The sequence below is a fragment of the Miniopterus schreibersii genome (genome assembly GCF_964146895.1).
Source record: "Miniopterus schreibersii genome assembly, chromosome: X".
Lineage (NCBI taxonomy): Eukaryota > Metazoa > Chordata > Mammalia > Chiroptera > Miniopteridae > Miniopterus > Miniopterus schreibersii.
In genome coordinates this window covers 97,957,804-98,029,892 of record NC_138104.1, presented here as the reverse complement: position 1 = coordinate 98,029,892, position 72,089 = coordinate 97,957,804, and the positions used below count along the sequence as shown (strand labels likewise).

The following is a 72,089-nucleotide window of genomic DNA, read 5'->3' as shown; positions in this document are numbered from 1 at the left end:
AATCCTCCTTTCTTTCTTTTCTCCTATATGCTGGCTTGATATTAATATTCAGGGAAACTTTGGAAGCTCTGTGCTATGGATGGCAGAGCCTCCGTTGTTAGCCTGTGGCCTTTAATAAAAACATGGAATAGATCTCACCTAATGATTGCACAGTTCCTCCCTACAACCCAGAGACTACAGCAAGAAATAAACTATTGTGTTTAGGCATTGAGATTTCAAGACTTTGTTCTATCAGTTACTTACATTAACTAACAACTGTATTAGTTATATTAACAAATACAGTTGTCTTCTCAGTGAGAACTTCCAGGTTATCATATTTCAAATTTCAATAATTTTCCCTCTGTTCCCACTCCTTATTTCCATTCTTGCTTAATTTTTCTCCATGGTCTTATCACCATCGAATGTAGTATTTAGGCTTCATAAACACAAGAAATGTACCTGTGGTGTTCACTACAGTATCTCTAGCATCTAGAACAGCACTATCCAATAGAAGTTTCTGTGATGATGAAAATATTCTTTCTATATATGTGCTGTCCAATGTGGTAGGCACTGGCCACATGTATCTACTGAGTAGTTGAAATTGGCTAGTATTACTGAGGAACTGAATTAATTTTATTTCATTTTAGTTAATTTAAATTTAAATTGCCAGGTATGACTAGTGCCTACCATATTGTACAGTGCAGATCTAGAACAATGGCTCAGTTTGATCATCCAATAAGTGTTTTTTGAGTGAAAGAATCAGTGAATGGATTCAACAGGTTGCTGCTGAGTTTCTGCTATGTGTCACACATAAATGGACACTCGTTACTCCTGGTACATTGACCAAGTGCTAACCTGGTTGACTCAATGAGATCTTTATATGTTCTTATAAGTTTATTATTCTATTTGCAGCCAGCTCAATGTTTGAGAAACAAAACCAAATTCTCATCTTTCTCTGTGAGTTTAAGTTGGACAAGATCCATTTCTAGAACATGTTATATTCAGTCTGGGTGTGGGCATTCCTTCACCAGCATTTAACCAGAAAAGCCTAAATAATATCAGAGAAGAAAGTTTAGTATAATCTCAGGATAGTTAGAAAGGCTTCATCTCCCAAGGGCATCCTCCTTCCTTTCTTCTTTTCCCATAGGTCTGAGCTCAACACTCAGATGATGATAATTCTACTTTGGTCAGGATGGTATCTGGTCTCAAAAAACCATGTTCTTGCCTGGCCGGGTGTGGCTCAGCGGTTGAGCATCGACCTAGGATCCAGGAGATCGGGGTTCAATTCCTGGTCAGGGCACATGCCCAGGTTGTGGGCTCGATCAATGACTCTCTCATCATTGATGTTTCTATCTCTCTCTCTGAAATCAATAAAGATATATTTTAAAAAAACAAACAACAACAACAAAACATATGTTCTTGTCTTCTCAGACACATGGCCTGACAACATTTCCCAGCTTTTTCTACAGTTTGGTTTGGTCGTGAGACTGAATAATAACCTGCATGGTTCCTTCACAAGTTATTTTCCTCTGTGATTTCTTTTGAAATTTTATCCTCTACTGGAGTGTTCCATAGTTTTACATTTTTTCTAGATGTGGATTTATTTTAATTTATCTTGCTTGAGCCATGATATGCTTTGCTTCATCTAAAAACTGAAGTCTTTTTTCAGTTCTACAAATATTTTCAGCCATTATTGCTTGAAATATTGCTTCTCCCCATTTCCTTTTAATTTTTCATTCTGCATCTTAGACATATGTTGGAATTTCTTCCAAATCACTGTCATGATTCATTTCCTCTCCCTCTACCTTCCCTCCTTCTCTCTCTCCTACTCTGTGCTGCATTGGGGTAATTTTTACATATATACCATCTAGTTCACTAATTTTCTCTTCACCTTTGTCTAGACTGCTTTTTAACCTGTCCACTAATTTCCATAACTCTATTTTTCATTACTGGAAACTCCGTTTGGTTTTCATTTAAATCTTTCTGGTCTTTTTTCATATTATTTTGGGCTTTCATTTTGGTTTCTCTTCTCTCTTTTATGTCTTCAACGATTTAAAATATAATTATTTTATAGTTTCCTTAAGGTCTTTCTATTATATCCACTTTGGGGTTCTGATTCTCGGGTTTTCTGAGTTTTCTAACAGTCCCTCACAATGGACGCATTATTTTATACATTCATAACCTTTTAATGTGAATTTCCCTTTAGTAGGTTGTTTTTTCCCCCTGGAGTCCTGTGAGCCACTAGTTGTGATAATGGGCCTGAAGAGTGGTTTTGCATTTGTTTCAGTTGGGAATTCTGGAGGCTTCAAAATTTCTAGATCCATTTTTCATGTTAGCTGTTTGACTTGGGTTTCCTCTGCCATACAGGTAATGTGAATTTGAATTCCACATGGAGCAGGGTAAGGTCCTGGGTTTTTCATCTCCTGCAGATGACTTCTTTCCACCCAAGTGCCCAGACACCAGCCTCCTCACAACTTCCCTGGGCCAGAGTTGCTTCCCTAGCAAGCTTTCCAGTCCCCTTTTCAGAACCTGGATGGGACAGCTGTCTGAGATGCTTGATCCCCTGCATCATCAAGGTCTAGAGCCTCTTTTCCTGTACCACACAAGTATTAGAACCCCGGGTGTGAAATCTTCATGGTCTTCTGGTACCTGTTCAGTCTTTCAGCTCTTGCTTTAATTCCTTTCTTCCTGTCTTGCACTGGGGATTCCCCTCTTATCATTTTCTGAACTCACTTATGTATTTAATTTCTGTGGATATGTTTTTTCCCCCAGCATTTCTGTGTGTTAGTAATAAGAGAAAGGTCTTACTAATGATCTCAGTCTGTCATATTGCTGGGAGTGGGCTGCTGCTGATTCTTTTAAAAATGTCTCAGAAGAACTCTCCAATCTCTCTTTTCTCTGATTTACTTCCAGCATTCTTGTGATGGCTGACTGGCTGGGGGGATGATCTATGTGACATTCCTAATATAGTCTGAATATCTTACCATGCAAACAAATCATAGAGACACATAATTTATGTAAAATTAGTCCCAAAAAGACATGATATATGTGTGTATGCTCTTAATGATATACAATGTAAATGTCAGACAGTAACTTGAAAATTAGGGTCAGAAAACAGTGACTTTTGCATTCTGCCAAATTTGTCCTTGGGATAAATTGCATTTTTATTGCATTATATTATACTACATCACTGCAATTATGTGAGACTCTTGTTGAAATTTTTAAATGCTTCTCTTTATCATTTTAAATATTATGTATATTACATATGGCAATTTAAGTATTGCATAAACAAAATTCCTTGTATAAAAATAAATTTCAAAACATGATAATTCAATTAAAGCCTACAAATACGTTGCAAAATCATAGTTAAACTACAAAGGAAATTATATGGCTTCTAAAAGTAAATACAGCAAATCAAATCATCATATTGGGCCTTGGACAAAGGACCCCTTTTATTTAATATACCAATATTCTAAGAGGAAAATAAAAAGAAGAAATTCTCAAAACAAAAATTATTTTTGATAGCTTTCAAATTTCTACCAAGCAATTTTAGCAATATATAGAAATCATTGCTTGAAACTACTCATAGTTTTTTGCAAACAATAATTAAGGTGTAACAGAAGGTTGTATTTTTCATGTTGTATGGTTCTAAAAAATGATCCTTTTGACTTAGTCCCCTTGAGAAAAATGTTGATAAGAAAGAAAGGGACAAAAAATGCTATAATTCTATAACACAAACAAGACACACAAGCCATTTTCTTAACTTCACACTGTTCAGGAGAATGACAAAACACAAATTTCCGCAAGATGGTCTGTCTCAAAAATATGGAACGCTTCCCATTCAAATAGGTGTCTGCGGCATTCTGGGTAAGCCAGTCAAAAAGGGGAGTAGTAATAGCATGTAAATTAAAATAGAAGCCTTCTCGGTTCTGAGTGTTCATTCATGCCACTGACACACTGCAGAAAGGATGCCAAACCTTCCACTGACATAAATCTCACACCTGTAGCCTGTTGCGAGGTCTCCAAAAAGCACCACTTCCAGCATGTAGGTTTCCTTTATTGGTGACATGCAGTTGAAAGGAGGAAATAACATACCATTTGGTGTCCTCCAGGCAGGTCTATGAACAGACTTATGCTGAGGCCTTGTACTGCTTTTTCAAGATGTTCAAGATCTGCCTGTGCTATGTGCTGCAACATACAAGTGGCATATAAACAAACCTGTGTTGATTTCCAGGGAAATGCAATTACCATTTTAGGAGAATAGTGACATTTGTCTTAACCCAAATGATGTGCAACATGACAAGTTGCAGCTTATTATAGCCACATCTTCAAAAGAGTCCTGGGCCATTGTAACAGACACTATCAGGGTTTTGCTGTGTCCCTCGGTCCTTACCACTTCAGTGCCTTCCAGCCTGACTACCAGTTGCCAGAACCTGCATTTCTTTGTCTATTGTGGCCCTTGCAGTCTATATTGCCCTCTCATGTGGCAGGTCAGAAGTGCTGGGGAATGAATGCCAGTTGCCCACAGTGATAACTGGCTTGATACCACACTTTTCATTGGCCACCTTCCCTTCCTTGTTTCACTTTCTTGCTCCCCTACGGTGTTTCTTCGGAACAACTCTCAAATCAACCACATGTACTTGAGTCCTTGTTTCTAAGTCTGCTTCTGGAGAAACTCAGGCTAAGACAATTATCTTCTCCCAGAGGTCCTGGCAACTTAGCATTTTGGCAGGCTTCAAGATGTCAGGGTTTCAGTTGAGGAGGATATATATTGGAATACTGTGTCAACTGAAGACACATTTTCCAGTTTACTACTTGTCTTAAAAGGTGGTTAAGAAGCAGTGTGCCTTCTATAGGGTCCTCTCTTCATCCATTGACTCTGAGGGTCTAGCTCAAAGTGGGAGGAGCTTGGGCCCCTGAGTGAGGCTATAGAAGACCACCTGCTGAGCAAGAGCTCTGGCATTGGACACTACACTAGTGAAAAATAAAGGGCTAGTGGGTTCATCTACACACTGAGATTCTAGTGTTATCATAATAAGATCTAAGCTGGAGTTGGATCTTGTGGTTTGGGGGCTAGGGAATAATGTCTGAGCCAAATTAGTCATAGCAGGGATGGTGGAGGGTATCTCAACCTTTTCAAAGGCTATTTTTTTTAATCGTCTCTTGCTTTTTCTATCTACTGAAGGCCATGGCAACCAGAACTCCTTACTTGTATAGGAAGGACAAATCCTAGACATTACATGCAAAAAGATAAGGAACTGATATTTTTTATAAATAAGAATACATTTTCTAGAGTCATGTACCTTTTAAGATTGTTTTTAGGCATCCTTGAGGCAGTGGGGAAAGATTGGGCCTCAAAGAGCAAGGAAAGCCCGGATTTCCATTGCTGAGCTCAGCTTGGCACCCCGTACTTCCTTATTTGCTAAAGCTGTGGACCATCACCTGTATCTGAGATACAGTTTTTATCAACAGAAATGCGTTGTAAATAAAGAAAATGACCTTTATTCATGACCCGCTTAAACAAGACACATTTTTCTAGAATGGAAACTTTTTTAAAAAGGACACATAAAATTTGACAAAGGAGTGCCCTTTATTATGCTGTACTGGGAAGTAATCAACAACAATGAGGCCACTGTTTATTAAGAGTTTTTATCTCACACAGCCACAGTGGGGGCACCAATAGAATGGCCTCTGGCATTAGACTGCTTGAGTTCAGACTCTGTCTCTACCATGTACAAACCTAGTTGGGCAAGTTACTTAATTTCTCTATGCCTCAGTATCCATCTGTAAATGGAAACCACCAGATATCTACCTCCTAATGAAGTCATAATTAAATTATTTAATACAAGTAAAGCTGTTGGAAAATTGCCTGGCACATAGCAAGCCCTCAATAAATGTCAGCTATTGATATTACAATGCTTTGAGGCCTGATTTATCTGTGGTATATCTGGATTTGTGTCATAATATAAAAAGAAAACCAAAAACTGCCTCACAGGGTCAGATCTTGGGTCCTTTCTGTTTCTTCCAAGAATACCAAAAGGCAGCCCTATGGGAGGGCTGGAAGTTTCTCTTTTGACACTAAGTCTAAGTTGAATTAGTACCACACGTTTAAGGAATTTACTAATGTACGCTGAGAATTTAAAATACTCTGACTTACTGACTTGATTTCTGGGAATGAATCTAAATATTTTTTAATGTACTTTATTTGCTCTAAGTATAGGAAAGGTTATAAGATACAAAAGTGTCATTTCAATGAAATTTATAATAGCCAAAAATTAGGATTGCTCTGGGTTTAACAGGATATAGTTTTTTAAAAAAACAAAATACGTGGTAAATCCTGTTGCTGAAAATTACACAGGAAAAAAAAAGATTAGGATGATTAGGAAAACTGCAATGACATGGAATATGTGTATCATATAATGTTAAGAGGGGAAAGGCAGTATTAAAAATCATATCTAAAATGTGAATACAACTGAAAAACTAACAAAAACATACTAGAAAAGAGACAGAAAACAGGACCTAAGCTGAAGTTGGATCTTGGGGCTTGGGGGCTAGGGAGTAAAGCATCAAGTCCAAAGGCTGCAGAGCAAGTCAGCTTCTGCGTGTGGGGATCGGAGTTAAGGGCTATTCAGGGGAAGACAGGAAGATTCCTAAGAGATGGACACTAGTAGTTTTAGGGGTGTGGCAAGAGTTTGGCTGGTTTAAAGGGCCAGTGAGAAGGCAGAGAGGAAGGAAATAACCTTAAATATCAGCAATAACCCTAAATATGTTTTGGTGTTTTACTTTTGATGATCTTTCCCAATTTACATCTAATTTTCCGATTTTTTAGGTTAAACATGTATTAGTTTTATAATGGAAATAAATTTATTTTATAAAATTTATTTTATAAATTTACTTTATAAAAGCTAATACCTTTATACATGTGCAATGGAAGTGAACAGTTAAGTAAATAGATGGCAGATGGTGGGAGCCAGGTTTCTCACTGTTGGAGTGGAAATTTACAAATCAGCAAGTGAGGCAGGCTAGAATGATCCATGTAGTAATGGATTACTTGGAGACATTGGTATAAACTCATGTTTAGCTTAATGTAGATATGATGGATATATATATATATCGAGAGAGAAATAATTATAGATATATATGGGTTAGTACACACACACACATATTTCTTTTTTCTGTCAACTGTCAAAGACATCAAACCTGTCAAAGTCATAAAAAACAAGGAAGGTCTGAGAAACTGTCAGACCCAAGAGGAGCCTGAGACATGAGAGCTAAATGTAATGTGGGATTCTGGTATCCAGGAAAATGTCATTAAGTAACAGCTCAGGAAATCTGAATAAACTATGGACTTTAGTTAATAATAATACATTGATGTTGGTTCTTTAATTGTAACAAATGGATCATACTAATATAAGGTGTCAATAAGAAAGGAAACTCTGTGCAGGAAGTAGGTATATGGAAAATCTTTGTACTTTTCTGCTCAACTTTTCTGTAAATCTAAAATGATTTTAAAAATACAGTGCAGTTGATTCTCATTACTCACAACAGTTATGTTCTATGAAGTCACTGTGAACACTGAGCTGGTGAATATTGAGCCATTAACAGTAGCTGTGAGCCTCTGGTCACAACATTTTTGAATCAGTGCATAACCTTGTTTTAAGTGTGTTTCTGTCTAAAGACTCCGTATTTAATACATATTTTTGGTTTATGAATATTGAATTCATGGCAAACAGCACTCTAACTCATGTTTGAAAGAAGCTTGTCTAATATGTATTTTCTCCATAGGGCACACCTCAGCTTGCTTGAACTTAGGAACACTGGACAGCACTTCAACACTATGCTTGGTGGCCATGTTAAACAGTGAAATCATCCACAAAAGGCACAAAAATGTGAAAAATGTGGCACAAAGCAGACCACGAAAGGACACCTGTTTGCAGTATAAGAGCTGGAACAAGAAGGCAGAAAATTGCCTCATTCTACCTTAGCTGGGAACATGCATGTTGGACAATTTAAATGTTTCACACTATGGACATACCATGTTCATAAATGACCACAAAAGTGCTGTGACTATTTATTTTGGGGTTACAAATAAGTTTTAACCAGTAGGCAAATTCACAAATATGGAATTGGTAAATAATAATGATCAATTGAATATTAATTTTTAAAAGCCTATGAATATATTCCTCAATAGTCTAGCTTCTCTCCATAACCTGCTACAGATCTCACTTTTTATTCTGCCTAACTCTAAAATTTATTTAGTTATCTATTTATCTATCCAGTTATTTATTTAGCCTATACCTGTGCCTTAAAATAGCCACATGTGACTATTCGTACCTTAAATGTGGCTAGTCCAAATTGAGATGTACTATAAGGATTCACATCAGATTTTGAAGACTTAATACAAAAATGTAAATTATCAAATTAATAATTTTATATTAATTAAATATTAAAATGGTAACATTTAAATATAAATGATTAAATAAATTATTAAAATTAACTTCACCTGATTCTTTTTACTTTTATAATGTGGCTACTAGAAAATCTAAAATCACACATGTGACTTACATTTTATTTCTGTTGGACAGTGCCAACCTATATTAGCTCTGGGGGAAATGAATTCTGTCATAATATTTGTACTGTGGAGAAAGACATGACTATAGAATGATTTTATGCTTAGAGGGACCATTTAATCTCCTCCTTTTAGGATGTTAAGGCTCAGACAGGTGAAATGCTTTGTCCAACTTCATACAGCCAGTTGTTAGCACAGCAAGGCTCAGACGTCAGTCTCCTGTCCTCCATTCCAATTTCTTTCCCCTTGATCTTCTGCCTTCACACCCCTGTGTTCCCACTTCACCAAAACATAAAACCAAACAGCCTACATAATCCTTTAGGAGAAAAACAATGTTGGCTATTCCTGCATGGAAAGAGACCATTTCATAAAATCTTACTAGATAAGTAGAGCTGCCAGATTTAGTAAATAAAAATATAGGATGCCCTATTAAAATTTGCATTTCAGATAAACAAGGAATAAATTTAAGTATAAGCATGTCCCATGAAATACTGGGGACATAGTTATACTAAAAAGTATTTATTGTTTATCTGAAGTGCACATTTAACTGGTGTCCTGTAATCTGGTAACTTCTTCCTGTAAAGCCTTTGAGGAAAGAACCTTTTCACGGATTTCTCCCAGGCACTTAGGCACGTAGACATTTATCTCTCTGTGCTCCTCGAAGGAAGAGCCCAACCTAGTGAGTCATTCAGCAGCTCCATAATAAACAAGGGAATCTCCAGACTTGCCTTCCCATCTGCAGGCTGTCTGGCCTGTCAATGCTATCTTTCTAAACAGCCAACTTACCCTGGAATCAAGCCACAGATCTCAACTGTCCCTCCCATCCTTTATAATCAATTTGAGTTGGGCAAGATGCCAGCTTTAAAAAATGCACAGAACCAACTCTTGTAACTATGGGGATAAGAGGGAAAGAAAAATCCAAAGAAATAGACAAGCTTTCCTTTTCTTTACAGAAGCTCTTCTTAATGTAACAGGCAACAATTAATACATATAGGGATAGGGAAAAGTAGGTTTACTGCTGTGGGTACACAAAACACAGAGTTTATTCTTATATTATTATTTATTAATTATTGTATTACAACTGTAAACCTCCTTTTGCCCACCCCTGTACATCCCAGCCATTTCCTGGACATGTATATGTATCAAAGACAGCAAGGCAAGAGTTAATTTGGTTTGACATTTCATGATTTTGTTTTTCCTTCATTACTATCGTTTTGTGGCATAGTAAGGGGTGGTGGTGGCAGTGATTGGAAGTGGTCCATCTAAGGTGCATGCAAAAATTGGGTACAGGTAATAAGGGATTCGTCGCCTGGAGAGAATTTAGAAACAATAATAAAACTTACTAAAAGTAGTTCTACTTTTTATTACCCCATGTGCTGGCAATTCTAAACTATGGTGTTGATAAAATACTCCTCCCACTGCAACTCCCTCCGCCACCCCCCCCCCCAGAAGTTCTGATAGTAAGCAAGGCTATCAATCATTTTTTTAAAATATGCTTTTGTTGATTTCAGAGAGAGAAAGGGAGAGAGAGATAGAAACAGCAATAAAGAGAGAGTCTTTGATCCGCTTCTTCCTTCACACCCCCTACTGGGGGTTGAGCTCGAAACCTGGGCATCTGCCCTGACCAGGAATTGAACCATGACCTTCTGGTTCATAGGCCAACACTCTGCCACTGAGCCATGCCGGCCGGGCTCAACCATTTTTAAAAACCATACTTTACGGAACTTTGCATTTTTGTTGTTTTGATGGAAGGTCTGTAGGAGGTGGAAAAGGGAGAAGAGCTGGATGGGGATGCTTAAGTCATCAAAATAGCAAAAGTTTCAACGAAGGGAGATTTCCCTTTCATGCACATATAGGACCTCGTCTTGAGTTTGCCAAGGATAAAGAGGCAAGATTACAGCAAAAGCAGCAACAGAATAGGAGTCAGAATACCTGGCTCAAGATGTCTGCACAGGCATGTGTCTGAGAACAAAATGTATGGCCTCTCTGAGCCTCAGTTTCTTCCCCTGTTAAGTAGATGCTCAAAGCACACCCCCACCTGCCTACTTCACCTGCTTGTCTTGTGCAGCTAAGAGATAAAACAGATAAAAGAAAGTGCTTTGCAAACTGGAAGGAGCTTTACTGATGTAAATCACTGTATTTTAACAGAGACCAAAATAACATGGCTTAAACAAGATAGAAGATCTAGTTCTCTGTAAAAGTCCAAGCTTGTAAGCAGTTGCCAGAGGTAAGGTGACTTGTTTCCCAAGGTCATGTAGGGACCCAGGTTCTTTCTCTCTTATTGCTCCATTATCCCAATGGGTATCTTCCTTCTTCAAGATTGAAACTGAACCACCACCCACCACCACCTCATTCTTACCCAAAGGAAGGGGAAAAGAATAAGTGGAGAATGAGTAGTTTCCTTTCTGAGATTGACCCAGACAATACACACATCGTTTCTGTTCCTTTCTTATTGGTTAAAACTGAGTCACATGGCCTCACATTGCTGCCATAGATGCTGAGAAATATAGTCTCTAGCTGGGCAGCCATGTGTCCAGTCAAAACCTGAAGGTTCTATTGCTGAAAACTGATAATAGGTATGGTGTGATAATATGTAGTTTGACAACAGTTACTGTCATTATTTTTCAAGCTAGTGGATAAAGGATAGTTTGTTTGTTTGTCATTTTATTGCTCTGAGGAATGAGACCAGGTGAAAAGTCTCATCTTCCACTGTGACTGATGAGTTTTAGATACATATCAACTATTAATGTAAATTATCCTGGTTTAAATGGTAAATGAATTCCTAGAGCAGTGGATTTCAAAACACTTTCATCTAGGGCCTGTGTGTAACTGCTCTCCCAGTAGACCTTGTCAGAGTGGATTTGGACACATCTTAGAAATTTAGTCCTGTTCCTCTTGGGGACCAAGCCCACATTCTAGGAGAAACATAATTTAGACCACCTTGCTACTGTACTGACCCTAGCCAGTGAGCTCATCACTGAGAAAGTGCTACATCATCTGGTTAGTGTCTTATCCTGGAAGCCTGTGCCACTGCCTCCATAATTAAACACAGACCATTAGCTATAACCCACTGCACCCACATCAATTATACCACTTGGGATAATAGCCCCAGAAACCCTCCTTTCCTGTCTTCTGCTTCTCTGGAAATAATCCTGGTTGTATCACACAGGTGTAATTAGAGCTGCCTTGGCTTTTATAAGATGTCAAATTAGCAAGGCTGCTATGCTATGATGGAACAGAAGCTTTGTTCTTCCATACATTGATTAAAAGGTAATTTAACCTCTTCCAAAGGTGCTCTAACCAATCCCCAGGGGTATCTACATTGTGTTAATGAAAATGGCTCTGCAAAGTGATAAATTAGCCCTCTGAGACTAGTATGCAAACTCATCCTCACTGGATGGGCCAGTCTTAAAGAGCTAACTTGGTGGTTTCATCACCCTCTGCCCCCCTCAATTAAATCTTCAGGGGCTCAGTAACCATCTCTGGAGTCCAAAATGCACTCTTGTAGCCTCCTCAGTAATTCAAGCTGCCCATGCTTTCTGCTTTTCTCCCATGTGCTAGGCTAGCTGCCAGAAGCTCAGCAGTGATAGGGTTGCTTAATCAGCCTCATTTCTTAGAGAGAAAAAACTCAGTTTATCATTAAAACAGAGAGAGCCAAGTCAAAGGGTGTCCAAATGTGGGAAGAGCCTAAGCGGTCACTTAATCTAATGCTTTCACTTTACATAAGAGGAAACTGAGGCCCAGGGAGACAGAATATCTCGGCCAAAGTTGCAGAAAGCTGAAGTAGCGGTGATGGACTGGAATCCACTTTCTCTGACAATAAGGTCAACATTTTTTACCCTCCACTAGACATCCTACCAAACTGACTACTACCTATATACCAGTTGTCATATCCTTTGAAGCTCCTCATTCCACTGCCTTGGTTTTCTTCCCAGGGGAAGAAAGCACTCATCTTGCTTGAGAATATGAACCTGCAGTAGACATAAATCTCAATCCACAAACTCAGGTGAGCAAGAAACACTGCTCGTCTTTATCTTCAATAAAGCAACCATCCACTTCTTGCCAAGCTGGTGGGAATTTCAACCTCAGAATTCTTGGATCTTCTCCTCCAGTCTTTGGGGTATGTCAAGGTTCTGGATCTCAGGCACTGCTAAGACATCAGGGTGACCAAAGGATCCCTTCAGCTCTCTAGACTCTGCTGGGTGTTTGGCTGTGCTAGGGGCTGTGGAAACCCTGGCTGGCTGTGAGCCTAGGCTTTGGTCTAACTTTTCTCCCTCAGCTCTATTGTCTGAAATTGGTCTCCTCTTATGATTCTTCCAGGATAAAGAACGTAGGGGCCTGTGGCTCTCCAGCCTCTCAGACATTTCTCCTGTCCCAAGCCAGAGGAATTTCTTTTTGTTTTAGGAAAATCCTTCTTTTCCTCAAAAATATTCTCTTTCTCTTGCCATACACTCTAGGATACTATTACAATTCCCTGGAGAGATTGAGGTTTTTGGAAGCAAACGCCAGGAAGGGAAATATTTTGCAGGTAACTTCTACTCTTTGTCCAGCCTCAAACCTTTACCATGGCAAAAAAGCAGAGTAGAGAAAGAAAAGGAAAAATGCAGGGAAAGGAAGTATAAATTACCTCTCAAAAATTATATTGCACAGGGTGACTGAAAGTTCCATGAAAGGAGAAACACCCAAATTCCAGTTCATTTTCTCTGGGAGAAAGAATGCTAGGGAAAATTTCCCAGCTTCATCTTGAAAGGAGCATGAAGACCAGGGAGTCATTCCGCACAATGAGAGAGGCCACTAAGTAACCTCAAAATGCAGCAAGGTCTGCACCAGCTCTTTTGCATTCCTCACTACTTGATTTCTCCTTAACTCCTTGACACCTGGCTGTGGATGCCACTGCTCTCCAAAACAGCTTTGTGGAAGGTCCCCACTGACCTATTTGTCCAGTCAAGTGGCTGGCTCTTTGACTTCATCCTCTTTGACTTCTCCCCATAACTCTCCTCTGGAGCACGGTTGCTGACACTGAAGCTTACTGGCTCATCCTCTACCTTTCTGGCCATGCCCTCTTTTATTCCTTTACTTACTTTTCTTCCTTTCCTTTCCTCTAACCAAAGGCATTCTCTAGAGAGCTTATCTTGGCCACTTTCTCTTCTATCTCTATTCGATATTTCACCTTGATTAAGCCAATGCTATAACTTTTATCATCTTTAAATCAACAACTCTAGCCTCACTCAATTTATTGAATTCTAGACCCAGAATCCCAACTGCCCTTTGTTTGTTTCCTGCTGGATATGCCATCAATATTATCTCAAATTGCCATGTTAAAAGCAACTCATCATTCTTCTACAAATCATTATCTTTGTGACTTCCTTGCTGCATTAATGCATCACCATTCTATTTGGATGTAAGGAAAATGAAGAGGAGGATCCTTTTTGACTCCTCTCCATTGTCCTTACATCCAATACTGTTTTAATCTAAATAGATTTTACCTCCTCAAATGGAATATTCTAGGAATTACATGACAAGTACAGAATAAAGTGAGACTATCCATCTGCATACTATCTTTCCATATAACATTAAATTAATCATGGCTATCGTTTTGGCCTTTATCCTTCCATAATTTCTTCTACACAAATATGTATTTTTACATATAAGGGATCATCCTGTTTTTGAACTTGTTTTGTCACTTATTATATCATGAACACTTTCCTATGTCATTAAAAGTTCTTTTATACAGCAATTCTCAAACTTTAAGTTTGTATCAGAATTACCTGAGGGTGCTTGTTAAAAAAAACATTCCCTGGATCCTCCCCCAGAGATGTTCATTCATTATTCTAGGGAGGGCCTAGAAACCTGTATGCTTAACCAGCACTACAGAAAATTCTGTTGCATACATTTTCAAGTCCCAGTTTGAGAAACACTAAAGTGGTACAGCACAACTTTTAAATAATTTTTAATTGATTTTAGAGATAGGATGGGTGAGAGAGAGAAACATTGATGTAAGAGAGAAACATCGATCCGGTTCCTCCTGTATGTGCCCCAACCGGGGATCAAACCCCAACCTGGGTATGTACCCTGACCAGGAATCAAACCCACCACCTTTTGGTGTACAAGATGACCCTCCAACCAACTGAGTCACACCAGCCAGGGCCATTACAACTTTTAAGGGTTGTCTCATTTTCTTTTGTTTACAGTTATCATAATTTAGTTATCAACCCCCACTGACATAATGTAGGCTGCTCTCCAGTTTTTTAATATTATTATAGTTCTGCACTGAGTTTATCTCTAGGCTCTCTCTTTACCATTCCCTCTAACCACCCTCCCACCCCTGAACACTTTTTCTTTAAGGTAAATTCCCAAAAATAGAATTTCTGGGTCCAAAGGATATGTAAAATTGTAAACTATATATATATAGTAATATATTATATTCCATTATATTATTCATTATAAAATAATATCTAATGAATAATATATACTAATTAATATATTAATTATGTGATACATAATATAATAATATATTAATTTATATACATTCAAGTGGGGTTTTATTTGGACCCTTGCACAAGATTTACATTGATCCATGTTAATTCCATCTGGTTATATTTCACCCATTGCTTCAAGGGTCGTGATATTTTTATATCCCTACTGCTCATTAAAAGTATTTGTTATGAAAGATACAAATTAAAACCACAATGAGGTATCACTTCACGCCTGTCAGAATGGCTCCATCAACAAATCAACAAATGACACATGCTGGCGAGGATGTGGAGAAAGGGGAACCCTGGTACACTGCTAGTGGGAGTCAGATTGGTGCAGCCACTGTGGAAAACAGTATGGAGGTTCCTCAAAAAATTAAAAGTGGAACTGCCTTTTGACCCAGTGATCCCACTTCTAGAAACATATCCTAAGAACCCTGAAACACTTATCTGAAAGAACTTATGCACCCCTATGTTCACAGCAGCACAATTTACAATAGCTAAGATCTGGAAACAGCCCAAGTGCCCATCAGTAGATGAGTGGATAAAAAAGCTGTGGGACATTTACACCATGGAATACTATGCAGCCGCAAAGAAGAAGGGTTTCTTACCCTTTGGGACAGTATGGATGGACCTGGAGAGGATTATGCTAAGTGAAATAAGCCAGGCAAAGAAAGACAAATATCACATGATCTCACTTATATGTGGAATCTAAAGAACAAAATAAGCTGATGAACAAAATAGATCCAGAGACATTAGAAGCATGGAACAGACTAACGAATCTCAGAGGGAAGGTGGGGGTGGGTGGGTAGGGGGGGAGAGATTAACCAAAGAACTTACATGTATATATGTATAACCCATAGACACAGACAATAGTCTGGTGAAGCCCGGGGGGGGGGGGGGGGGACTGGGTGCAGGGTAGAAGAGGTCAGTGGGGGGAAAAAGGGGACATTCTTAATTCTTTCAACAATAAAGATAATTTTTTTAAAAGTATTTGTTATTTTTGTAATCTCCCGTATATCTGATATGTGGCTTCTCTACTTTCAGCTAAATCATGGATGAGAAATAGTGAGTGGGAGAAGATTGAGAAATGCCTTACTACTCCACCAGAAACCTATATTACTTAGCACTCTGACTCATTCTTCAAACATTAATAACTTAATTTTAATAGTGATTGGCTTATGATTCTACATCTTATTTTTAAGGGAGCGAAGTACAGGAAGGATACAGGTTGTCTGGTAGTGTTAATAATGATAGCAATAATAATAACAATCTCTAATATCAAATTTATTTAGTGCCCAGCACTCTGCTAAATGCTTCACATATACGAGCATGTCTATTTTCCTAACAACCCTGAAAGGTAAGTATTGTTATTATCTCCATTTTGCAGATGGATAAACTGAGGTACATGGAGGCTAAGAAACATACCCAATATCATAAAGCTATTAAGTGGCATAACCAGGATTTGAACCAGGCCATCCAATGTTTCCTCTTGAGCATGCAAACTACTTACCATAGTGCATACATTTCAGCTACTACTATCACTGGTGTGCATGTGTATGCACATGCATGCACACATGCACACACATGCACATACCCCATGGCCAGGAAGCGGATCACCATTGCCTTTGTTATGTGCACAGAAATTAATTGGCCCTGGGCGTCTCTCCTTGTGTTTATCTGAAAACAGTATTTCGAGGAAATGGACATTTGAGCTGTGCTCACACTTAGGGTGACCAACTTGTCCCAGCTTTCCTGGGACTTCACCAGTTTTAGCACCATAAGTCCCAAGTCCCTCTTTCCTGGGCAAACTGGGACATTTGCTCACACTACCCATAGAGTACGGAGACCCGACTGTGTGTTTTGTTATTTCTTCCCACTGAATACACAAGGTGGCATTGTAACCATTCACTCATGCATCCCTCAAACATTTATTGTGCACCTAATCAGAGGTGTGATTGCTGCCCAAGAACCTACCACCAAGGATGGGGCATGGCAACAGGAAAATGAGAAACCTTTGATGACCCCCATCAGAAAGAATTAAATATGTATTTAATGAACAAATACATAGCACTGTGTGCCATGCACTTTAATGAGCACTTTACAGTTTAGGTCATTTAATCCTCATTAACATACTATGGCAGAGTTACTATTATTATCACTCCCATTGTAAAGAAACAGAGGCAAAGAGGTTAAGTACCTTGCCAACCACACAGCTGGCAAGTGGCACACAACAGGATTTAAACCCAGACAAGCCCACATTGCTCCAGAGTCCAGGCCTCTAACTTCTGTGCCATGTTGAGAAAAAAGGACTCCATCCCCTCCAAGAACTCCTGATGGCCTTAGTCTCTCTCTCCAATTCTGTTTGGAGTTTTTCCCTAGCCCTGTGGTTCTCAACCCTGAGTGCACATTAAAATCACCCAGGAGTTTAAAAATTATACTGATTTCCCAAGGCCCCAGTTGCAAATATTTTGATTTAACTGACCCACTTTGACCTGAACATCAGGATTTTTCAAAGCTGCCCACAAGGACCTAATGTGTAGTTGGGCCTGAGAACAGAGGTGGCTAGACCCTCCCCTCTTGCAAACTGGGCTACCCCAAATCCTCTAATCCAGGGCTTTGCTAATGCTAGTGTGTATGTCAATCAGCTGAGAACCTGATTAAAATGCAGATTCTGATTCAGCTGGTTTGGGATGGAGTACAGAAGAGCACAGAGATTCTTTCAGGGCAGAAAGTGTCTCTTGAAAATGCTAAGATACTCAATGTCAAAATGTTTCTAAGTCAATAGGACCCATGGCTGGCACCCTCCAGATTCAGCTGAGGAGCAATGCATGGAGTAGCTGTAAGTTTTAGTCAACAGACTGCAAGTTCTTCAGTTCCAAAATGACATCATTTTCCAATTCCACCCAGGGTTCTATATCTGCTAGTGCCTGCAGGTTCTCCCCAAACCGAGTAAGTCAGATTTCTTTTATGTGTACAACAGGTACAAAAACACTGCCACTCTTGGAGAGTTTGCAGGTGGCAGGTGCAAAGATGAAATGTTCACCATTGGAGTGGTCATGCATTATCTAGGCCACCACATAACGGCGAAGCAGCCTATGGTACACCGTGGTGGAGATCTTTTGGGAGAACTACTTGGAATTCAGGACTTCTCTGTGAAAAATCCAAGCCCTCTTTATGATACTCTAAGAAGGAATCTTGTCCCCACCATGTCAAGGTCACAGCATGGATATTCTGAAGCAACATGCTGAGGAAAGTTTCAACACCAGGAAAAGAACCGAAGAAGGTGGTATTCCCTTGCTGCCGACCTCACCACATAAATGCAGAAATCCTGGAGGGGGACATAGGTCCTGTCATAGGATGAAGTGTGGATTTTGAATGAGTCAGTATTCGAGTAGTTAGGTGCTGGAATAAAAGTAGAAGCTCCAAATACTGACCAAACAAGTGAAAAAAATAGGGAATGTAAGTGACAAAAAGGTGATAGTGGTGGCAAAAATGACCTTGAGGACTCTGCATCCTTGAGTAATGACGCGGATGGAGTAGTTCCTTCTGAGCATGTGGTTGTTTAACTGAGTGCAAGAAACTGAACTCTCCAAACAAGAGATGTTTCTGTTGCTGGGCCCTGAGGAAAGATTAGTATTGTAAGTGAACCCACTATCTCTTCATTCCTATTATCACTGCCACTCCCTTAAAGAAGGAAAATGAAGGAATTGATGTCCCTTATTGCCAAAGAACCTTTCTGGCGCTAGTGGTCAGAGCCAAAGATCTCTAAGGAAAGGAAGAAAAACCCAAACTTCTTGATCTTTGCAGCTCAGTGGAATTCTTACATTTCCCTCACAGCTCTGAGAGTATCTCAAGCGCAGGGAAACAATCAGATGGCCTTTTGGAGCAGAGAGCAGATACAGAAAATATGAAGGACTGACAGAATCTCTTGCAGCCGTGTTACATGTTTGAGAAGAGACCACGAGATGGGACCATTACTCATGGAAGAGCAGGCCACCCTGTCACTTGTTTCCACTGCACCAGAAGATTAAAGAAGCCTGGGGCTTCATGCCCTCTTTGCAAGAAGATTCAGCTGGTTATTAAGGGGTTTATGGCCTAGCTGAATCGGCGAGTTGCAGAGAAATGAGGACTAGGGCCAGGTCAGGGAGAAAATTGTCAGTACTGAGCCTCTCCACTTAGTGTGACCCACTGTGTCTTCATTGATTCATGGAAACGTCTGTGTGCTGGGGCAGCTTCCCTTCTAAATGCATGTGGAATTCAACAGCAATTCTTTAAAACTAGATTATCAATTTGGGGACTCCATTTGCATGAAAAGCTACTTTAATCACTACATTCTTCATCTAAAAAAGAGGTTCTGGGAGAAGCGATTACAAAGACAAACAGGAAAATACATCCAAAGAGAGGGAGGGCCATATGTGAGAGGCCTCAGTCACATGGCCACCCTAACTACAAAGGAGGCTGAGAAATGTAGCCCAGCTGCATGCCAGAGAGGAAAGTAAAATATAGATATTAGTCAGCACTGAAGTAGTCTGTGCCACGTAAGTGCTTTGGTAGGCAAAGGGGTGTACAGGGAGTTTTGTGAACATAGGGAAGGAACTGCTAAATCAGAATGGAGAGACAGACACCAAAGGCTTTCTGAAGGACATGAGTTTTGCAGATAATCAGGAGGGTGAAAAGAGGAGCACGGGAAGAGACCATGGCATGTGCAAAGATGCAGAGGCAGCAAGTGTGCTGATAAATTTGAGAGACTCCAAGTGATTCCCTCTTCCTCAGGCAATAGCAGCATGGAGAGAGAGCCAGGAGATGGGACTGGAGAAGGAGGCAGGAGACAGGATTTGAGCCAAAAAGCTCTGTAGCATCACTGATGTATTTTAAGCAGAGGTGCATTTGAATCTGATTTCCAATTGAGAAAGAGACTGGTAGTTGTGTGGAGGAGGGCTGGGAGCAAGAATGGGAGTTAGAAGACTTTTGCCATTGTCCAGGCAAGAAGCAATCTGGGCTTGAAATAATAAGCAGTGGGGTGCACTGATGGGATCAAACATGAAATCTGAGATATTCATGAGTCAAAATCTATAGGGCTTAGTAACTGATTGAATGTGGTAGATAACATTATAAAAGGATTTAAAGAAAAGTCCTTGGTTTTGTTCATTCGTTGGCTTATTCACTCATTCAACAAATATTTATTGAACATCTACTATGTGTGTTCCTCTAGGTGCCGGAGATACAACAATGAATAAACAAGCAAAATTTATGTCCTCATAGAGTTTATATTCTGCTGGACAATTTAAAAAATCATTAACAAGTAAATATAAATTTCTAGTGTGATTAGGGTTGCCATGTTTAACAAATAACATGTTGTATTTGAGATGACTTTGACAAACTTCTGTGTGGAGATTGTTTAATTGCAACTTATTTCTATGAGTCTTTTGCTCAGGAAGGAATCCTTGGCCACAGATGTGGATTTGGGAGTCATCAACATATGGTTAGTTGCAAGTGACAAAACAACAAGAGCAAACAAACAAGCAAAAAAAACTAATAAAGGAAATCATTGCCTGAGAAGTTCAACTGTTCTTTCCTCAGGTATAACTGGTCCAGGGGTTTTGATAGTATTAGATTTCTGTCTTTCTTTTTAATCTCTTGGATTTTCTTGGGCATTATAGTACCAAGCAACCCCAAAAGCCCTAATACACATCTATTAATTCAACAACTCAGCAGAGATTTGTCTTGTTTTGGTTTTCTAATAGCTTCAGTGGGAAAGTCTCGGTGAAGACTATGATTGGTTGACTGGAGGTTACATGCCCGTTCCTGAACCAAGGCCTACAACCCAGAGGTGGAGTATTCTGACTGGCCATGCTTGGGTCATGAACCTAAACCTGTGACAATTTGTGGGACAGGGTCATCTCCACGAAAACCCACAAGTGTGTTCCTCCAGGAAAGAGAAATCCTGGTACTGGAAGGTGAGCAAAGAGATGTTGAGCAGGTAAAGACCAGAATGTTCTCTGTAGGTGGAAACTGAGGCCTTAGGTATTAGTGAGGTCACCCTGGGAGGACATACAGAGTGAGAGGAACTCAGAACTAATGCCAAAATCCTGGGGAGTACAACACTTAAGAGTTGAATAGAAAAAGATGATCCCTCAAAAGAGATGGAAAATGAGTGGCCAGGTCCATAGGAGGAGATCCTGAGGCCAGTGATGTCCCAGAAACTAAATCAGTGAGCTTCAAAAAGGACTGAGTCAACAGTCACAGAGGAGCCAATGAAAACAAGGACAACAGGAGATGTTACGCAATATCCTGACTGTCAAAGGCCATGAGGTAAAACGAGGTAGTGCCTCTTAGAGGATGGAGGATGGTATTAGGAGAAGCTGGTAGAAGGTACACCAGATTGTCTGGGAGGAGAATCTGGGGAGTTCACTGAATCAGACAGCCCTAAATGTGTCAGCTTCTCAAACTGAGGATCCAGAGAATCAGGAAAGCCTAGACTTAACACATAGCATCTCTCTTGATCCTCAAACCTATGCAAAAAATTATCAGGTGAGTCACATAATTTCTATAATAAAACAAACATAGTTATATATGTTGCAAGATGCAAAATCTATTGGAATTTTAAGCTAAAATATTAAACTGTAAAGAGATTTCTACTTGCCAGAAGATCCCTTCAGACTATGCTCCCAGAGATCCTTGCAGTGAGCATTCCTTCCCCTCTGGTTAGGAAGTCTTTGGGTGGAGAAAAATGGGAATCATGGCTGTTATCTGCTCATTTGCCCACTGCTCTATAGGTAGAGATCATATAGATTTCAAGGATGTTTTAGGACACACGCACTTAAAATAATTAAAGCAATGCTTCTTATTTGTGATGCACTTACTATGTAACAGGCACTGTTCTAAGGGCTTGACCTTGGTTACACCTCACAATGACCCCATGAGATGGAATATTATTATGATCACTCCTATTTTAAAGATGAGGAAATTGATGTACAGAGAGGTTAAATAACTTAGCCAAGGCCACATGTTCTGTATTTAAACCCAGAGATTCTGGCTTCTGAGCCAGTGTCCTTAATCACACAGCACATACTACTCCCTTGTTCTGCCCCATATTTTCCATATGAGCCAGTGCACTTCTCAGACCATAGGTTCTGATACTGGTTCAGAAAAGAAGGTTAGTCCTTATATGATGGTCTGTACATTTCTAGAAGAGGTAGGGTTGGGAAAGCACGATCTGGCAACTGTGTCTCACCCCTGCCCTATCCAGCCCACCAGCTGCTGACATGATGGACATGCCACAGAAGCAAGGGATCCCTGCTCCCCAGGCAGCTTTGCACTGTAACCTTGGGACCACGGGAATTCGTCAGTCCACTGGGTGATGTTTACTTTAACACCAAAATTACTTTTTTGTTTGGACTTGTACTTTTAAATTTTATTGCTTTTAATGTGTTCCCCAAATGAAAAAATAACTTCAGAGGTGCTTTATACAAATGCTGGTTTCATAAAAACATTTCAGTTTAAGCTTTTCAGAACCTAAGGGTAAAGAGAAAAACAAATCTGCAATCGCACAGCACTAATATGTTTTCTTTAAATGTATATGCATAAATTACTTTTTACTTTATTTCTGAACATACATAAAGGTGGCTCAAGCAGTATATGAATGCCTACAGCCCCACCATCCAGCAACAACAATTTACCCATGACCAATCCCTTCCATTTCCTAAGTAGAAGCCAGACATCATATCATTTCATCCATAAATATTTCAGGACATATCTCTAAAAGTTAAGAATTATTTTATAAATGAAAGCACAATAACATGATCATAATTTCTTAATATCAGCAAATAGCAGTTCATATTTATATTTCTATAATTTATTTTTAAAATTCTGCTTGTTACAGTTTCATACCCCTTATTATTAAGTTGATTGTTTTTCTTATTGTTGAGATGATTTTAAAATTTTTTTATTACGAAAAATGTCAAATCCACAAATGTAGAGAAAATAGTATGATATTCCCCTGTACCCATCATTCATCTTCAACAATGATCTCTATTTGGCCAATCTTGCTTCATCTACATTCCCCTTTCACTGGCCGTTTATCAAGCAATCCCTGGCAACATTTCCTGTCGTTGGCTGTGCATTCTTAGCTTGATTGGAGGCAAGAAAATGTAGAGGTGTCCTCTAGTAGGCATTTTTACATTTATTTTATTTCTAAACCCCTGGAAAGCATTAGAGTATATGCAACATTTTGAGTGAATCAGATAAACTGCCACGTGGTATTTTGCTGGGGGATTGTGTGTGTGTGTGTGTGTGTGTGTGTGTGTGTGTGTGTGTGTGTGTGTGAAGCAATGTTTAAAATAAAACCAAATTCTAAACAAATGGCACTAATAGTCTCTGACATGAATACCAAACAGAATATTTGTGTCACACACATTCTGTCAGCTGTGCCCAGATCTTTAATAGTACGATTTTCCCAAGACTAATTGAATAAAAGCTAAAAAGAAAAAAATTAAGCCTAATTATAATTTTGGGAAAAAAGAAGAAAAATATAAAGAGACACCAACAGCTGGATCAGCTGGTTTAGATTCGAAATGGGGCCTGAATGATGACACTCCCATTGGCAAAGCTCCTGGGCTCCTCTCACACTCCTTCTAGGTTTAAAAATCCACTCTTTCCTGCCCTAGCTGGGTGGCTCAGTTGGTTGGAGTGTCATTCTGAGCACTGAAAGGTCACGGTTTTGATTTCCAGTCAGGGCACATACATAGGCTGTGGGTTCAATCCTTGGCCAGGGCACTTATGGGAGGCAGCCCATGGATGTTTCTCTCACATTGATGTTTCTCACTCTCTCTCTCCCTTCTTTCTAAAATCAATTTTAAAAAATCTTAAAATCAATAAAAATATTTCCTTTGGTGAGGATTAAAAAAATAATCCACTGTTTCCCTAAAAGTTCTTGGGAGACCTTTGAGAATGGTGTGTCTCCTTGCCTAGGATAGAGAAGTAGTTCATACTTTGGGGTCTTATAAGGTAACAACACAGGTCATGATTTGGTGAGATTTACTACTGCGATTACTTTGTTTTGTCTTGTGGAGACTTACCATGAAATCCAAGACTAATGAAATCCTGATAACTGTGAAATCCCGATAACTGTGAAATCACAGTCTGTCACCATATTGCTCATTCTGCGGTTGCCACCACAAGCAAATGACAAATGACAGCCACATTGGCTTGTACACCATTAAAAACCCATGGGGTAATGAAAACTTGTCATGGGGTAGGTCAAGCAAATAGCAAGACAAGAGATGTTGACTATTTTCAGTGCTAGAAGAAAATCTGAGCAAACAAGAAGTGATTGGTTAGGATTGTAAATTGGTTAAATACTTTTGCAAAAGGTTTGGCAGTACCTATTAAAGCGTATACCCTATGATCCAGCAATTCCACTTTATGGCACTAGAGGTCAGAATCGTGCCTACCCTGGGGTAACTGGCGAGGGGGGCATGAGTGAGCCATCTGGGGCTCTGGAAATGTTCTATGTCTTGATCTGGTGTAGGTCCCATGGGTGTAGACATAGGTGAACATTCATTAAACAGTATATTCTATATTTGTGCGCTCTCCTGTAAGATATACCTCAAAAAAGAAAAGTAATTCATAAAAATTCCAAATAAAGAGGCTTTCGCAAAGTGCTGGCAATTTAAGAGGATCTCTGTCTCTTACTTAAGACAAAATACTGTGCTCACCAGGAATTCATTACAGCTCTCAGGTAAAGAACCCCCAACCAAAAGGTGGAGGGTGGGGTATAGTCTCTACTGTCCCTCAAGACAGTAGATCTCTCCTGTCCCTTTCTCCAAGAATCTGGGTCCCACTGAGATAAACACCCACCTCTCCTAGAAGGGCACTGCTATATTTACAGGCGCTGATATAGACTTTATCTCTGGCACTTTTTGACTGTTCAAATGGCTTTTCTTTGATGAACTGATTCCAATGGTTGATCGGTCAGGTTGCTTCTGAATTGCCCTTTCTTGGCAAAGCCAAAATTGCCATATCATATCTCAAATTACTTTTTTAAATTAAATTAAATTAAATGGCAGGCTCTGTTGGTATTGCTTAATATTTGTTCATAATGTATGGTAGCCTCTGCCATTGTACATTGTGTTTGAGTGTCCTTTAGTTATTCATTTTGTGTTCAGTTATTCAGGAGCATCTATTCGGTAGTAATTCATTGAAAACCACCATAGCTAAATAACTATGTTGTGATGCTACTAGCAGAATACCTGGTAAACATTGTTGCACCAAGTTCCTCTCTGTTCACAGACTGGAGAGAAATTGTGTTTTATAAAGGGATGCAGACCTGTACTTCAGGTCCTCTACCTAGGAAACTTTAATGGGCCCCTGGTGAGTCCAGCATTGTCTTCATCAAGAAACAACCTCTTCAATTGCAAGCCCCTTGCCAAGGAGGCAGACCTGATATAAGAGCATCAGGTTGTTAGCGGGTGTAGTTTCTAGTTTATGATGAAAAATGGGAAGAAAAAAAACAAAATCCCAAAGTTCAGAGAGCACAAAGAATCCTGGAATCAAAATATGGATAAATCCAAGTGCATTTTCTAGGTTAAAATGGTTTTATGTTTGTTTATATGTAGGCTTAGGAAATGTGATAGTATTAATGTAAGACTATGGCTATAATTTAAAGGGAATGATGCTAAATTGGGAAACAGTGATGCTACATGTAACAAAACTGAACACTATTTTATTATTCATCACAACCTTAAGGCATCTTTTAAATATGAAAAAAACAAACACAACAACCCTGTGAGGATATAATGAATTAAAGCTGTGAAAGTTTTCTGGACATAAAAATGCTCTATATTTCAAGGCATTACATCCCCTGGATATTTTTATTTGATTTTAAATCAAGGGACAATTTTTATGGTTGGGTAAACAGTCGAGAAAGATTCCATCAGCTGCTTTTGAATTATTATAATAGGAGGAAACATAGTACACCTTAGCTATTTAAAATATTTTTTAAAAGGTCAGGACATGTGTTCCACTTCATAGTATCAAACACAGAGCAAAATGACTCTAATTGAGAACATAACTTGAGCAAATGACTAGGTTAGAATGGCTAAGAGTTATAAATGTCTGAAATGTCTATTTCATGCACAATAGGGGAAATAGCACTAATTTCTAGAGTGTGCACATAATGATTAAATTAGCTCACAGAGATGAAAAGTATATCTGTGTGTACCCTGGACAAGAAATATCATATGATTAAGGAATGAGCCAATCAATTCTTTAGTGGGCAGCAATCACCATGAGAAAGGCCTCCACTGATTTCTCCTCCTTCCATCACATGATCACCTAGCTAGCCCATTTCCCCAGAATCCCATTACTCCACTCTGTAGTATCTACCAAACTAAATATAACACTATCTGCAACTCTGTTCCTTAGCCAATTGCTCTTTTTGGTCATGTTTACACCCTTTTAAAGGAGTCCCAATAGATGGACCATGTTTATGTTGGTAAAATGGAAAAGCCAACTAACCTTTGACTTTTGACTTAACCTCTGACCCAGCAGACACCAACATTTATATCTTCTCCTCAGCCTCAAACTGCTTTTGGAATAAGTTGGTAGACTCTAACAAGAGAGAGGTGTAAATAGACACAGTTATGCACACATCTAGTTTTCATGTACACATGTCTTTTTTGCTGCTCTTTCTCTCTTTAGATACTGACTCCTGGGCCCGACAAGCAAGATAAGGGCACCATCCCTCTCTTGTTTCAACATATCTGGCTGGGTGTGTGTGGTTGGAGAATATTCTAAGATGAGAGAAAACTGTCTGAGTGGCAGCAGGTTTAGAGGATGGGTACTGGAATAAAAGAACAGTCACAGTTGATGGGGACCCTGTCCACATCCCCTGTACATTAACCTTTCCACTCTATACTGACAGTATCCTACTCAAGCAGTGTCTGTGATTCTCTGCCTGAGGTTTTCTCTTGGCCTGAGAACTGAATAACCTAGAAGGGCCATGGAATAAGCATCCCATGAGAGCTCCCCTCACTTGCTATTGGATGGACTGAGAGGTAATACACTAGCTGCCTCGCCCTCGGTTGGGTATAACTCTGAGGCATGCTCTACCCTGTCTCCCACAGTTTCCCAGTGAGAGCAAGCCCAGGTGCCCCCAGAGGAAAATACTGCATAATGTACTCTTTCCTGCCATGTTTCCCTACTCCCCAATTAGCCTTCAAACCACCTCCCAAATAAGCTTCTTGCCCTCAAATCCTTATTTCAGGATCTGTGTCTGTGGGACCCAACCTAAGCCAGATGGGTTTAGACTCAAGGAATCATGCATAGCATTCAGAACTTGAAAACATGAATTTGAGCCTTGCCTTTACAATTTGCTTTCTGTGACCATAGGTGAGTTACTTTATCTCTCCAAGCCTCAGTTTCTTTATCTATAAAATAGGGATAATAGTACACCTTTGCCACCTAACAGTGTTGTTGGGAGGTACAAATGGGATAAATTACGTGAAAGCATTAAAAAATGTAAAGAGCCACACACATACTCATTATAGTTCATGAGGATTATTCTCTCCCCACCCCCAGGCAGGGATTCTTTTAAATATTTTATTCAAAATAATTATAGGCTCACAGGAAGTGGTAGCAATAGTGCAGAGTCCTGTATACCCTTCCCCTTGCTTTCCCAGTGATGACATCTAATATGATGATAGTAGGATATCAAAACCAGGAAATTGGTGTTGCTAAACTACTGTTAACTAGGCTGTTGACCTTATTCAGCTTTATGCTTTTTAAGTACTTACCAATCTGCCATTCCATTTCTCTGCAGTTCTCTGGCCTCCGCTCTCCCTATCTCTAGTGATCTTTGAGGGGTCTAAACTAGCCAATTGGACCACGAACTCTTAGTGTTCACCACATGAGAGCAGGTTCTGACTTAACACCTTCAACCACTGTCCTAGCCATACTTCAAAACTAGAACAAAATTTTCCTTTCTAATGCTGCCTCTTGGCCAACACCATGTAGTTTCACAGATGAAATCTTAAGCTCCTGGATCCTGCTAAGCAACTTCCTAAAATGGTGAATGCAGCAGTTACCAAAAAAGCTGTTTCCAATGATGAATTGGATAACAATATTTTCATTAGAAGGTTAATACATTTTCTTTAGTTGCTTTAGAAGTCTTGGATAAATGCCTCCTTGTTTAGGTGATTCATATTCTTCTTAATTTTTCAAGTTGTCCTGTCACCCTTTCCTTAGTACTCCTGGGATTTCACCTTTAGTGCCCAGAAAAAAAGTGGGGGGAACCTTTTCTCCATCAATCCTCCAATGAAGAGAAGGGTCGTGGGGTAGTTCACAGTAGCGCCTCAGTAATCTCCTATTCTCTGCTTGAATGCAACCATTATTCCTCCTTGAACAGATAATTTATCTCCTCCTTGACTGGCTTCTTGGTTAAAGGTTAACGAAAATGACATCCCCTTCAAGTTCAAACCCGTGGAATGCACAGACCCCTGCTGCCAACAAAGTCTTTCAAACCAAGGCAACAAAATGTAACAGAGCCAGGTCTCAGAAACTGCTGTCATTTCCCTTTCTTCTTGATGCTTATGGGGTTTGCTGACCATTCTTATCTTCTGAAAACACTTTAAAACACACATTTTCAAGGACCTAAGCTTGTTCTTCTGGGTCCATTTTCCAAGTGCTGGAGAGATGTCTCTCAGAGCCAACCCTCCACTCTTCTCTCATAAGTTCTCTCTTGGGGCTCTCCCCTTCCTTCCCGGCTTCAAGACATTAGCTCTACAAATATTATTCCAAAACTAAATCTCATTCCCAATCTCACTCAAGAAATGTGACCTCATATTCCACTTGCCTTCAAGTACCATCTCAATTGGTGGGGCCCCATTCTCACAGTTGCCTGGACTCAATCTCTCAGGCTTCTTTGATTCCTTATTAAGAATCTGCTGGAACTGACTGTTGGTTTGAGTCCAGGCAACTGGACAAACTCAATAATGCTTTAGAAAAACATCACAGACCAATGTGAAAGGACAACAGCCTGGCTCTGCTGAACCCAACCCACAAATCAAACACTCAAGCACTCCATGCCCAGTTCCAGATCACTGGTTTTTGCTTCAGTTATTCTTTATCAAAGCTATTCTACTGACTCTCTTCAACCTGTGAAATTCCACCCAGGCTTCAAGGATCTGGACACTCTTAGCCTCATTCTTATCATTTGTTGGCACTAATGCTATACCACCTGGTATTGTTTGCTAATTTTCCATATCCTTTAGCTTCCTCAACTATACTGCAAGCTCCTTAGGGACAGAGATAATGTCTTCTACCTTTCTTCAATCTCCATAGCATCTCAGGATCTGCCTCATTCAGAGAAGTGGCACCTTATATTTCTCATGATGGGCTGATATCCATATTCCACCAGTTTCAATAAAAATAGAAGACAATGAAACCAATTTTTCCTGAGCAGCTGTGATGTACCACAGCCTTCTCTAACCACTTAATCTAATGTAAGTGCTGCACTCCCCCATCTATCACATTACCCAGTTTTGTCATCTTCATATCACCTATTGCTACCTGAAATGATCATATTCAGTTATTTATTTATGTGACAGATGTTTTGCTGTTCCCCCCCCAGATCCTTCTTTCAGGACTATGGTTCTCATTCCTCTGTGTGTTGGGAGTGATGGCTACTGAGTATTCTCAGCTGAATGTCCCTCTGAATTGTCCTTGGAAGGGACCACATAGCCTTTGATCACACTCTTTGCCTGGGGAAGCCTGGATTTAATGACTGATCCAAGTGAGGGTATAATGGCTGACATACTTGCCTTGTCTGGGGGCAACTCTGAACGGCAATCCCAGTTTTTGAGCTTCTATGGGGTTGGCAGAAGCCCCTGTTATATCTGCATCACAGTTCAACTTCTCCCTGCCAGGCTGTCTTCCCTCACTCCCCTGCCAGTGTCTTTCCTAAGAACATTCACTCTGCCATGCAGATCTCCATTGCAGCCTGTTTCCAGGGAACTAGGCTTAAGACAGTTTACTTGTTCATTGTCTGTTCTCCTCACTAGAATGTTCTATGACAGCAATGACCTTATCTGTCCCATTTATGGCTGGACCTAAAATAATGTCTGGTGCTCAAAAAATATTTGTGGACTATGAATGAATGAACAAATGGCTTTTATGTCACTAAATCTCCAATTCTACCTCATTTTCTACATGACAAAGGAAGAGAACCAGCACACCTCACTGTTCCTGTAGCAGCTGAAAGCCTAAAGCATCTTGCTTTCCATGCTCTGAGCCCCACCGCTCTGTCCCATCCTTGATCCTCAGAAGAGCTATGCCCCATGAGTTTCCCTTAGCCTCTCCCATCCCCCATTTCTTAGCAGACTCAGCTCTTGCTGTGCTTACAGCCTCTGAGTTACCACCAGTCCCAGAACCAATCCTTTCAGAGATAAGTCATGTATATGAAGAGACAGTCTTTTTTGGCTATTCACTGATTTCTTGTCTTTATTCTATGAAGGGAAGAGCTGATATTTGAAGGCCAAGAGCAGGTATTGTCCATATTATATACACCCCACTGCAATCTGAACTGACCTGCTTGGGAATAATGACCTCAGGATTATGTTTTGAGTGTGTTTTTTCCTACTGCACTCTTCCCAGTATTCCTAACATCTACCTTAGCTTGCAAGTCACTGTTTTCTGCAATAAATGAAGCTGAGTTGCATCTCCTTTGTATAGAGTGAATATTACCTTTGTGAACTGACCTCACTAGCTCTCTTCTTGCACTGGCCATATGGTCTCGCCTCTGCTCAGTTTTCTAGGGCTATGTGCAGGGAATCTAATAATGGATTCCAGCCAGCCTCTGGGCTATTATGCAAATAGGAATCTTCTAGCACCCCCACACCCCTTGAGAATCACTCTAATTAATTAAGCTTAAAACACACTAACACATACACTTCTCTTCATGGTGTTAGGTGGGGTTAACACTGCTCTATTTTGGGGTGTGGCTCTACTTTTAAGGATAAGGAGCACAGGATTTTATGACCCTGGTTACTTAAATGCTCAATCTCATTAAGCTCCTAAAATTATCACCTACTACCAGGGTATCCCAATGGGCTGTTTTCCCTGCCAATATTTATGCATTTTAGGCATTTTGTTAGGTGCATACAAGTTTAAAATTGCTTTATCTTTCTGAAGAATTGAATCCTGTGTAATGATCTAGTGACCCCTTCTAACTCTGATCATGTTTTTTATCTTAAAGTCTATATTCCCTCATATAATTACCTGGTGCATCTTTTTTCCCCTGTTATTTTCTACCCTTCTGCATTCTGATGCCTTTAAGTGTGGCTTTTGTAAAGAACATAGAGCTACATTTAAGAACATCCTATCTGACAATTTCTGTTTTTAACTGGCTAGTTTAATTCACTTGTATATATGGTAATAGTAATCTGTATTTGGACTTGTTTGCCACCTGATTTTTTTGTTTTTTATTTGTCCTGCTTTTCCTGGAATTTTTTTCTTTCTTATTTCTTGCCATTTTTTGGATTGTTTGTTGTTTATCATCTGTTGGTGGTCGTATTTGTTTGTTTCCTTACTTTGTTGTTCCTTTTTACTTGTTTGGACTTTATAGACTCTTTTTATTTATGTATTGATTACTCTTGGAATTTTGTCATATACACTTAACTTACAAAGTCAAAAATTAAATAATATTTTAACTTCCCTATAGAATAGGGATTGGCAAACTATTACCCAGTGATCAAATATGCCCACCAACTGCCTTTATAAATAAAGGTATTATTCTTTTTAAAAAAAACTTATTAAAGTACAGTCAGCATATAATATTATGTTAGTTTTAGGTGTATAATGTAAATAAAGTTTTATTAGAACAGAGCATGTTCTTTATTTGTGTACTGTCTATGGCTGCTTTCACGCTACAATGGCAGAGTTTCATAGTCATGACTAAGACTATACGGTATGCAAAACTTAGAATATTTATTATCTGCCCCTTTACTGAAAAAGTTTACCAACCTCTGTTCTCTAATGTTACTCTTAAGATCTTGGGAGATTTTAACTCTGATCTCCCCTCTCCTCATTTGCATGTGATTATTGTCCAATATTTCATTTTTTGTAATTTTTTCTTAACATTATAAATTCATTAGTATTCCTTTTTGCCAAATATTATTTGCTCACATGTATATATATTTTTACATATTTGCTAATATGTATATATGATTTTATTGTTCACTATTCCTTTTTGTGTCTCAGGTCATCCTTCTGACATAATTTTCCTTCTCTCTGAAGTACATCTTTCAGAAGACATTCTTTTACTGAAAATCTTTTGGTAGCAAATCCCTCTATTTTTGTGTATTTATACATATCTTAATTTTACTCTCCTTTCTAAAATAAGTTTTGACTACAGCATTCTAAGCTGTAAGTTATTTTCTCTCAAAAATTAAAAAATAGTATGCCACTCTCTTCTGATTTCCATTTTTTGTTGAAGGCAACTGTAAGCAAAATTGTCATTCCTTTGAGGATGATCCATCTTTTCCTTCTGGTCCTTTTTAAGATCTCCTGGCAATTGGTGTTCTGTAGTTGAATTATGATGTGCTTAGGCATAAATTTCCCCCCTTTTAAATATCTTCTTTGATAAATGTTTTGATTCCTGGATATATGTTATGCTTTTCATCAACTTTGGAAGAGTCATGCCATTATCTCTACAAATCTCTCTCTGTCTGCCTCTCTCTCTCCTCCCTCCCTCCCTCTCTCTCTCTCTCTTTTCTCTCTCTCTCCCCCTCTCTCTCTTATTCTAAAACACCAACTAGATTTATGTTTTCTAACCTCCAATCATTTAATCTCTCTTTCATATTTTCTATCTCCTTCCCTCTCTTCATCTGGATTTAATTTATTGTTTAACCAGTCCATTTGGGTTTTTTGTTTCAATAATTGTATTTTTATTTACAGAAATTTTCCATTAAAAGAATCTTCCTGGTTATTTCTGCTAGCCTATTGTTGCCTGCTCATCTCTGTGATTGCATCTTTTATGTCTTTAAACATTTCATACGTAGCTTTTCTGTATTCTGTATTGGAAAAGTTCTATATCTCCAATCATTGTGGAGATCAGAATCTATTGTATGTTGTTTATGCTGCCTCTGGCTCATGGTGGCTTGCCTTAGCTCATTGCCAAATCATTGCCTGATTCTAATCTGTGGGAATCCTGGAGGTCTAAATTAGAAAAGGTTTTTCTGAAAGAGGACTTACTTCAACTGAAAGTCAGAGACATCTCTGATCTAAGACCACTGCAGCCACTCTGGGGATCTTTTAGTAAATGGGTCCTGGAACCAGCATTCCTGTCTCAATGCTGGCCCACTTCCCAGCATTCCTATAAATGTTGCTTTGGTATCTACCTTCAGGGCATTCCCCACACACTTATCGCTTGCAGTTTAAGGGTTCCTGCTCTGGTCCAAACTTGGATTAGTTTTTACCTGGGGGGGGGGGGGGGCGTGATGTTGTGGAAGCCTTTGGAAATCTTTCTAACCACTTGCAAGACCAGAAATGCCTTGAAGAGTGTTTTATATCAAAAATATAGCTGCTGGCAGAGCTCAGTGGTTGAGCATTGGCCCATGAACCAGGAGATCAGGGTTTGATTCCCAGTCAGGACACATACCCGGGTTGTGGGCTCGATCCCCAGTAGGGGGCGTGGAAGAGGTAGCTCATCAGTGATTCTCTCTCATCACTGATGTTTCTCTCTCTCTCTTTCCCCTCTTTCTGAAATCAATAAAGATATATATTTTAAAAAAGAATATAGCTGCTATGCAGTGGGAGGCTTCCTCAGAGCATACCTTCCACCCCTAATACACAAACACATACACCACCACCATATTGCCAGAAGCAGAAGGTTGATTGTTAAACTTTAAAACATTCTTTTTTAAGGGGAAATCTAGTTGAAAAAAATGCCATTATTCATTGTTTCACTTACCATACCAAATAAAAAACTAGCTTTCTTATTTAGTCACTATTTTATCATCCTTAATATTGAGAATGGCTATGGGTCTCAAGATACTTCCTTCTGCCCAGCTGGGTGTGGCTCAGCGGTTGAGCGTTGACCTAGGATCCAGGCGATCGGGGTTCGATTCCCAGTCAGGGCACATGCCCGGGTTTCGGGCTCCATCCCCAGTGGGGGGGGGGAGGCAGCCAATCAATGACTCATCACTGATGTTTCTAACTCTCTCCCTCTCCTTTCCTCTCTCTGAAATCAATAAAGATATATTTAAGAAAAAAAAGATACTTCCTTCTTATGTGCAAAGTTGACAGTTTGGCATATGGTACCTAAAGATAGGCCCTGTATCATAAGTTAATTTGCCTTTAGAAGTGGGCCCTGACGATCTTGGCCACTTGCCTTAATCTTACATACACATTGAAACTGTTGGTACTTCAGCACTACAGGAAGGCGTTATTTAGTCTTCATAGTTTGCTATTCTAAACCCATGTTTTTGTTAAGTCATTTCTCATTACCACTTAGAGAGAAAAGCAGGTGGTCCACTCCAGATTCCTTTCAATGTTTCTCACTATTGATCTTACTGAGATGACTCAAACCCCCCAAACTTCCATCTCTTTCTCCTCAACATTTAGTGAATTAAGTTGATCAACTAAAGTGAAAAACTAGCTGCCACATCCTCCTCTTACCTGATACCACTCAATTCTGGATTAGGCATCGGGATAAGGGGACTAATCTGACAAATGTGAAAACAAACACTGGTATATGCTGATTTCTCCTTCTTTGAACCCCTGCTATGGCACAAGGGGAAAACTCCTCATCCAGTATCAGTGTTGTAGACAAGTGTCTCATTGCAAGGCTTCTTCCACCATTGGGCAAACTACTTGTATTCAAAGGTCCCCACAGAAACAGAGTGTGCTGTTACAGAAAGGGCAGAAACCTTTAAGCAGGTGGCCTTGGGAGAAGTGGGGCAAATTGGGTGGGAAAAGCGTGGGAAACATTTCAACCATTCTGAGAAGACTACAAAGGGAAGAAGAGAACTTCACATTTATTCAATTCTTATTATGGACCTCGTACTTCTCTTTATTTCATATTTATGCCTCTATGGGTTTTTTTTTAAATTTAAATTTTATTTTTTGGCTGAACCTAATCCTACTGCTACTTTTTAGTTGAACATAATCCTAACTAATTAAAATCCCTGAGACAAGTGTAGCTGGTAGATCTAAATTTTAACCCACATCTGGGATGAAAGGACGAGCAATGAAATAAATTAATTTTTCTCTAAGATTGTTCTCCACACACTGATTTTCATGTTTTTATGGGCCAAACCTATAGTTTTTAGGATTCATTCACTACCTTGCCTGTACACAGTGCTATTCTTTGATCCCATCATGAGGGGTCCTATCTTTAGCCTTGATCATTAGAGAGTCACACTCTGGCTGTGCCCCTTCTTACAGAGCAAAGAGCCAGCAAGGCCAATACCTTCTAGACCATGATTTGGGTGATCAAAACTTTGGAATTCCCTAACCAAATGACCACAGCCAATTTCCATAGATGCATGGGCTTCTCCCCTGGATCCTCTTCCTAAGGGCAGATTATGTAGCCAGTATGAATACCATATGCTAGAAGTAAGGCTAACAGTTAGCTGTTTGCAGGGAGGTATGAGTAGAATTTAGGTGAATACTCCAGCCCATTGGTCCACTGGCCTCCCACAAGGCTCCTTACACCGGGAGATGGAGTCTAGGAGGGTGAGTGATCTATAGGCTGCTCACTAGAGCTTACTCTCCCCATGCCATTAGGATCCAATAGGGAACTCCAAGAAGACCAATCATTTTTAATTCATACCTAGTCTACTGGGTCTTAATAAGGTTTATTTGTCAAGGTAGGAGGATGGACATGTTTTGATTAACAGTTTATTCGCTTGTTTATAACTTTTAAGTATTTAGATATATATAGGGCTTCCATTTGTACTCTAGCTCCAGGTCTTACAAACATTAGGGGTAAGCCTGTTTGTGCAAAAGCTTATGTACTACTTCTTACCTCTAAAATAGCTAATGTAGCACAGTCCCACGACCTTCCTTCTGGGTTGTTTTCATGTCACTTTCTCTATTATTTTCTTGTTTTCTCCATAAAGTTCTTCTTGGGCTGTAATAAATCATTTGTAGACAGGGACCTGTCTATTTCTTTTATAGCCCCCTGGTCCTTTAGCACAAAGTGTTCTGGGTACATTGGTTTTATGTCCAGTAAGTCGTAACCCTGGATGAACATCAGAATTGCAAGGGGAATGCTTTAAAAAAATGAATCCTTAGCCCCATCCTAGTAATTCTGATTCTGAAATTTGGGCAGAGGTTGAGAAATCTTTATTTTTTTAAAGTTCCACAAATTCTGAAGGACAGCCATGGCAGAGACACTCAATACAGTGACCAACTTAAACATTCACTGACGACTAGAGACTAATGTCCTTAGATATAGAAGAACAAAGGTGAGGAAATGAGAATGGGGTGAATTAAGAAGTTGAAATCTCTGTGTCTTCCAGTTCTTCATTCTTCTAAGCTTTAGGGTACTGCATCTGTGTCTCATTTCTACTGGTCTCTTGGGTGTGTTGGATAACCATCATTAGCATTTTTCATGGCACAAAGCTTGATCATGAATTTCAAAATCAGGGTGATAGCTGGTAGCTCTCAAATGTGTATCTGTACCACACATTTTTTAAAAATATGTTTTCATTGATTTTTTTGGAGAGAAAAAGGGAGAGGGAGAGAGAGAGAACCATCAATGTGTGAGAGAGAAATAATGATTGGTTGCCTCCTGAATCCACCCCAACAGGGGATCAAACCCACAACCTGGGCATGTGCTCTGACCAGGAATTGAACCAGTGACCTTTCAGTGCACAGGACAATGTCCAACCAACTGAGCCACACTGGCCAGCGCACCTCCTTACATTTTTTTGAGGCTATACTCTTAATCTCCTACCACAGTAATTGGCATAGAGTAGATATTTATTAAATGTTTATCAAAATATCTTGCCTGAGTTCAAGGAGCATTGCATTTGGTTCTGGGAAAACATTAGGATCACTGGAACTTTATATTCATAGTCCTTCAAAGAAATGAGCTAAGTGTTCTTTTTAGTTTCATATAACTACAGACAAATGAACTTATTTAGTAGGCAATTACTAGACTTTAAAAATCCAAATCACCTTAAAGAATACCTGTCAACCCCTCCTGCTTTATCCTTCATGGCCATTTTAACCAAGACTTCTGATGCTCACATTTTAAATATTCCCATCATTTAAAATATAGTCAGGTTCAATGATATGCAATCACAACCTGCTTGAAGCCTTTAACAGATCATTCATTTTATTTTATTTTAAGAAAAAGGTAAGTCCTTCTAGAAAACCAAAAACACATAGCAAAGCTGAAATCCAACAAACATTTCGATAATGTTAAACAGGAAAATTTTAGAGCTGGGAGCCAGATGTCCTGAAAACTTTTTCTAAGGAAAAATCTTTGAGATGAACTGCTTCAGTTGGTTTGCTGCCCAGCATTTTTTCATTGGAGCTGCTATTGCACAAGATTGCAACAATAGCTTGATCTTCGTCTGGATCTCAGTTATTTTTGGCCCCAATAGGTTGGGATTATTTTCAATAACTGCACCGGAAACAGTACTGTCAAGTCCCTTCTTTGTTTTAGGCCACAGATCTTGACTGAAAATAGTACAATGGCTTCATTAGGGACTATAAAAGGCTCACACTAGAAATCCTTGGGAAGCCACAATAGAAAAATACCAAGGCTGTTTAGGAGGATGAATAGAAAGAACTATCTACCACTGGGTCAATTAAACATGCTGGTCCTCCTTTACTGGAAAAAGTGGGTGCCTGAGTCTCACCATTTGGGGTCTACTTCTTGCAATAACTTCACTGACCCCACAAAGCACCAAGCAGGAGTTGTTGGGGCTTGACTCGGGGTCATCAGACTTGATGCTTTCATTTAAGCCACACTGGGAAATGAGTACCACTGCTAGGTTTCCTTGAAGAAAAATGCTAAATTGAAACCAACCCCACTGCCAGTGTTTCTCAGAATTAAAGGAGCCTGCTAAGTGAGACAATTGTAAAGTATCATCTCTTCCACTCTCCTTTTTGCCAGAATATTCTATTAACTTAGCAACATTCAGAGCTTTGTCAGGATTCCATATTACAGTCCACACACTTAATTGGGACCATACAGAGAGAATGGCAAGCATGGGCTAAGTTTCCCAAGGGCTTAGAATTATTGAAAAGTCACACAGTATGGGCTGCAATTAAGGGGGCCCAGCAGGGGGACACAGCCTAGATTATCTTGGTCTGCTTGACTTTTCCTCATATGTTAGAATAAAAAAAAATTAGAATCTTAAGCCAGAAAAAAGTCTTTAAGATAATCCTCTTGATTTTTTAAATAAAATGCCTGAAACCCAGAGTGGTATAGCAACTAGATTGAGATTAAAGGTCACGCAACTGGGTTGCGGTTAACTCTTGCCTATTTGTTAATGTTCAACTATGAGAATATTCTGGTAGCTAATGATAGACAGTGAAAAGATTTAAGTGAATGAGGGTTAGCTACTCCAACCCAGCCTCAGGAAAAGATTAAGAGGAAAGCAATTCTCCAACCATATTCTACTGTCTTGCATAAAAAGTTCACTTGAAAGTAGGCACAACAACATAGCATGATAGGACTATGTTATCACTATAGAAAGTGTCGGGCAATAAGAAATCCTCCAAAACCAATGGTTGGGCAAGGGTCCATTTAGAGTTCAATTCTTGGCATCATCCCTAAGGGTACAAGCCATGGATGTCACTAGATTCTTATATCTGGTTCATGCAACAGTAGGCAGTATTACAAAAATAATAGGGGCAGATCCACATATCTTGAGTTCACATGATTTCAACAAAGACAGCTTATTTCAACATCTGTCATGCTAATAAACAAGTCATTCGTTTCACCAGTAAAACCTCTTTCCGACATTTGCTATGCTCAGTAACAAAGCCTAGGTGATCTAGATAGCAGACCAGTCCTGAGGTGTGCATGCTTGATTCATACCTGGATTATTGCTTAACCTAAATTTGACATATGTAATGTCACTCTAAAATTGGTGAAGAATATTTAAGTAAATTTCAGACAGTATAACAAACTGCTTAGTGATAGCATAAGAATCTGAACCCGGGTCTTCTGACTTCCACTCCAAAATCTTTTCCAAAGGATCACCTGTCTCTCTTCCAATAAAAAATAAATATTAGAAAGTTTTCTAAACATATACTAGAAAAGATGTCAAAAAACTAAATCATGCATGCCCATGAAATTGGGATTCTCTGAAACTGGTCTTTAGGAACCCAGATGAATGGGTCATACATCTTCTACAAAGAGGTATGTTTCAGAGCTGTCTCAGAACCCACCTTCTCAGAGTCCCACAGAGCCATCAGCAGAAGCACAGGGTGACCTCTCGTAATCGTGGTGCAGGGGACTCTACAACAAACTGTCTTGCACACAAGTAATTTTGCCTTTTGGCTTATCTGAGTGGCCTGTGGGGTATGGTAAGATGTACCCATAAGAGGCACTGAAGAAATACATGTCAAGCTAAATTGTGCTGAAAACCCTGCAGGTTCCCAGGGACCCGGGGGGTGGGGTGGGGGAGTTGGAAATGTCTGTGGAGCACTGATTTAGTCTTAGAACTGTTTGTGCTGAATCATTCTCTAAGATTTTTGTATAATCTCATGACCCTTGCCTTTGGCTGCATGTTAGATTACTTGAGCAGGTTGTGAAAACTTTCAATGCTCAGTCCTATGATAGAGCAATTAGATCAGGATCTCTGGGGGTGGGATCCACGCATTCGTGTTCTTTTTTAAATGTTCTCTGATAACTTCAATGAGACCTAATTGTCTATTCAGTGCTTCTCAAACTGTGATGTGCAAGCCACCTGGGGATATTGTTAGAATGCGGATTCTGAGATTCTGCACTTCTAACAACCTCGCAGGTGATGATGACACTGATACACCATGGACCACACTTTGACTGTCAAAGGTCTGATCTCTTAACCCACAAAGGTTTTAAGAGCAAAACCACAAAATCCGAGATGGGCCAAAATAATCCAACTTAACCCCATAATTTATCCTTCTGGGGAATGTGAGGTATACAGCTTCAATGTGAATATGAAGTAAGTAAAATGATTAAACACCTAAACATTTTGTGAAAACTGAACTTTCCTTCTTCATAGACTTGCCTTAGATGCCTAGGATATTTTCCAAATCACAAAAATAGCATGGCTATAGTTCCCAAAGCTAACCATTTAATGTACCAACAAAAGGAAAAAGCCAATGCCCCAGTCCCCATTTATTATGCTTTTCATATTTATTGATTGTCTTGGGTCTCACTGCCTCTCTACTTAGCTGTGGGAGCATGATACTTGTGCTTGCTTGTTTTTTTCACAGCTCTAGTTTAAGCCCATTCATTGTAGAACCCAAAGAGGGTGTGAAGGAAACTGCTTTACAAATAGTCAATGGGTCTGCAAATAGTGTAAGGGGCTGGAAAGAAAAGAGCAATCATTAATTGTAAACAAAAGAACAGGCTGAGGCTCACTGAATGGCTTTTTTGCATCACCTGCAGAAGCAGATAATGACACATCAGCTGCTGCGGTGTGAATCTGAAAGATGAGCCAGGGAATTTTGCTAAGTCAGAAAGAACAGAAAGCCCTAGCTGCTCCCCACAGAGCCCTAGGTGCATGCCTGTGAATTATGTTATCAGCTGCACAGCAGGGCTGCGGAAAGCACTAACTATGAACAATATATAAATTACAGGGGTCATTCAATGAGTAGATCGGGTGCAATTAAAATGCAAAAGACTTTTCTTCTTTCCTGACTCAGAAAAAATTTTTTGCAACACAAGAGTGCCTTCAATTGTCCAGTAGAGCGAGGGTAAGAGGAGGGAGAGGTGTGTGTGGGGAAACCTGATTACTGGACTCAAAAAGACTAATGTGCAATTTGTGTTCTTTTTATGTAGATTGAATGCATTGACTGCAGTTTGTACTGCTTAGATACGCAGCAGGGAGTCAAAGCTTGGGTATCAGTCACCCACAGCCGGCAGCGAAAGCACAGGCCAAATCTGTTATTGTGCCTTAGAAGAGACACTTAATCTAATCTAATGGGAGCAACCCCCCCTGGACAAATAAAAGGGCATTACCAGCAGCAATGGTAGTTGTAATTTTAAGAAAAAGCACCAAATAGTTTCTGTGATAACATAATTAATGACTTCTCCAGCTTCCTGTTTGTTCCTTAAAAATCCTGCCTTCCAGCCTACAGTGGCTTGTCTTACACCCCAGTGGAGATTCTCAGGATGTAAATTACTGGAGGCAGCGGTCTGCCTTCCCACCCTCTCGGGAAGCTATGTGTACAGGTACACCACAACCAGAAAAATGTGTTCTTTCTCCCTGGAGTCATATCTACACCCTCAAGTAGTATGAAAACATTAGTGGGATTTGATGAATTTGCCTTATTAAACCAAACAAGAGCGAGGCAAGGGGTAAGAGGAAAGTAGATGGTGAAGCTCAGGGTTTGGGCTCCTGGGACAGGTACTTTAGATATCTGAGGCAGGATGAAGATGGAGATGAGACCGAGAAGAGACCGAGAGCATGGTAAAACCAGAGTGAATCTTAGAGGACAGGAATCCAACCTCCTCTAATTCAGGAATTGATTCTACAGTGAATGAGTGTATATGTACATATTTTAAGTTAAATAGGATGTTTACAGTTTGTACGTGCCATTTTTTAATGATTTTCTGCTTTGATATATATTTTTTCTATAAACCAACCAAATTCTGGTTCAGATGGATGAGTATGAAAGCATTCATTATAAATGGGAAATTGCTCCGGGGACTGTCACTTTTGCTTAGAGGTAAGAGGAAGGAAGGATAGAGCTAAAGAGGAGGAGGGGCTCAATCACCTGGTTCTAGAAAGTTAGGAGACTGGAAGATAATTTGTCTGCAACGTCATTTTACTTGCTACCAACCAGTGGGGCGACAGTTGCCCTATTCTACACTTGAGCAGGGATGTGTAATTTCTTTTGGTGGCTTCTTTTCCTTCTCAAGGCAGTCCTTGCCATTTATTTTTACCTGGTTTCACTTGCATGCAACAGTTAGGCAGAGATATATCTTGCTGGCCACCAAAAGTTTATGTGCCCCTTTTCATGGTGTGGAGTTGTTGCTGGAAAGTGGTTTCCCATATAGGGGCTACATGTTCCAGCCTCATTTCCATACAGATGTAGCCCTGTAACCAGTTCTTATAAATGAAATATGACCAGAAGTGATGTGCAGCACTTCTGGGCTGGAGGTTTAAAGAAGTAGATGGACCTTATCTGCGGTGTTTCTCCTTCTGCTGGCTGGATGCACAGGACTCTGAGGCTCTGGAAGATGGTTGAACTACAAGGCAGAAGAAACCTGAATCCCTGAGTCACTCATTTGCTGTTGGACGGTCACTCACTTGCCAACCAGAAACACACACAAATTTATGTGTTAAGACACTTAAATTTGCAGTGTTGTTTGTTATAGCTACCAGTGTTATGTCACTTTAACTAACACAGGGGCTGCTCACTCTGAGATGTGCCCTTCTTCCATACTCTGCCCTGCTTCCCCTCTTACCCTAGCCCCTTCTGTTTCATTGGGATTATTCTTCTTTGGTATGAGCTGTGAAATCCTAATGTGAGATCTATAGGTGCATTTTTCTGGGAAGAAGGTCCACTCTTTTATGGACTTCTCATAGGGGCCTGGGAGCCCCTCAGATTGTTATGAAGAGCTACTCTAAGAGATTTACCTTCAATGTCTTATTCCTAATTTAATCCAGGGTGACCTTAATTCAGTCTATGATTTAGAGATCTGAATATGTGTGGGTAATCCATAGATGCAGATTAAAGTGAAAGTAAAAGTGAAGTGAAGAGTTGGATTGTGAATGCAAATGTAGTGGCCCGTATGGTATGAACAGAATCATGCACTGAGGAAGCTGAATGAAAGCCCTCTCTGGGATTTATTAAGTGGCTGCCTTTCTCCTGTAGCATAAGTACAGCCCCAAAGTGGGTCCTGGGGACTTCACAGAGCTACCATGCTCCTTTCTAATGGCCTAATTGATGACTTAGAACTAAGGAGACTCTGTTTTTGTATATTCTGAGAAGTAATTCTTCTCTAGCTCAACTCATATTTCCTGAGAAGTTTATGTTCAGCAAAACTGCATTAATGTCAAGGAAGTTTAAATAATTTTTGGCCTGCAGGAATCTGCAAAGGAGCTGGAAATATGAGACAGTGGATCATACTTTCCCAAGTGTTGAAAATTACTGGGTGGAACTAAGGGTCTCCAGAGAGTTCGTTACTCATATTGAAGGTGTACAGTCTCAGAGGCCAGGAGTGGTCTGAATTCTAAGCCAGGGGTTGACATAGAACTTTCTCATTTTGCCTGGTGCCCTTAAATAGAACAGATTTATACATAGCACCTTCATCTTGAAGAAATCTGGAGGACTATAAACACATAAAGTCCCTTTTCCCCAAGAAGCAAGCATGGTAGAAATTGAGGTAGAAATACTTATCCAAGGTAAGAGTGTATTAATCTTTCAGAATACCCCCTCCAATATTTTTGACTAGGGTCTGCTGATATCTTTCTGGTTTTCATACAAAGCTTCATATCCTTTGTTCCTTGGACATTCTCGACCTTGGTATAAGCCTTAAAATTTGGTCTACTTCAGTGGTTCTCAGTATCAGCCCCAGGCCAGCAGCAAATCCTTGGGTTCCACTCCAAACCTACTGAATCAGTTACACTGGAGATGGGGCTCCACAGTATGTTGTAACAAGACCTCCTGGTCATTCTGATGCACACTCAAGTGTGAGAACCACTGGACCAGTCTCTACCATAAGTCTGTCCTTCAAATACCCATGTTTGCCATCAGAGTTTATTAGAGAGAAGGTTGCTTCTTAATACTTGGGGCTTTAAAGCAATTATTTGGTTGAGAACTCACTAGCCGGCCTACTTGAAGTTTTCTCGTGTCTCTTTTTCCTCCTATCTCCATCTTTTTACCTACCTCTTCATTTTCTGCCTCCCTTTTTCCTTTGTCTGTGCCCAATACCTTCTAAAACTGCACTCCTCAACACTCAATTTGGATCATCTGAGAGTCTGGCCTGAAAATAGATTCCTAGGTCCCGCTCCAGACCTCCCGAGTCAACATCTCAGAAGTGCAGCCTGCATTTGAAACGTGTGCTTCGGGTGATTTTAAGTCTCGCTGGTTTACCCAGAACTGATTCAGGGTCTCTGAGGAGTGTCACTCCGGAATGTCTTAGGCCATGGGATGGTACTCTGTTCTATGGGGTCTGAGGCGGGCTAGGTGACTTGTCTGGCTGCATCCACTAGCAGTCACCTGGCTTCTCCGTGGTCCCTGTGTTTATTTAAAGTAGCTTTGGAGGAAAGCCAATGGAAATTATGGAGATTCTAAAGCCTGCCCCTCCCAGCCATGCCGTGTAATAGTATTACCCTCCCATCCCCCTACAGGCTAGAAAAGATGGCAAAGCCTAAGTGATCATCTAATTTGTACTTTGAATGAGACGCAAAGATAATTTTTAAAAATCTAGGCTCCCGACCTCGATACCTCATATGAAAATAGCAACAGATTTCCATTAAACCTCATTGTTTATCATGCCCACTTTCCTCCCTGAACTTGGGAATGAATATTCTCCCTAGGGTAAACCTGGATGCCCTCCGTGTGGTTGTAAGCACCTGTAACAGATCCTATTGGCACCCTGCACAGTTTAAGTAAAAGTCAAAGTCAGATTTTACTCAATTGAATTATAATGGAAGAGACTCAGAGCAGAGATCCTAGGAGACTTCAAGGATGGCCCTTAGTAGGAACTATTAGTTTAGAGAGAGCAAGGACCATAATGATGTGGCTCAATGATTTTAAGACTCAAACTTGAAGCCAGTATCCCAAGGTTCAAAACTAGCTCTGTTTCTTCCTAGCTTAACCTCTCTGTGCCTCAGCTTCCTTGTCTATAAAATGGGAGCAAATAAGTCATTCGCCTGATAGGGTAGATGTGAAGGACAAATATGATTAATAAGCATAAGGTTCTTAGGACAGTGTGTGACACATAGTAAGCTCTTCATAAGAATTTGCTCTGTTATTGTTCAGTGTTTTATCTCCAGGGCTTAACATAGTTCTTAGCACATGGAAGTTGTTCAATAAATATTTTTTTAATAAATGAAGAGAAACATATTAGTAGTTCTAATGGTACTCATCTGGTCTTCATCCTGTCTAAACAGAAAACAAGAAAAAATGGGTTTCTCTTAATTTTACCTTATAGATTTTCCATTTGTTGAAGCCTGATTCTTTGGTGATTGAAACCACTTTTCCTTGGAAAAGCCTGGAGGAGCCTGAGGGCCAGCTGTTTCCACTTTAATCCTTTTCTGAGGCCCATTTTACCAAGGCAGTGACATCTTAAAGATGTGGAAGACCACAGTCTCAGAACTCTCACTTACAACTGTCAAAAATCCAACCCAATCTGGAGGAAGCCAAGAGCTGAATTTATAGACTCAGCTGAAAACTACAGGGATGATTTCAGACATGGCTAGATCCAGGGGTTCAAATAATGTCACTGGTACTTGGTCTTGTTCAGTCTCTACCTCTGCCGTCTTTAATGCTGGTTCTATTCTATGGCAAGTTCTTCTCTGTGATGACAAGATTGCCAGCAGCAGTTTCAGATTTATAACCCCAAGACTCCAAAACCAAGGGAAACAAAATACTTATTTGTGATCACTCCAGCCAAAGTCCCAGTTTTAGCCCTGATCAGACCAACTTCAGGCATGTGTTCATCCCTGAACCAATCACTGTGGCTTTAGGAATGGAACACTTCAATTGTCCAGGCTTTATACATGTGTCCACCTTGACTTCAAAGGGTAAAGCCAGCCCCAGACAAAGTATAGGACTAAGACTGGGATGCTATTCCTAATGGAAGAAAAAGTAGACTGGGCAGGCACAAATAACAAACTTCCACTACAACCAGCCATAATGTAGGGGTGCTTAGCAAATTGATAGCACTGTACTTAAAAGGGTAATAGATATGCAATCCCCACCTTACCTAAAGCCTTTTCTTGTACCACCACCCCCAGACCTCCTTCCAGCTCTAATGCAGTAATTTTCAAAAGTTTTCACCTCTTCCTCCAGCAAAAAAAGAAAAAAAGTTATATTGGGAAATAATATACATATAAACTGAAACAAATGTCTCACCAATTTTACTTTTTACTACCTGCAATGCACTCTGATAGTTTCTATTCTATCCTATCCTATCCTATCCTATCCTATCCTATCCTATCCTAGTCTATTCTATTCTTTTAATTCATTTTGCTATATTCCTCCCTTTCTATTCAATTCCATTTTATTCTGTCCTTTTATTAGTCAGGGCAATGCTTGCTAGATGCTGAAACAAAATCCCTCAAGTCGTGGTGGCTTAACAAAATAAAAGTGTATTTTTTTATGTCCTAGCCCAATGCAGATCAGTCAGTTTTGCCCTTCTAGGGATCCAGGTTCTTTCCATCTTTCCATGTTATGATGCCACCATTTTCAACACAGCATCATGGCAAAAAGGAGAGAGGGAGGGAGAGGAAGGGAGAGAGAGAGAGAAAGAGATAGAGAGAGAGAGGGGGGGGGAGGGAGGGAGGGAGACGGAGAGGGAGAGGGAGAGGCAGAGGGAGAGGGAGAGGGAGAGGGAGGGGGAGGGGGAGAGGGGGAGGGGGAGGGGGAGGGGGAGGGAGAGGGAGAGGGGGAGGGGGAGGGGGAGAGGGGGAGGGGGAGGGGGAGAGGGGGAGAGGGGGAGAGGGAGAGGGGGAGAGGGAGAGGGAGAGAGAGAGAGAGAGAGATTGATTCAGGTGATTCTATACCACTTTTGCCTGCACTCCTTGGTCAGAGCCTTGTCACATGGCTCCAGCCTAACTGTAAGGGCCACAGGGAATCCTAGTCTGAACACCCAGAAAGAGGAAATGGGAGCGATGAGTGCCTAGGCAGTCTATACCACACTATTCTATGCTCGTTTGTTGAGAAAAAGGAAATGCTAGTTCTGACCCACTCTGTAGAATTCAGGGCTCTGCAATGGTTGTAACACCTTAGGTGGAAAGACCTGGCCCTAGCAGCCTGACCTGATTTTTTCACCCCATGGACTGTCTTTCTTCGCTTCTGCCTTTATATTCTCATTTGTCATGGCGCCTGACTTCTTAGTCTCAGGTGAGGAGACCCTGACTACCTTCCCAACCACCTTCCTCCCCACACCACCCCCAAGCTTTGCCTGAGAACCTTCTACCTCAACCCCCAAACTCCCTGAAGCAGTCTGTGGCTGCTGTGGCAGCCATGGCCCCTGCCCCTTGCCTCATGCTGTCCTTCTGCATCTCTGTGGTCCTGTCTGTCTCCTTTCTTACGCTGCCCAGCCCTGGGGCCTGTGTCGAGCAGGCTTTGCTTCCATTTCCAGTCCTCAGATTAGTTAATGAGACCAGGTTCTATGGGGTAGCTAATGGCCCCTCCAACTCGGGGCTCTGCCCTGGGCTGGCTCCAGCATCTGCCTGGGTCAGGACTGAAGTAATTGAGCCAGCCAGGCATGTAATAAGATAGCTCTCTTTCCCCTTGCTTCTAGGGTGAGTGGGCATGGGATCTAATTCAAGCAGCATCTTTATCTCTGCAATAGGCCTCAGGGTTCATTATCTAAAAAGCATTGGCTATTGGCACAGCAAATCTGTTATCACAGAGAGGAGCTGTCCCTTTAAAACCAAGTGTTGGGGTTGAAGGCCAGGATCTTGGGATCCCCAGTTAAAAGGCCTTCTGGTTCTGGAAGAATTACAGGCTTACTGCTGTTCAAATTGATAAATTATTTTAGTCAATACTTACATGGTGCTTATCGTGTGCTAGACACTGTTCTGGGTGCTTTACAATGTTACTCATTTAAGCCTCACAGAAGCTCTACAGGTGAGGGAACTGAGGCTCAGAGAGGGCAAGGATCTTCCCAAGGTCACACAGTTAAAAAAGAGTAGAGCCAGGATTCAAACTTAGTTAGCCTGGCTCCAGACACTGCTGCAAGAATAATTTTTATTGGTATATAATATTTATATGCTGCTTACACGTCTTGAAATGCTTTCACATACTTTTCTGACCTCACAAGAGCCCTGTGATCTAGATATTATGAGGAGGAGGAGGCTTCTATTTTACCAGTGAGAAAATCAATGCTGCTTTGGAGCCAGCTTGAATCAGCTTCCCAGGGCCAAATTGTTACATTTTGGGGAATTTTGCAAGCCAGTTGTAAACAATGGTCATGATTTAAAATGGAATTATAGAAAATTTACACTTAAAATTATATTCAAACAAAGGTAATAAATACTGACAAGTCATCACTTCCTAATTCTTTTACTGCATTTTACTATTGTCCAGGCAGGCACTTGAGGTTATCTGTACTATTTTTAATGCATGTGTGCAGTGGAACTAATATATAACAGGGTTCCACTGAGCAACTCTTCCCAACTCTGTATTTAGTGACATCACGTTGGCAGCTTGAAGTCTGCCACAGGGGTGGTATTTACACTAGGGAAATCAGCAAATTCTATGAAGGGGGTCCCCTCCCTGCCTTCTCCCCCCAAGAGAGCTGGTTATTAAATATTTACCAGCACGTCCCTGTTCCCATGAGTCGTGACCCTCTCTGCTTCATGCACTTTTCAGGTGTGTGCTTAATGTGATTTATTTTCCTGCCCTTCTCCATATTGTATCTCCAAAGCTTAATATGGGCCTCCTTCCTCTCAAATTCCTCATCAAGACCCCAACCCAGTCTCCTGCATCTCTCTGCCTCTCTGACTCCCATTTCCCTGAAGGACTTTCCCAAGCAGCCCACAGCTGCCCTCACTTGGCCTGAGTCCACTGACATCCAGCCAGCCCCATGGCCCTCATTCCTGCCAGGGCCAAGTCCTGCCCTCATTTTTGAAACTTCTGAACATAAAGACCCACCCACCCTCCTGTTTTTCAGTTTTCCCTCTCAGATGTGGGAGTCAGGGAGGCCCGAAAATGTTCCTGCTCCAGACTTCTCTCCCATGGTCTGACCTAACCGGGTGGGTAAGGGGATAGTTAGCTTCTCTGTGTGTGTTCTCTGAGAGCCAGTTGCAGATCAAAGAATGCAGTCTTAATGCAGAACACCCCTAACCATGCCAAATGCTCCTGCTTGGCAGCCTGGTCCCTGACTTATGGGTGTCCAAGGGAGGCAGGGATGTTAGTGAACCATCTGATGCCTAAAAAGCACAGAATATATGTTCATCTTCATTCCATCTGAAATGCAATTAGATTTTTTTAAATTAAGGATTCCCTTTCATTCACTAGTTCCTTTACAGCCCCACGGACTTGTGAGAATTCTAAAACATTATCATAATATATGAATATACACAGAGATAATTACATGCCCGGCACTGTCCTAATTGCTTAAATAATCTGAAGAGGTAGGTACTATTATTATCTCTATTTGAAAGATGGGAAATTGAGGCACAGAGAGGTTAAGTAACTTGCTCAAGGTCACACAGTTAGTAAAGGTAAAACCAGGTCTTGAATCCAAACTGTCTGGCTTCAAAGCTATGCTCTTAATGGCTATGCCAAGCGACTGGAAATCTAACTGGTTCTCCCTCCGGGCTTGAACCCAGTTTATACCTGGATTAAGAGTTTACGGTATTTGGTTATCATTGCCTACAAGCTTATCTATACCCCTCCTGGTTATTCACCTTGAACCCTTTGAGGAAAGGAATCATGTCTTTTTAAAAATTTTTGTCCAGGGTCTAGGGCAGAGCCCAGTATGTGCTAAGGGCTTGACAAATGTTAGTTAAAATGAATGGCCCATCTTACTTTCAAGATGAGAAAACTCATCACTTTCACCTGAGGCCCAGAGATCTGATAGAGAAGATGACATAGGCCAGGCAAGAACCCAGGTCTTATGTCCCATAGTCTGGCACTTGTTCTGCCATGCTTCACTGTTCTTCTTGTTAGTTTGGAGGATTCGGGGCTGGGTTATGAGAACCTAGAGCAGGCTGGCATTGCCCACCAACCATATTGGAATGCTGGTCCATGGCTTCTCCCAGAAAAAGTGTGCATGTCCTAAACCCATCCCCAGGAGTGACTGAGAAATGACGAATGGCATGGCTGTGCTGATCTCTCGCTGCTCGCTCAGTTGGGCACAGCTGGGGCAGGAAGCTAGCCTCCAGCCTCACTTGATAAGGCTTAAGATGCACAGAAGCTCAGAGCACTGAGGACTTAAGAATGAAACCCAGACTCCTCATTCACTTTTTATGTGCATCAGGGTTATTCTTACCCAAATCCTGTCAAGGAAAAGGCAGAAAGATCTTAAACCGCTAACCCTCCGCATCACATACACATCTAACATGAGTTAGGAATTACTGGGATCTCATTCACTTTTCTTTAAGCCTTGGGTTTCAACTGGCTGTTTGCATCTTTACCCTTAGGGGTAGAGAAAAAAACCCGTTTCACCAAAATGCAAGTAGCCAGAGAAAGAAAAGGGTGGTCAGGTTCTGTGTTATTTTGTAAAGCATAAACAAATGACAAGTAAACAAGATAATACCAAGAATTTTAAAAATTCAATTAACCTTTTGGATATCACAAGTTCTGCATAATACATAGGAACTGTACAAAGAAATGTTGACGGTATCACCAAGGTCCTGGCAAAGCTTAAAATACCTTTCACAGATCAAAGAAAAAACAAAACATTATTCCATTTAGGTGCAGTGTTATGGATAACTTGGCATTATAGTTCTTTGGAAATGATTAACTCCATGTGGTATTGATGGTAACAATCCATTTTCTGGCATAATGAATTAAGCATTCCTCCATTGTCCCATAGCTTGGCTTCATTCTCTGTGTGTGTATCAATGGCAACTCTTTTATTTTTTTATATACCTTTCAGTTTCACACACACACAAAATAAAAACAAACCTCATAGGCTGCCACCAGAGGAGAAAACACTAGCCTGGAAATTGATTTATTTGTATCACACCGAGTAACCTATTTCCTGCCTGAGACATGAAACCACATCAAGTGGGGGCTGTTTTTACTTCTATGAACTGGGAGGAAAATTGCTACTCTTCAAGCTGGGAGCTCAGAAACCTTTACAGAAAACCATCCATTTTTATCTAACACTTTCTCCTTCTGAAAGGCCCTAGTTTTTAAGGAATAATTCTTCCAACAAACACTTGCCCATCAGGCATCCCACTCATGATTAGCTAATCTGTGAAAATGGAAAACAACCTGTAAGTGGCTGATATGCTTTAGCAGCAAGAGAGAATCACAGCCTCTAATTTCTGAAACTCATGGTTGTCTTGTGACTATATTTTTGTTGTTGTTGTTGTTAACCCTCACCCGAGAATATTTTTCCATTGATTTTTTAAAGAGAGTGGAAGGGAGGGGGAGGGAGAGACAGAGAGAAACATCAATGCAAGAGAGACACATCAATTGGTTTCCTCTCGCATCTCCCCCCAACTGGGGCCAGGGATCCAGCCCAGGACCCTTTAGTCCATGGACCAATGCTCTAACCACTGAGCAAAACTGGCCAGGGCGACTGTGGGGTTTTGTGTTTTTTTTGATACACTAGCATTTTTTGAATTTTTTCTCTTTTCTTTTTTAAATGACTATATTGGGGTGACATTGCTTAATAAAATTATGCGGGTTTCAGCTGTACAATTCGACAATACATCATCTGTATATTGTACTGTGTGTTCACCACCCCAAGTCAAGACTCCCTCCATCACCATTTATCCCCCTTTCCCCTCTCCTACTCCCTCTACCCCCTTTCCCTCTGGTAAGCACCCTGCTGTTGTCTGTGTCTATGATGGTTGGGGTTTTTTTGCTTAATCCCTTCACCTTTTCCACCCAGCCCCCCAACTCCCTCCCCTTCTGACAGCTGTCAGTCTGTTCTCTGTATCTGTGATTCTGTTTCTATTTTACTTGTTTATTTTGTTCATTAGATTCCACATATAAGTGAAATCATATGGTACTTGTCTTTCTCTGACTGGTTTATTTCACTTAGTAATAATAATCTCCAGGGCCGTCCATGCTGTCTCAAAAGGTAAGACTTCCTTCTTTTTTATGGCCGAGTAGTATTCCACTGTGTAAATGTCCCACAGCTTTTTTTATCCATTCATCTACTGATGGGCACTTGGGCTGCTTCCAGATCTTGGCTATGTGCAGAGCCTTGGGCCTGATAAACTCTGCTGGCCTCACCCTGATGATTCCCGAGACCCACTCCACCATAAAGGTGTATGAGCTCCCATCAGGTGGCAGCTAGACTTAGTATACCCTGGGACATTTGCTGAGTGGCCTCAGACCCGGCACTGACACTAAGTTTGAACCCGTATCAATTTGGTGAACACCACTCACCCCTACCTCGTGACTCACTAAGAACTTACCTCATGCAACTCAAGTACCCCCAGGGAATGTGGGATTTTTAAACGGCAGAAACACCAATAGAAATGCAGGGGGAAAGCTGGAAAAGTCAGCTAGTGTAATATTTGGGTTAGATGCTATTGTAGTGTCCCTCTCTTCAGTTTGTTTGTTTTTTAATTAGGAGCTGCCTCTGAGAGTGCTAATCTGTCTTTTACATCACAACATTTCCTTATATTCCGCTGAACCATCTCTGTGGCATTTAAAAGTGAAATATTTGCTTCAGAAATATAAAAGATAGGCAATAAAATGTAGCTGTAAACAGCTTTCATGGCTTTATTTTTCATAAATAAATACACAATAAGTTCAAAGTAGAATTGAATTCCTAAAGCAATACTCCACTAATCTGTATTCGGGGGTCTCAAGCATATTATCTGTAATTTACAACCAATTTAAATGGCATTAACAGTCTTCCCCTTCTGGGAATTTAAATTTGCATCCTGCCATTGAATTAAACAGTGATTGCATATTTCTATAGGGGATGGAATGCTCTTTGATGCTTGTTTTGAATAATGAACCATCTATTCATGCACAGGGTGCAATGTGCTGCTTTGTCCTCAATGTAATTGAAGCGAAATGTGAGTTAAACAGATTTTTCCCCCTTAGTGAAAGGTTTGTTGATTGGTATCTATTTTCATCTATTCAAAATTAAGAAAACAGTCAACTCTCACTGCACTGAAAATCATTTACTCAAAAAGGCCCTGCATGAAGAGAGGTCAAGTTTTGCCTTATTTGATCTTTTCAAAGATGGAGCAGGATGTCAGAAAATATTGCAAACTAACCTTTGGGGAATGATATTGTGGAATAATTTGCAGTTCTTCTCTAGAACCAAGAAAATTAGAAGTAGAGGATAGGGGAACAGAGAATATAGCCCGTTTCCAAAGTAAGAAACTTAACCTTGCTCTCCCATACCAAACTGTACTGAGGTGGGAAAGAAGATATCTTGCAAATCATAGAATCTGAATCCTTAAATTCAGATTGCAAATCCATGTGGGGAACCATCAGATTCCCATAGTGTGCCCATGCCAGACATAAATAATCAATTATAGCCCTCTTTGTAACTGCTCTGAGCAGTCAATAGCAGTTGAAGTGAATTGGTACAAGAGGTGAAACCTATTTGCCATTTCAGTTAATCTACCTATCTCATTTAATAGATGGTTCTAGAAAGACTGAGTGACCCTCCAAAGTTCTCAGAGCTGGCCATTGGCAGAACCAGAACTGAGAATTTGCCACTACTGATTGCTCAATAGTGCCCTTTTCTATCTAATACCACCAGCATGCTTCCTGAGCCTGTCATGTGCATTTATTTTCTCCAGGGAACAGCATCTAGTAGGCACTCAATAATTACTTTTTAAAAACTGAATTAATAAGAGAGATATACACATTGTTAAACCTTCATCATTATGGAAAAGAAGTTACTCCTTTGAAAAAAATAATCCCTTTCCACCAGCTGGGCATAATTAGATAAGATCCAAACAAAATTTTTGTATCTATTTACCAAAGACTTTATTCAGGGATAGGGAAAATTACATGTATAAAAAATATCAAAAATAACAAAGCATTTAAGAGAAATTGTTTTCAAAGACCTTAAAGCCCTTTGAAAATATCTATTAATATACAACTAATACACAATTGCAAATCATTATTCAGCAAAGAAGTGACTGAAGAACTCACTCTGCTGAATTTGAAATAAAATCATATTTTAAAATTGAGTAATTCAGACTTTCCAGGAATTGAAATGAGATTTTCTATTTTTTACTCTGTATTAGTATTCTAGTATATTTCCCTTAAAGAAGGAAAAGACTAAGTGTTCCTGACACTTGTCTAGAGCATATCAAAGTTCTTTGATGTTAAATGTCAGCCCTTTTGCTTTACAATAGGACCCATCTTCAGGATTTAAAATGATGAAAAATAGAAAAGCTCCACTGTCTCACATTCTTTTTTTTTTACTTTAAATCCTCACCCACGGATATTTTTTCCATTGCTTTTCAGAGAGAGTGGAAGGGAGGGAGGGAGAGAGAGAGAGATTGAGGGAGAGGGAGAGGGAGAGGGAGAGGGAGAGGGAGAGGGAGAGGGAGAGGGAGAGGGAGAGGGAGAGGGAGAGGGAGAGGGAGAGGGAGAGGGAGAGGGAGAGGGAGAGGGAGAGGGAGAGGGAGAGGGAGAGGGAGAGGGAGAGGGAGAGGGAGGGAGAGAGAGAGAAATATCAATGTGAGAGAGACACATCAAAACAGGCTAGGGCTCACATTCTTAATATAAGTATATTCAATGGTTCAGCCAGAGACAACTTTGCCATTCAAGGGACATTTGGCAATGTCTGGAGATATTTTTGGCTGTCACAGCTTGGGGGTAGGAGTGCTACTGACATCTATGGGTAGAAACCAGGGATGTTGCTCAGCATCCCACAGTGCACAGGACAGGCCCTACAACAGCGTTATCCAGCTCAAAATGTTACCAGCCCAGGCTGAGAAATTCTGGTCTATCCCCTCCATCCGCAACTGTTTATATCAGTTCAGCCCTATGTTGAATTTAGCATGTAACCATCTGTGGCAAATATGGCATTTAACTGTGGTAATGAGAATATTTTATTTCTCTCTTTTTTGTTAAGATATCCAGTTTCCTTATGCCAAGGGAAAGGTAGCTACTAGCTCCTTTTGTTTGCCTTCTTGAAGGACCAAACTAAGGCCTAGCTCAGGTAGCTCAATTCTGGGACTTTCAAGAGCACTGAGAAGGGTTTCAGGGGCTCCCTGGGATATCAGAGTGTGCTAATAAAGGCAGTGGGGGCAGGAACTGCTCGCTATTGCTTAAACCTGAGGCGGGCTCCTTTGAAGATTTATGACCCAGCTGTATGGAGGGAATAGTGACTTTTTTGTTGTTGTTTTTAAAAAAATTTTAGTTGTTGTTGGTGTTGCTCAACTCATTCCAGTTCTGCTGCTGACTTGTTTTGTGATTCTGGAGATTATAAGCACATTGCTTCTATCAGTTAGGTGGCACTCATCTTTTTCTACTGGAATGCAAAAGAGGAGAGTAAAAGCCAAAATGTTTCAAGTGCTCTCCAGTGGGGGCAATACGCCTAACTCTGTGGGGTAGGACTGTTCTGTTTACCCTATAACTCCAAACCCAGCTGGTTCAGTGCTTGATACAAAACAGGTTAACAAATAAGTATTGGTGATACTTTGGAAACTATTTGGCCATATCTACTGATGCAGAACAGTGATCTAGTAATTGCACTCCAAGGTGTGTTCCCAAAAGAAATGGGTGCATATGTCCCACAAAGGACAAGTGCAAAACGTTTCATAGTAGCTTTATTAATAATAGCTAAAAATACAAAGAACTCACATGTCCATCAACAAGAGAAGAGATAAATAAATGGTGTTTATACAATGGCATGATATAGTGCAATAAAATTCAACTATTGCACATAAAGCTTTCATCAGAGTGCCTGGTAGTAAGGGATGCTCAGTAATGATAATGACAATAGTAATAATAATAATTATTAGGCATTCACTATGTGCCCGGCACGTTTAGGGGGTTTAGACATACTAATTCATTTCACCTTCAGAATAACCCTATGGGGTATTTTCTATTTCTATTACCATTTTACAGAAGAGTATAGTGAGGAACAGAGAGGTTAAGTAAAATTTTGTTGAACAAGTCTGAAATACAGACACATTCTGACCATTTTTTAAAAGTCCCAAATATAAAGCAATATTGGGGAAATTAAAAAGCAATGGTCTGCTTTGTATTTAGTATGGGCATATGTTTTAGTGCTTTGTTCTAGACCTTCCAATCTTATACCTTTTTGCCAATATTATTTTTCAAAATCCAAAGTCCATGCAAATGCTGCTCTTGTGATTAAGGGCTACCATTTGAAACGCTCCAGTTAATGGAAACTTGAGGAGGCATTTTGCTTTGATTTACCATGCCTGCCCGGAGACAGGGCTGCCTCTGGACTCCTGGAGGGCAGTTAGTTGATGAAAACATGAGGGTGAAGTTTTGAGCAGGCCAGGGGGAACCTTGGGGACCTCAGCTTTCATGCCTCAGATAATGAAGGGATACCCCTCAGGAGCCCAGGACAGCAAAGGGGTAATGGAGAGGGTGTTCCTCCCATCAAGCAGTTTTAAGATCTCCACAGTCAATATGGTGTCCACACTTTACAGTGGGGTCCATGGAAATATCGTTCAAGCTATCAGCTGTCATATGCTTTGTGGTGGCCCAAGTTTTGAGGAAACTGGGGAAGAGAAGGGAGTCACCAGAATAATGAGCACTGAGGTGGTGTCTCAATCGTTCACATCAAATGTTTCTGCACATTACCTTGGACTCACAAAAATTTCATTACAAAAGGGAACAAATACAGGTGACAAAGGAATGCTCACTCTCTCACCACTGCCCCCCAACACCCTGTCATACATATTGGAAAAGGTTACCATTGGTAATGACAAATTTGTGTGTGTGTGTGTGTGTGTGTGTGTGTGTGTGAGAGAGAGAGAGAGAGAGAGAGAGAGAGAGAGAGAGAGAGAGAGAGAGAGAGAGAGAGAGAGGGAGAGGGAGAGGGAGAGGGAGAGGGAGAGGGGAGAGGGAGAGGGAGAGAGAAGAGAATGGAGAATTGCAATCACATCCTAGCTGCAAGTTTATTTATGGTTTGCTCAAGGTTTATTCCCCACCCCCACCCCTGCATCCCTAGTGGCAGGGTTCTGAGTGGGCAGAGATGGGGGCTATTAAATCCCCTCATCTGCAGCTCATCTCAGCTCTCTACAGTAGTTGGTGCCTCCCCTCTGCAGAGCCGGCCCTGGCGGATGTCATTACTTCGGGAGCGGGAGTTCTGGTCCAGGTGATAGATAGTTTAAACCTTGCTATCATGGAGGCTATTCTGGACCCTGGTTTAGAGTCGCTCAAAAATTTACTAGGTTCCGTGTGTTTAACTGGATTAATCTGGCTGTGTTTTGTGGGGTCCAAAAGAATAAATTGCCTGAAAATAAATTTTTTTAATCAATTTGAGAGCAGAAGGCGGTGACTTGGTCTTCTAATTCTAGGGCCATTGAATAAAAATCCCCTTTCTTAAAGTAAAGCTTCTAGGACATTTTAAATTTAAAAATATTTTGTATAAGCATGAATTATTTTTTATTAATTGACTTTTTAAATTATGCAAGTAATTGAGGGTCACTAAAACTTATTAAATAAAGAAATAAAAAAAGAAGAAATTAAAATAACACTCAAATAATTAAAATTTGGCATATAACCTTCCAGTTTTCCCCTATGTATATGTGTTTCTATAATTATTTTTTAATGGAATACTAATACACTTAGTGATGTAACCTGCCTTTTCCCCATTAAATAGTATCTCTTGAATACCTTTCGGGTTAATAAATATGTTTCTACACTATTATTTGGTACAGTTGCCTAGTATTCCATTGTGTGATGTACTAAAATTAATCTAACCAATCCCCCTTTATGGACATGTTTCTGAAACTGGTTGTATCCAGATTTCTACTGTCATCATAAAACTATGATGAAAAGTCCTGTAGGCAAATCTTTGTTTATATTCATGTATGTTTTCTAGGAAAAATTTGCTAGAATTGTCACCGATGTGGCAAGGGACATTTTTAAGGTTTTTGATACGTATTATCAAATTGCCTCCAGAAAGGCAGTACTGACCCACTCATTCACCAGAAATGTATGCAAGAGGCCTACTCCCCAAACACGGTGGGATTTGTTTAAGCAACATTTGAAAAGCCTGTGATTAACTTCCTTTTGATTGGCTTTTGTCCCATCCTCTAATATCCGTGCCTTCTCCCTGTCCTGTACCCACTGCTCTGGTACTGTCAGAAAGCCAAGGAGGGGTAGGACCCCAAGCAGAGCCCGCTTGAGGAACTGGTTTTGGCAGACTCGCAAGGGATTCCAGCGTCGTGCTGGAACGAGGCAACACAAAGAGCAAGCCATTCATTTTGTGCAAGAGGATATTTACATTACGGTTTATAACAGTCATAAATGAAAATGGCATTAATCTGCCAAGTTGTTTTTAAGAGAGAAAAGGGGAGGAAGTGATTGACCTACCAGAGAAAGCCCTGTGTCTGCCAGAGGTTGCTGTGAGGATGATTTCAAATTGCAGGGCAAAGGTGATGAAGCCGGCTCAGCCTCTCTGTCTCCATGGCAACAGCATCTTGGCTCCGAGGCTCTGACACAACGGCAGGGTCCCAAATATGCTCCTCATGCACAATTACACTGCAAGTTAGGAGTTTCTTGTTATTCCTTGTAAGTGCACAATTTAAAAATATGCACAAAGACAGAGAAAGAGCAAACCAGGCACAACTAGAGGAGAGTCTTTAAAATGACTAAGTGAAAAAAATGAACATGCAAAGGGCTTGATAAAGTCTGTAGCCACACTTATTATGTACAGGGAGATTGAAAATCTTTCTCATGTGGGTAAAGAAAATCTCTATGTGTGCACATAAGTGTGAGCATTAACTTTTTAAAATGTTCCATCCTAAATTTTTAATACAGGTCAAGCTTGCTTTCAGCATGTCCAGTTAGCTCAGGTTATGATTTAATCAATTAAAGCAACCACCCAATTTACATAGCTGTAAGTTTCTCATATGCTAAACACAACAAAACTTCAAAGAAACAACATTAGCCCTGAGTTGTGGAGGGCATAAGTGACGTCCTTTAAGGTCAGTTAAAACCTACAAGTGGTCACTAATGCATCCTTGAATCCTGTAGATCTACCTTTCTATTTATTTTTAAAGGAACTTGAAAATAAGGAAGTACAGATTTGTGATTATAAACTGTTAGTTTCTTTCTGAGCTGTCGTTTCTGCCAGCAAGTGAGTAATGTTGAAGAAACCTGGAGTGATGATATAGCTACTTACCACTTAGTTCTTAGAGAATGTACCTCAATAAATGTCAAGCAAATAAACGAATAAATGAAAAGTACCAAGGGAATGTGAAATGGGCATGTGATAGATAGGTTCCCTATATGTGTACTTCCACTGAATGTGCCAAGACCATCTAGTTCAGTAGATCTCAACCAGGGATGATTTTGTCTCCCAGGGGACATATGGCAATGCCTAGAGACATTTTCATTTGTCACATCTGGGGAAGGAGGACTCCTGGCATCTAGTGGGTGGGGGTCAGGAATGCTATGCTGCTGAACATCCTACAATACACATGTCAGCCCCCAGAACAAAGAATGATCCAGCACAAAATGCCAATAGTGCTAAGGTTGAGAAACTGTTCTAGTTTGATTGTCCATGTGGCTACTTTTAGTTCAGAGGGTTATGTGTGTAGATTAAATGGTTTTAGGTTCTGTATTCTGTATAAAGGCAAAATTATCCTTGAGAGTATTAGTATTGTATTCATTTTATTATCACGTGATTGTCACCTTACTGACACAATATGTTCTATTTTATTTTAGGCAAACACTCTGAAAGTAAAAAACAATAAACAGAAAATGAGAGGTGAAAAAAAAAGCACAGGATTCATTCCTTCAAAGAGAATATCTGCAAAGTGGCTGGCACAGAGAGGGCTCAATAAACATTAGCTATTGTTATTTCCCCCATTTTTAGTACACAAAAATCCATATATACAAAATAATGTATTGTGTGTTCACTGCTGAAATAATAATAAATAAAACCAATTAAGTACATACTGCCCAACACCTTTGAAACCCCTATTGTCTCCCCCTGATAGTATTCTATTCCTCACCTCAGAAAACCATTACTCTAGTTTTGTTAATTACTTCCTTGATAGAGATATAGATATATAAATTATTTAGTTTCCCTTATCCTCTTTGTAGCTCCCCTAACCTTTATGGTGACAGCTCTTAAGCTAGAGCCCATGGATAAAATTCAGGAGGTTCATGAACTTGGATGGGGGAAAAACACACCAATTTTAAACTAACTTTGCATTAGTTTTCTACTGCTGCTCTAACAAATTACTATAAACTTAGTGACTTTAAACAACACAAATTTATTCTCTTACAGTTCTGGAGGTTAGAAATTCTAAGTCAGTTTCACTTGGCTAAAGTCAAGGTGTCAGCAGCGCTATTCCTTCTGGTGGCTTCAGGGGAGAGTTTACTCCCCAGCCTTTAACTGTATCTGAAGGCCACCTGCATCCTTTGGGTTATGGCCCTTTGCTCATCTTCAAAGCCCTCAACATAGCAGCTATCACCACACTGCCGTCTCCTTTTCTGTTGTCCAATCATCTTCTGCCTTCCTTTTATGGGGACAATTGCGATTAAATTTAAGGCTCACCTAAATAATCCAGGATGATTTCCCCATGTCAATATCTTAACCACACCTGCTGTAAAGTCCCTTTTACCATGTAAGGTAACAGTCACAGGTTCTGAGGATTAGGACATGGATACCTTTGGGGGCCACCACTTAGCCTACCAGAAATATCTAATTGATACTTAGCATTTCCTTACATTATGCATGTCAACATCAACCCATAGTAGTACTAGCAGTACCTGGGACTTTGTCACCAATAGAAACACAAATACTTTCCATATTATATTACAGTTGTTGCAGATATTTTGGATTTATGGAAGTCATTAGAACCACTACCAGATCTTGTTAGTCAATGCATTACTAAAAATGTACATATAGTACTATTGCACAGATTTGATAGATTCAAATGGTTTTCTTTTTAATCTTATGTATTTAACTTTATACATTTAAACATAAATATGAAAGATTACTTAGCTTCATCAAACTGGAATAAAATCTCTTCCCTAAAGCACTGTTACCACATGCATGGTTAAAGCCTTGTCTGGTTCTAGCCTGAAGGAAGTAAGAAGAGAGCATGGAAGAGGCATATTCAATGTCTTTAGGCCTAGGCACAGCAGAGACACACATTATTTCTACTCACGTTCTATTTTCAAGAACATTAGTCTGCATCAGAAACCCCTGGAGGGCTTGTTAAAACACAGACTTTGGGTCCCACCCCCAGAGTTTCTCATTCACTAGGTCTGGCGCTGAGCCAGAGAACTTGCATTTCTAACAAGCTCTCAGATATCGTTGATGCTTTGATGACCATTGGTCTAGAGCAGGGGTGGGGAATGTCGGGCCCGTGGGCCACATAAAATCGTTTGGTCTGACCCTGCCAAGGCAACCGCAGGCAGGACTCAAAATTCAATAAATCTAGGAGCTTTTCTCATAGATAATTTTTAAGTTGATAATTTTGTATGGCTCACGAATGATGTTATAAATACCCAGATGGCCCTTGGCAGGAAAAAGCTTCCCCACCCTTGGTCTAGAGCATAGTCACATGGCCACAAATAACTGCAAGGAATGATAGGAAATGTTATGCAGCCAGGCAGTCATGTTTAAGTCCAATGTAGTTGTAGAGAGGGGCTCAAATGGAAGAACATGGGGAGGTATTCAATGGGTCTGGCAAGAACTCTATTACTATGGAAGAAGGGGACGATAGATTTTGATGATCAGCTATTATCCTTCACCAAAGTCCCCTTCTAGAGTTTATCTACTGCTCTAACCTGACTCTCCCATGAAGTATGTAGAAATCTGGGGTCCTCCCAGACATAGATTCCCAGGGTGAGTTTGTATAAGTAAAGGGAAATGTGTCCTTGTCCTACTCTGCTAACTCTATAGTTGGGAGAATCTGGGAACATCTTCCTTGAGGGTTATTGGGTGCATATTTAGTCTCTGGGCTATGACTCAAGGGATGGTGTGGAAACATAGCTTTTGACACGAGACTCAGTTATCCTCACTAAGTGCTAGGCCTGCATAGCTCAAGAAGGAAATAAGGATGCCACAGTGCTGTCATGAATATAGGAAACCTCAGTAATGAGCTAGTGTAACAACATAACTAAAGATGAATGGTTGCAGGCAACCAATGAGATAGTATAACATAACCGAGTTGATAGTGGGAAGGGTTTCACCAAGCCCAAGAGAAGCTCTGACCTGGAGTTATTTTTTACATAAGTATAAGGTGACTTTTAATAGGTTCCATAGTCAAGTTGGAGCTTCTCTAAAGTAGTCCCTACACTGTCCAGGCAACACTTTGATTTAGCCAGACTGTTTTGGGTCACTATGCTGAGTGGCTTGGTACAGTAAACGAATTTCCAGGAACATCGGCCTTTCAAGGATTACTGTAGGAGTTGGAGAAAGTGAAAAGCTCTGCTAGCCTTTATATTGCCATCTGCAAAATGGAGATTACATCAACTGTGCTAAACAAGAGGTAGTTTGGCACATCAGAAAGAGCATGGGACAATACCTCACGCTCTTTTTTTTTTTCTTTTCTTCCCAACTTGGGCCCAGCATAATGGCTCCCTCAATGAAGGGTTGTAAGAATAAGAGCTGTTCTGCCATCAGTGAGGTAGTGGCCAGAGAATACACCAGCAACACTCACAAGCACATCCATGGAGTGGGTTTCAAGAAGCGTGCCCCTTAGGCACTCAAAGAGATCTGGAAATTTGCCATGGAGATGGAAACTCCAGATGTATGCATTGATACCAAGCTCAACAAAGCTGTCTGGGAAAAAAAAAAAAAAAGGGAATATCCCTTACCATATCCAGAAAACGTAATGAAGATGAAGATTCACCAAGCAAGCTCTATACATTAGTCACCTATGTACCGGTCACCACTTTCTAAAGTCTACAGACAGTTTATGTGAATGAGAACTAACTGCTGATTGTTGAATAAAGTTATAAAACTACCCTCAAAGAAACGAAAACAGGATCATGGGCTCTGAGGTCAGACAACCTGGGTTCAAACCATAGAAACTTGGGAGAATGGCAGAATCTCCTTAAAAATGGAGCCTCTCAGTTCTTCATCTTGACTAGCCTTACAGCAGATAAGTGGAGGCTTACATTGCACCGGTGAAAATGTCATTGTAGACCCTCAACTAAATCACTGGTGCCTTGCCCCTTGTTTCTATGAATGTCTTGCTTGGGGAGAGTTTGGGTATGCCACTGCTGTAACTGAACCAACGTATTAAGTTATGGAAATCTGGGGCATAATAAAAGATGTATTTAGAGCAGCAATGGATTAGCTATGACAATAATAGCCTGCATATGAGAGTTAAGTCCCAAATGATGGGGGGAAAGAGGGAATTTGGGTTAAATTTTTAAAAGACATGCTTACTAAGAAGGAAAGATACATTTTTAACCCCCCCCCCCCCCATGCAAGCTATTTTTCTCAAGGACTTACACAAGGAGGGTAAAGCTGAGGTTCTTTGAAATAAAAGCTGGAGCTATTCCTGCTCTTTTTCTTAAACCAAGTTGAATAGTTGGGTTTTGTCTGAGAAACTTCATGTACTGTAATTGTAATTTCAAGAACCACTATACCAATAACTCTTGAAACCACTAATGAAGAGAAATTTGGGTCTTTTCTCACATCCTGTGATTTCCTTTCAGATTATTAAAGTTCCTTATAGGAATAGCAAACAGTTTTGATCCTGGTTGCAGTGGTCCTGGACCAAAGACTAGAGAGCACTCCTGTGGATGCAGCCTGGCCAGAAATAGTTGGTCATACGAGAAAGGAATTTTCCCCAATAAGCTCTTTAAGCTGCCTGTGCTGGACCTGATTAATGCAGGAGAGCCGAGTCCAGGAAAATGCTTTTCATTCCAGTTAAGCTCTTTCTGGCTCTGGCTCTTTTCCTTCCTCAATTGAAGGAGTCTGAAGACATCCTTTTTAAAGCATTCTCTTATACAGGAAAGGAATGTTCAGTCCCACAAAAGGAATATAGAAATGATACCACTGAGATGGTTTTTGGCTCCAGAGATTTGTCTTTCAGTGTCTTCAGAAGGTGAAGACAATTCTGATTTCTATGCATTGGGGAAAATGGGGGCAGACAGCTATTAGTAGTGGGAAACTGGAATAATGATAATGACAGCAACAATGACCAAGAAACATGTTTGGGGCAATGCCATTTTCAGTCTGTGTGTTTTCCTGGGCTAATCTCCCCCTTAGTCACCCAGTTTGAGCAATAATATGTCCTTGGTGCTGAGCAAAGCAGGTTGATTTTATCTATTCTGCTCTCTGTGTTCCTCCGGTGGGGAGGGCAAGACTGTAAAATGATGGTGGGGATAGTAAATTTTTGTTATTTATTGGCAGGACTTTCTATGCCCTTTGCTAAAAGCTCTCATTGGGAGAAGCCAGTAGCAAGGAGGAAAGTATTTCTTTAGCATAGTTGTCATTTTTCAGTGAATGGAATGTGGTTAAAAAGGTCATAAAAGCTGCCTCTATCTATTCGCAGGGTAGTATCACCACAAGTGCCAATATTTCATATTGAAGTCAAAATCAATTAATTCCTTAAAATGTCCTGTTTTCGAGTAAGTGGCTAATATAGGGTAACTTTCAGGCTGGTATTAGTGTAGTATCTGCAATCTTTAAGGACTCATTTAAAAATTAGTACCCTAAGGATCACAAGTGGTGGCACGTGCTTCCCAAATTATTGAAAGTTGGTTTCATATCTGGCTGTAAAAATACAAATCGGCCTCTTTTACTCTGCGTTGGCTCAGACAGCAGCTGCTTATGATGTAAAAAATATCACAGCTGGCTGGTTTACAGCATCTACTATAAATAGAGGGGTATTTTATCCATCTGAAGAAAACCAGGAATTGTATCAAGACAAGTTAGAAGAAAAAGCAGGAGTTTAGATTTTAGTGAGTGTCACAGAACACATCCCAGGTGGAAGATTTGAGTCCTGGGCTGCTTTTCTGGCAGAAGCCCCTCTACTCCAAAACTCCCCCTACCCTGACATGAGGGATTCCCCAGAACCACCATCTTCCCTTGACAGTTCATCTTCTCCAATAGATATTGGGGCTTGTGGAAAAGGAGGAGCCATTGTTTTCTACAAAGGAATGGAAATCTGTATACAATCCAATTATGGAAAGGCACCTAACGTGTTATTTAGTACAAATGCCCTTGATGTTGTGAAGTATCATGTAAAAATTCCCCAAACAAGGTGAACTGCCAACATCAGTGTCAGAAAAGTCACTATATTAGGTGAGTCATTTCACTTCAGGACAGAGTACTTGTATCTGAGGCTAAAATTTGATTCCCTATAACTTTACTCCATTGGCACTGATCCCAATTTCTCCAGCCCCACATTTAATGAGTTATTTATATACCGCCCCATTCCATAGAGGATTTGAGGCAGCTTACAACAAAGAAAATGCACACGGTATCCAAAGAGAAAAAGAAAAAGTTGAGAGAATTCAGGAAAGAGAAAATGAGGGTTAGAAAATCGGCACATACCTCAATTGCAGGCTTGGCCCCAGTTGGGGGCGCAAGCAGGAGGCAACTATTCAATGTGTCTCTCTCATATCAATGTCCTCTCTCTCTCTCTCTCTCTCTCTCTCCCCCCTTCCCTCCCTCCCTCCTTCCTTCACTCTCTCTCCGTCTCTCCCTTCCACTCTCTCTGAAAAAGCAATGGGGGAAAAATATCCTCAGGAGAGCTTAAAAAAAAAAAAAAAAAAACAACATCGGACACCCAGCAGCCCAATTCAAACCCAAAATGTCTTTCATTGGGTCTTTTGGAGTTGTTGGAGGTGGCCTCCAATGTGGCTCCGTACGTCCTAACAATCGGAGGGAAGAGACAGGCTCCATGAGAGCAGGGATATGTGACCATTTTGTCCCCTGCTGTGTCCCCATGACCTAGACTGGTACCTGGAGCCCTGCAGGTGCACAATCAGTATGTGTTGAATGAATATTGAGTGAAAGAGAAAAATGCATTCAAATATGAGATTCAGGGTGTTGGTAAGATAAAAAAGAATGAATTGTTCAGAAGAAGAAATTCCTGGAAATTAAACTTGAGAAAAACTTCCCCAAATTCCTCAGATAGAGAACAGAATGCAATGTAGTGGAAGATGTCCTTGACATTTTGTCTACAATGAGTCAAAGAATGAATTTTCTCTACTGTTTTTTATAATGATAGTATAGGCAGAAAGTATAAGGCTAAAGCACTGTTCAGTAAAAAGAAATTCTACAAGAGGACAAATAATGAAATACAAGTCAGTCTAAAAAGTTTTCACTCCAGGCTTTTCAGAGGTACATGTGTAAACCCTTATAGGCTGTGTCTCTGTGAGAAGTAGAGATTAAATACAGATAAAACATGACATATCACACTGGGTGCTGAAGTTACTAGAAGATGGAGTTGGGAGAAGAGAAGGCTAGTAAAGAGGCTAGTTTGTAACTGAAACCCTTGCTACTCAAAGTACGCAGAGACCAGCAGCTTTGGCATTACTTGGGGCTTGTTAGAAATTCAGAATCTCAGTCTCTCCCCCAAATCTGCTCAAATGGAACCTGCATGTTAAGATCCCTCAGTAATTCATTCACAGAGAAGTTTGAGAAGGGCCTCTTTAATCCATTATTTTTATATTCAGAGAGATGTGGATCATTTATGGAATAAAATGTAACATTTGCATAACTTTTAAAGATATAAGAAACTTCAGAGAAATGTTTCTCTAGTGACTGGCAGTTTGGGGCTATACCTCTGGATAGTTAGGAAGGCTGTGAGAGCTCAGGTTGTTCTGTGCTTAGAATAAAGATGGGAGGTTTTGGGAAGCTCTGCTCTGATTTGTTGAAAAAGAAAATGTAAATTTCTCAAGTGTTTAAAAACAGCTCTGAAGTCCTCATTCTCTCCCTCCTTAAATTCTTTTTAAATTTTCAATTGAATGCAACATCCTCTCTGTCTTTAATCATTCCTCATATCAGAGAGTTCCTGACAGTGATGTCCTGACAAACCCACTCTCTGGAAAACAAAAAGTCCTGATTTATAGTGTTTGTCAATTACCATGATGTAAATACTCCTACCATGGCCCATTTCAAGCTACCAAGGGCTTAACAACAAGCTCACAAAATTGTTGAATATTTAGCAACTTCTAGCAAGTGAGTACCAGCTAGCTCCAGCATATCATCAGTTCCAGACCCTTTTCTACCCTGGCTGCCTGTCTCAGATCAATTGCAGTTTGTCACCCTGCCATGATCTGAGTACAATAACCCAGACAGAGTCTGGCAGGTACCAAGTACAATGGAATTAGCCTTCCCATTATACTATAATTAATGTAGTCCAAGATCACATTTGATACTTGGCAGCCATGCATGCTTTTGGCTCAAGATGAGTTTATAGTAAATTAAAGGTCCCAACACTACCCCCACCCACCACCACTATACTAATGTTGGTCCATGTCTCTTTCATAGTTCAATTTTATGCAAAAGTACATGCATTTACATGCACCTTTTATTGCATTTAATCTTGTTCATTTTAACCCTTCATTGTAGCTTGTGGAGAGCCCTCTGATTTCTGAGTATGCCAATTGGCCTTGTAATCTATTCATCTCTATCCTGCATCTTCAACATATTTGATGAGCTTTCCTCTTAAGAATTTATTAGAATGTCTAATAAAAAGTAGAATAGGACATAGTTAAAAGGAAGGCCCTTACAACAGTATTGGAGATCTAGCTGAAAGTTGACATTCAAGACCAAACATGAATTCATATATCTACTCTATCATCCAGACCACACTCTTTGCTTCCCATCCACAAAAATATCATTATTGTCCTGTTAAACAACTTGCTTAGATTCAGATATACCACATCTAAGACATTCTTCTTATTGGCATTTTTAGTAACATTATCTAAAATGGGGGAAGGGGATTGAGTTTGGTTTTAGAAAGATTTCTTAATGATTGTCACTTTCTATTTTAAGTGCTTATAAATCAACTGTTTAATAATACACTTATAATTTTCCAAGGACCAATGCCCAGCTCAATGACTTGATACTATGGTGTTTCACTCATAATTGGAAGGTTTCACTGTTGCCTTTTCTATTGCACAGAAATGTCAACTATTCATTACTATAACTCATTCTTGCCCCAACTTTCAAAAGACTGTAGCAAAGTCATTTACAATTTATATTCCCAGTGAGGAATAATTTAAATTACTTGAAAAATATCTTACACTTTATATTCTGAGTTTCATTCTGGACCACCTACATGAGAATGAAAAAATTGAACTTTGATTTCAGGAGCTTATAAGTATTACAATGGTTATAAAAACAGGTAGAAACGACTTATTTTTAGTGACATCTGAGGAACACCTTGTTTCCCCTTCAAGATAATCTTACTGGGCCAGGGTCAATTTATAGCCAAGAGGAGTGATTCTATTTCTTTGTAAATAAATTCCTGCCAAAACCAGTGATGAAATTAGTAGAGGAGATCAATAAAATCAAACTAAACAAAAGCAAGAGAATGAAAGAGAGAAGGAGAACAAGAGCAAGTAAATGAGAAAGAGAAAGTACATTTTAAAAAGCATTGGAAGTTTCAAATTAGACTTAAAAATACTCAGAATAATTCATACTGGTACAAACTTTGTTAAAAACAAGATATTGGGCCCAAAACAGCATCACTTATGCTAAGCCCTATGTCCCCAAACAAAGATTTAAGTTAATTAGTTTCAGCCTCCCCCAGGAATGGAATCTTAAACCAATCAATCTGGAATTACTTCATCAGCACTAGTGAGGTTATTTGCCTGATAGACCTCTGCTGTCCCCTAAAGGAAAATGGTCTTCCCACAACTAACCTGCTTTTTGCTGGTTTAACATCCTAGTTCCCACTCCCTCCTGCCTATAAAAGCCTTTCATTTTGTACAGCTCCTCAAAGTTCTTTTCTATCTGCTAGATGGGATGCTGCCTGATTCACGAATCATTGAATAAAGCCAATTAAGATCTTTAAAGTTTACTCAGATGAATTTAGTTTTTAAACAACCTGAATTCTTAGAGGGCTAATCCAATACCTATGATTTATAGTCCCAAAGAAATAATATGTTAAAATGAGAAACCCATATTCAATTTACATGCCTAATGTCACAGGACTGAGACTTTGGGTTTATTATCAAATCATGGATATGAAATCAAGATGCTTTCCTCCTACTCTTAAGATAATAAATGCATTTTCCTTAATTTACCTTAAACCTATTGCCAAAATTTGTTAGACCCTGGAAACTGGTAAATAAAGTAAGACTATGTTGTAAAGAAATAACATTTTCAAGAGGAGAAAATTTAAAAGAACACACACACACACACATGTACACACATACAAACTTTTTACAAAAAAACCTAGGTATTAAAAATATTCTCCAATGAACCTATAAGTTTCTATTAAATCACCAGCTTGACAACCAAAATTTATTAATCTAAATGTGTAACAGACATTACATACTATTTTGGGATATTTTCACCTCTGTAGCTATGAATGATGAGTGTGCAGGGAGAAATAATGCCATGGCAGCCAGTAATATATAGGTTTGAGTCATAAAAGAAAATATCAAAACAATTTCTTGGTTTCCCCAAATAGAAGGCATTTTGTTTTTGCTCCTTGGTTGGGGTGAAAGTTAAAATAGGAAAAGGAATAGAAATAGAAAGCAATGGCCCTGAAGACCAACTTTTTCAACTTGAAAATGTAGCCTTGAGGAGCTTACGGTCTTGCACATAAAATAAAATAGTTACACTATTTTAATTGACATAGACTTGGCTAAGGTTGCCCTGCTTTCTGGGATTCAGGTTCAACAAAGCCTTCCTGAGGAGCTGCAGTCCTCTGAACATTAGCCACATAAAATGTCTACCAAGCCCCCCAACTCACCGGCTCAGCGCACAGAGGGTCCATTTGCTAGAGGTCAGAGCACACGTATCAGATCAGTGGATGCCCCGGGTAAAAAAGCAGTCTGGGTCCTGTTTATCCTTGAGAACTGTTTGCCTTGCATTATTTGCATGGGTGGTTATCTTTGTCATAAAACCAGTTTTGTTTGCTTTGTAGAATCACTTCATCACCAGTGACAAATATTACAAAGCATTTTATGTGGGTAGGATATTAACCTAGGAACTGGGGCTATAAAGAGAAAGGAGACAATCTCAGCATTCAAGAAGCTTATATTGTAGTTGGAGAGAGAATCAGTTAAGGGTCAAAAACATATAAATAATAATAAGTGTGGTGGGAGGCCAGACTTGTGTCTCAGCGGGATTCAGATGTGCTTGGGCTTGACCACCAGCCAGTTGGGTGGGCTCACCGGAAGCCTATTTGCATGAGTATAGAACAGCAGCTTAAAAAAAAAAAATCCCTCCCAAACAGGACAAAAAACACCATGAATAACATGCTTTTACCAGTAACAAAGCATAAGGGAATAATGCTCTGAGTAAAACCCAATAGCTATACTCTCTCTAACCCAACACTAACAAAACATTGCTTTGATTCTAGGAAGAAAGAAAGCTATAGGTAAACATATACTTTAACTAAAACTCTGTAGAACATTACAAAAAGAACATGCTTTGAGAGGTGCTTCTAAGAGAGTATAACAAATGGGGACTGGGGCAGTCATTACTACTATCCTCCATATGTTTCCTGCTTTCTGTTTTCTGAGCATTTAAATTAGAACACACTTCTTGGCCCTTTCATGTGTTTGGGTGTACCTGGTGAGTAATTCTGGCACGTGGATGGACATATTGAAGTGGGTACAAAATGTGAAGATCAATAATTCTCATGTTAACACTCACCAGAAAGGCACTGAACAACCAAAGCAGACAAAAGGACCTGGCCAGTTGATGCTATCCAGCCTTTGTCATCAACCACCATAGAATTGGTATGGTGAAACTAATGGAGTAACCATGGTGGCAGAGATGGAGATGACACATGGGCTCAACAGAAATCTGTTATTGCCACCTCAGGATGCTCAACCTATTACATCATAGACCAATGTTTAGCCTCCAATATGGTACTATTCCTTGAGGAGACTTATGGGCTACTTGGTAGCAGTTGACTTCATTAAGTTCCCTTCCATCCTGCAAAATCCAGCTGTTCATTCCCACAGAAATAGACAGTTATTCCAGATATGAGTTTGTTGTTTCTGCTTGCAGAGCCTCAGCCAGTGCCACTATCAGAGACTTAAAAAATGCCTGATCCACAAGGACACAATCCCATATAACAGCATCTGACCAGGATGCTTCGTTTCACAGCACAAGAGATGAGGGACGAAGTCCATGATCATGGGATATACTGGTTGTATACATACCGTACCATTCACAATGCATCTGGCCATCATAGAGCAATGGAATTGCCTGCTGAAGGTACAACTGAAGTGCCAGCTCAGAGGCAAGACTCTAAGGAAGGAGTGCCATCCTCAAGGATTCAGTATATACCCTGAATCAGACCTCTAGATGGCATTGTGTTCCGCACAGGAAAAATGCGTGGATCTGAGAACCAAGAAGGGGGAAAATGAGTGATCCCACTTGTCATTATTCCCAGTGACCCACCAAGGGAGTTTGTGCTTCCACCCCTCCAACTTTGGGCTCTACACAATTAGCATAGCCCAAAGGGGCCACACTCTTGCCACCAAAATTCCCCTTCAGAGGACACAGAAAGCTGTAGCTGTCACCTGGACACTTTGTGCTCCCTGTGTTCAGCAGGTAAACAGAGGAGTCACCACCTTACAGGGGTAATCGATGCTGACCAGGAGGAGGAGGTAGGGCTGCTTTCATACAGCAGGGGCAGGGAGGGACATTCATGGAATCCAGGTGATGCACTTGGGTGCCTGGTAGTACTCCCTTGCTCAACTGTGACTTTGAATAG

The 72,089-nt window shown here is 40.2% G+C and overlaps 2 pseudogenes across 2 annotated transcripts; both read left to right on the top strand.

The window, feature by feature from the left end:
- The first annotated feature begins 17,904 nt into the window (after window positions 1–17,904).
- LOC308551089 (protein Mdm4 pseudogene) lies at window positions 17,905–18,272 on the top strand (annotated as a pseudogene). The gene has a single exon. The product of its transcript is annotated as a protein Mdm4 pseudogene (transcript).
- A 44,517-nt stretch (window positions 18,273–62,789) lies between these two features.
- Window positions 62,790–63,118, top strand: LOC308551228 (large ribosomal subunit protein eL31 pseudogene; annotated as a pseudogene). The gene has a single exon. The product of its transcript is annotated as a large ribosomal subunit protein eL31 pseudogene (transcript).
- Window positions 63,119–72,089: the final 8,971 nt, after the last annotated feature.